The 72,089-nt window shown below is 41.8% G+C and overlaps 1 protein-coding gene across 2 annotated transcripts; it reads left to right on the top strand.

The window, feature by feature from the left end:
- The first annotated feature begins 38,087 nt into the window (after positions 1-38,087).
- On the top strand, positions 38,088-55,072 carry pih1d1 (PIH1 domain containing 1). Of its 2 annotated transcripts, none has more exons than XM_085351963.1 (11): positions 38,088-38,146; positions 40,549-40,639; positions 43,182-43,239; positions 43,369-43,557; positions 47,229-47,290; positions 47,446-47,527; positions 48,788-48,884; positions 49,074-49,100; positions 49,180-49,267; positions 50,265-50,408; positions 54,987-55,072. In XM_085351963.1, the coding sequence occupies exons 2-11, from the start codon at positions 40,559-40,561 to the stop codon at positions 55,020-55,022; spliced, it is 864 nt and encodes a 287-aa protein (XP_085208089.1). In that variant the 5' UTR covers positions 38,088-38,146; positions 40,549-40,558; the 3' UTR covers positions 55,023-55,072. The 2 variants fall into 2 exon arrangements, with proteins under 2 accessions (XP_085208089.1, XP_085208090.1); XM_085351964.1 differs by lacking the exon at positions 38,088-38,146 and adding an exon at positions 38,196-38,247.
- The last annotated feature ends 17,017 nt before the right edge of the window (positions 55,073-72,089 follow it).

Here is a 72,089-nt window from a genome sequence, read left to right as displayed (position 1 = left end):
ACAAGCAGGAAAAAATTGTGCTCTGCAAGAAGTTGTGGATCGGAGATTAAGAGCGAGGTAGAACTTAGAGTGTGGGTTGAATTTTAGAGCTTGCTAGTAAGAGGGAAGTTTTTGAAGGAAAAAAGAATAAGGATTTTCCCTGTTATCGAATATAAGGTTTTTGGGAATAGAGGGGTAGCTAACAAGTTATTCTAGGGGTTTTGGAGAAATCGCGGAGAAATTTTTAAAAGGAGTTTTGGCTTTGTTTGGCTGAGCATGAAGGGAGCCGCGGGGCGCTGAATTTGAGAAAAAAGACTAAGGATTTTTTCAGGATTTTCCCTGTTATCGAATATAAGGTTTTGGGAATAGAGGGGGTACCCTAACAAGTTATTGTAGGGTTTTGGAGAAATCGCGGAGGGTTTTTTAAGGAGTTTTCCCTGCTTATGTATCTAAGGAGGGTTAGGGGATCGCGAGTTTTTTCTGAGTATGAGTTTTATTCTAAATCTACAAATGCATATTGTCACGGTCTCGCTGGCAGACCGTGGGGATGTGGGGAAAGGAGGACCCAAAATGCAGGACTCTACAGTGCAACAGTGTTTATTTACAGTGGTGACAATCCGAACAACAATAAATCCCCCCGTGCGATCCCAACTCCCGTTCCGTGTCTTCTCCTTTATCCCGTGCTCCGTGCTCTGTCTCCGTTCCCTGTGTACTCTCCGTGTGCTGCCTCCTGGTCGCCACAATTCCTCCTGAGGAAACACGCATACCAAAGGCAGCCGTGAGTACAAAACCTAACAGTAGACTTGCACTAACCTTGCACAATACACTTAAGACTGACGGGACGTCACTCAACGATCCAGCGTCGAGGAGCTCTCAGCCACACTGTTTTGAAGCTCCTCTGACGAGGCTTGATCGGCGCCAGGTGTGTGTGGATTCCTGAGTGGGACCGGTCAGCTGGCAGGGCCACACCCACCAGGCCTAAAAGTGCCTGCCACGACCGCACCCTCACATACACAAGCACACACCCCTAAACACCTGACAGTACACCAACACGGAAAAACAGGACAGCAGACACAACCATAATAACAACAACCACAATAATGATAATAATAATAATAATAATAATAATAATAATAATAATAATAATAATAATAATAATAATAATAACTACAATAGTAGTCCACACTGCTCACGGACCCCGAATCCCTGGAACTGGGTCCGTGACACATATAAATCTAAATAAAGTTTTCCCCCAAGGCATGCAGCATGTGTTTGTGGCCATACTGAACGTTACAAAAGCACAAGTTTAACTAAACAATTTTAATATGGTTTAATACATTTTTAAACACATGAGCACGGAGCCCGAGAGAGCACGGTCCGGAGACACGGGCGCGCCCCCGCGCGCCCAGACACACAGCCTCGGGCGCGCGCGGGCGCGCGCGGGCGCGCGCGGGCGCGCGCACACACACTGACCCGCCACCAGATGGCGTTTTTTGAGCATAAAAAAAATAAAAATAAAAATTTAATTGCTTAAAGAAATAAAAGAATGCTATTTTGATATATAAGAAACTTTCTAAATAATCAATTATATTTTTATGAATATCATATTTTTATGAATATCATATTTTTATTACTTAATTACTTCCTACTTCCGGAGCTCATGAATAATTTATTAGGGGTCATAAATCACTCAGTTTGACGAAAGGGGTATAATATCACTCTCTGACCTGCAGTCTCTCTGGGTCAGATATGAACCAAGTTTAGGTGGAGTTTATTTTTGTTATGCTGACTTTTTCGTGCTGGGTACTAGCTAGCATGACGGAGTTTCTATACAGCTGGGTGGTGCTATGTTACTGATGTTGAACTTTATTTTGTTCATAAGTTATTAGAGTTGCCAACCGTCCCGTCTGGTATTCAGAGAAAATATTACGCGTTTCGTGTTGAGGTGAAAAGGAACAGTTTGTCCCGTAATTCAGCTACAATGAAAAAGACACAAAGCTGGAGTTATTCTGTCGTTATGCTGGACAGCTGCCTCTTCTTCTCTCATCCTCTCCCCCTCCCTCTCCTGTTTCTACTTCAATCATGAAACTGATCAATGATCAGCTGATCGTCTCTCTTGTTTGTTTATCGCCCACTTTGCACCAGAAAGAGGAAACCAGCGGATGTCGCGCTAAACAACAGCAGCACGTTTAAGCTGATCAGCTGTTGTTAGAATTTATTTAATATTAATTTCTAGTATCAGCTGATGTTTGCTGGAGCCACAGCTGCAAAAAAGCTGCTGGTCATGATATGGTTTGGATATGTGGTGAGAGGGAAACATGAAGATGAAACCAGGAGATGTCCTTACTGAATCATCAGAGCTGAACAGGTGATGGAGAAACAGGTTTACCTTTTAGGTGACATGAATGAGTTGAAGGGAAGTTATGAACTGTTTCTGAGAGACAAATAACACCAGGATCCTTTTTTAGGTAGCTGACAGCTGGTAACTGTGCAGGGGCGGGTCTAGCAAAGTGTGGCCAAGGGGGCAGGTAGGGCATTAACAGGGAATGGGGGGCACAAGGAAATACTTTTCTTTCTTATTCTCATTTAAAATGTCTCGCTTTTAAAAAATAATTATCTGAATCTTACAACCAACGATTGATAGATAATAATAATGGATTGGATTTATATAGCGCTTTTCAAGGCACCCAAAGCGCTTTACAATACCACTATTCATTCACTCTCACATTCATACACTGGTGGAGGCAGCTACAGTTGTAGCCACAGCTGCCCTGGGGCAGACTGACAGAAGCGAGGCTGCCATATCGCGCCATCGGCCCCTCTGGCCAACACCAGTAGGCAAGTAGGGTAAAGTGTCTTGCCCAAGGACACAACAACCAGGACAGAGAGCCCAGGGATCGAACTGGCGACCTTCCGGTTACAGATGCGATTCCCAACCCCCTGAGCCACGGTCGCCCATTGATGCATATATACCATCAGAACAGTGTACATCACTGTCACAACAGTGTTTATTTTCATTCAAAGGCTTTATGATTTTTCCTATAATGGCGGTCGGTCTCTAGTCAAAATGCCCGGGACGATTTTTTGTCCCAGTCCAGCCCTGTATGCAGCTCATCTGCAGTCTGGTGTTGCCTACATCTTCCTATTCAGAAGGCAGAATTTCTGAGTTCTGAGTACAATTGAAAGCACCACGACTGCAGTTTTTGTGTTGGATGTAAAAGTCGCACATGACGCTGTGACGTAGGCTAGAATCATAGCGGCGGTCAACGGGGATCCAGGCGTGGGATTTCTCTCGTGGAAATGTGCACATTATCTTTTCCTTTCTATTGGTAGGTGGCACAGTGCACTTGTGGCAAGTAAGCAAGCTAGAAGACTGGCAAAGTTATGGAAGAAACACATTAACAAGAGAATTCTGAGTAAAACCAAAGTTACTTTCCCTAGTAACTAGTTACTTTGAAAGTAACGAGTAACTTGAAGTAACTGAGTTACTTTTCAGAGAAGTAACTAGTAATGTAACTAAGTTACTATTTACCCAACAGTGGTGTGTGTGTGAGTGTGTGTGTGTGTGTGCATATTCTGGCGCTCTTATCTTTTGGGACATTGATGAGAGTTTCCACTTTGTAAATATTTAGAGAGAAGCTGTGAAGGGAGTATTCAGTATTGGGATCAGTGTGCCAGGAGTCTGAAATACTCTGCTGTGGAGGTCACGTTTTGGAACTGTTGTTTGTTTTATTACTCTATGCTTAAAATACGGAGCCCCGCAAGGGACATGGGAGAAAAAAAAATTACGATGAACTTTTGGGAGATCTCGCAAAACAAACTTGGGATCTCGCAAAACTTTTGCGAGATCTCGCAAATGTTGAATTCCAACAATGGCGGCAGCTACTTAGTTGTAATATTACTCTTTCTGGGTCACAAAATACACTTTTAAGATATTTAGAAATAGAAATGTGGCTTGACAGAAAAAAACTGAGCTGAACAAAAAATGGATTTTAGTTTTAGATTGTGACTGTTGATGAATTTGGAGGCAGTTTTTAAGCAGAACCTCAAGGTGTTTTTCAACTATAAAAATGTAATGTGGCTGTGCTGATGACAATATGTGTATTCAGGAAATTCTTGATAAAGTGATGCCAGTTTTTAAAAAAAAGACACTTTTATAAACTTCAATAGTGTGCATCTCTATAAAAAATATTTTTTCACCTTCAACAAATATATCACAGTTACTGCTATTACCCATAACCTGAGCAGAGAGCATAGCCCTGAACACTTTAGAATTCATTCTGCTACTTCCATTAGCAGCCACATGATCCCCAGTGGCTGGTGTGAGTCATTGGCATGATGTGCCAAAGGCATCAGATTATCTTAGATAAGCAACTGTTGTCGGTCATCAGTTTGGAAAAAGATCTTCAGGCCATTTTCAAATACTATGAACTCTACACTGAGAACACTTCTACATGTTGAAAGAATTAAAAACAGCTGCAAGTTTCCCAGAGAATGGACGCCCCAGCAAATTCTCCCCAGTGTCAGACTGAGCAATGCTCAAACTGGACCAAAGGTTTGTAGATTTGTGGTCATAAACATGTCCTATATGTAAAGCGATCGTGGCTCAAGAGTTGTGGGGGCGCCGATGGCACAATATGGCAGCCTCGCTTCTGTCAGTCTGCCCCAGGGCAGCTGTGGCTACAACTGTGGTTTGCCTCCACCAGTGTGTGAATGTGAGAAGTGAATGAATAGTGGAATTGTACAGTGCTTTGAGGGGTCCCGAAAAGCGCTATATAAATGCAATCCATTATTATTAAAGCAGTCGAACTTTGTCATAAGCTGAAGCCCACCTGGAAATGCAGACATCCAGAGTAAATGTACAGCACATTTATTTGTTTACACTAATGTTTTAGAGTCACTAAAGTCTGCATTATTTTTTATTTATTTTATTATTATGTTTTGCTGCGAAAAGCAGCCTTTATTTGTAAAGATGGTTTTCTATCCACAGACCTGTGTGGAGAGGCAGAGACCCAAAAAGGAAAGTGTATGAGGAAGTAATGATCAAGAAAGACGAGAGGAAAGGAAAGTTTGAAATCAATCAGAATCAGAATACTTTATTGATCCCTGGGGGAAATTATTTAAATACAAAACAATACATTTTTATTTATATAGCACATGGAAAAACAAGATGTATGCCAAAGTGCTTCACAGAAAGCAAATAAGAGCAATAATAAATACAAGTAAATAAAATAATAATATAAGCACAAATAGAATATACTAACAGGTGGGAGCCATAACGAACCAATGATACCAGGCATAGTAGGCACAAGTCAAAAGGCTAAGGTTAAAACATAACAACATTAATAAAAGCAAAAAAAGATAAGTTACAGTACAGTTAAAAATGCAGGGTCTAGGAGGCAGGGAAGGCAAGGCTAAATAAATACGTTTTTAATCGAGATTTAAAAGATTGAATTGAATCAGCTTGGGGAAGATTATTCCAGAGGTAGGGTGCATTAGAGGCAAATGCGCGGCCACCTCCGGTCTTAAGGCGGGATCTAGGTCGCACCAGGAGCCTTTGGCCTGCTGATCTAAGCGCTCTCCCAGGGGTATAAAAGCTGAGGAGACCCTTAAGATAGCTGGGCGCGGTGTTATTTATGATTTTAAAAGTGAGCAATACAATTTTAAAATCAATACGAAATTTAACAGGGAGCCAGTGCAGGTCGGAGAGAACTGGAGTAATAGACTCACACCTACCAGTTCCGGTTAAGAGACGTGCAGCAGTGTTTTGAACGAGCTGCAGTTTGTGAATAAGGGCAGAATGGAGACCAGTATAAAGGGAATTACAGTAATCTAATCTTGATGTAACAAAGGCATGGATACGTTTTTCCAGGTCCTTACGTGGTATGTAGGGCTTGGTCTGAGAGTTTAGACGTAATTGATAGAAACCAGATATAACTACAGAGGACACGTTTGTCCAACTTGAAGGAACTGTCCAAGACAACACCAAAGTTCCTGGCAGTATCAGAAAGGGAGTCAGCAAAGGGCCCAAAAATACCAGTTAGTTCAGCCCGAGGGATGGGAGTATCAAAGATTACAATTTCTGTCTTCTTATCATTTAAAATGAGGTAATTGCTCAGTAAACAGTTTTCAACTTCACTCAAAATCAAATAAAGAAAAATTCAATCAAAAAAGTGTTGCAACGACGACGTGACATCCTCAGCAAGTTCAAAATAGATTTGAATGTCATCCGTGTAAAAATGAAAGGAAATATTGTATTAGTCAAAGATTCGGCCCAAGGGTAACAAGTATAAAGAGAACAGCAAAGGATTGTGACTGTGATCCGTAATGACAGCCGACAGGAAACCTGCCTTATGCAACCTAACAGATTTCTGGAATTCCAGGCGGGTCCTGCAAAGGAGGTCAAAAGACACCTGGAGCTTATCTTTTTTCCACCGTCTTTCAGCTTGGCGGCAAATGCGCTGTAGAGCACGTAAAGAGTCATTTAACCATGGTTGAGGGCAGCTTCTAAGCTGTTTTACCTTTATAGGGGCCACAACGTCCAGTAAAGAAGAACATGTATAGAGGAAGGAGTTGGCAAAATCATCAACTGGAGAGGGTGTAGAACGATCAATGTCAGGAAGAACAGATTTGGAGAAAGCAGCCGAAAATTCAGCCACAGTCACAGGATTGATTATGCGAACAAGACGTCGAGGACCCTCAAAGCCAAACAAACCCACAGGATGAGATTAAAAGAGGCTAAAAAATCCTTGGCAAACACATCATCTTTACAACAAATGTGAATGTTAAAACCGCCAGTGATAAGAACACGATCACAATTTAAATAAAGAGATGCGAAAAAGTCAGCAAAATCCTCAATGAGAGTCTTATTATATTTTGGGGGACGGTAAATGACAACACAGAGCTAGGGAACATAAGACAAGTTTCTTGACTGTAATCAATGACTCAATATAGAAATATGTGTGTGTCAGGGACTGATTAAACCCAGCTGTGAAAGCTGGGTTTAATCAGTCCCTGACAGAAAGCACACTGTTCAGTGCCAGCTCTTCGTCACTGACTCAAACATGTTGCTCGCTCATCATTTCCTGTGTGTGTCTGTGTGGGCGTTTGCGTTTATATTTCTGCTTGCATCAGTCAGAGATCATTCAGCGTTCTCTGATGAAAGATTTATCCTTGCATGCCTCTAGGCTGTTTAGAAATTACTTATGTTTGTTTTTTATTTTGTTTTATTTGTATTTATTCTATTTTATTTGTTTTGCTATGAAAAGCTGCCTTTATTTGTAAAGACAGGTTTCTATCCACAGACCTGTGAGGAGAGGCAGAGACCCAAGAAGGAAAGTTATTTGAAGTAGACCTGTGTTTTATTCATCTGTCTGCCATGCTGCTCTCTGCCAAGAAAGAAGCTATCAAAACAACTATCTTTATACAATCCTTTAAATATCACGGTAGTTGCAGGCAAGTCACAGCCTGCCTGCAGCTACTGTGACTGTAAATCAGCTGTAAGATTTATTACAGTCAGTGCGCCCCAGGTGGCTGTAGCTACAATGTAGCTGCCATCACCAGTGTGTGAATGTGTGTGAATGGGTGGATGACTGGTTGTGTAAAGCGCTTTGGGGTCCTGAAGGACTAGAAAAGCACTATACAAATACAGGCCATTTACCAATTCAGTAAATCAATTTTCTTTTGATGTGTGAGAAAGTATCAAAAGATTACGTTTCCACAAATCATTCTTTTTCTTTTAGACAATCTAAATCGGATTTTTTGATGTTCTTTAATTGATGTTCAGCTAATTAAAAAGTGTTTCAACATAACTGACCAAATAAGTTCCTGGGCGTGTCAGCAGGAGAGTTCCTGGGTGGATAGACTTTTTATGCTACAATTAAGTGTACATTTCATTTTTACAGCTATCATTTAGCAATTTCAGCACTGACCACTTTCATACACTGCCACATTTCCTTTTAATTTATGCAAAACAGTCAACGGGCTCTATGATTTATTTTGCAGAAACTGTGGTAGATTTAGATTTTTTTTTTGTGCTGTCCAATTAAATGTCAGGTTTTGCTATTCATACCAACACTGCGATGTGTCTTTTTGTGTATAAGTTTCAGCATTATTTGTCCAATAATCATTAAAACATTAAAAGCATTTCACCCATTAATATACATTATTCGCTTTGTGTGTGACCTCTGCCAGCATGTTACACACTGGCAAAACCTCTGTAACACAGTAACAGTTTGCCCTAAAGTTGCAGGGTATTTCTATAAATACATAGAAAATGCCATTCACATGACACTTTTAGAAAGGATTAATGTAGCTGATTTAAATCAAATCAAATCACTTTTATTGTCACATCACATGTGCAGGTACACTAGTACAGTACATGTGAGTGAAATTCTTGTGTGTGAGCTTCACAAGCAACAGAGTTGTGCAAAATACAATAATGTAAAACAAGCAAAATATAAGAATGGCTAAATCTGAGACTAATAAATATATGTACAATATATAATAGTATATGCATTACTGGATGTGTATACTAGATTTTTTTTACTACGTGTGCGTGTGCGTGTGTGTGTGTGTGTGTATATATTTTACAAATTAAATAGAGTAAACAATAAAATAAAATATATAAAATATACAGAGGTGTGTAGTTGGATATTGTGCAAAACCGTGGCATTAATGTACAGTATGTAGTGCAGTGTAAAACTACTGCAGTGTAACTTACACCAAATAATTTCACGCTGAGTAGACTTCATCACTATATTAAAGGAGCCTTTGCTTTTCTGCATCTTCTATATCATCGGCAGTAGGAATTGTGTCAACGTTTGTAGTGATTTCAGGAAGTGATTTGAGGCAGGAAGGATGGATTATTTTTGGATGTGGTTAAGTGGTTTCCTGCTGACATTATGTAATTTGATCCTGAGTGATTAAGGCTGTAAAACTGCAAAGTGCCTCTTTTAAATCTTTACACTCATGGTGATACTGCTGCAGTCTTACATACACTATTTTCTGGTGCTGCTGATTCTGAGAGAAGGGCTTCTTATTTTATATTCAACATATATGCTTCTATACACGCAAAAAGAGAGAATAAAATGCCTTTAACAAAGATCTTTTCTCCTAATGTATCATTCCGAAACCTGTTGGCTGAACTTCAATAACAATGATTGGAACTTTATCATCAACTACTACCTTATAAAAGATGCTTGTTAATATCTACAAAACTCTTAATTATGCTAAAGTCAGTGCGGTTCACGCCACATCTGTCATGGTCCTGGGTCTGCAGTGTTTATGTTTGGTTTTCCTTTGATTTTATGTTTTCCAGAGTTTAGTCTTTTGTGTTTCTAGCTTTGTGATTCTCAGTGATTTGATAAGTGATCTGATTGCCCCAGCTGTGTCTCCATCTGTTCCCCATTCTCTTGTTGTCCTGCTGTGTATTTAAGCCTGTTTGTTGCCACCTGTTTGTTGCTGATTCGTCATCCTCCATGTTGCTACTGCATTTCCTCCTCAGTGTTTCATGGCTCGGGCTCCTGGTTTCAGGTGTTTGTTAGGGTTTTCATTGTTCATCATGTTCTTTTGTGTAGCTTCACCCAGTTTAGTTTTGTTAGTGTTTTCAGTTCATCCCTTCATTCATTGCTGTGAAGTGTTTTTTGTACAGCCACCAAAATAAAGGCTCGCTTTCAGTTAAAAATTCATCCTGCATCTGGATGAGGCCGATGGGTGGTTGTTACATTCTACTAAAGTATGGAGGACCACAACAGCCACGTTCATCGAAATAAAGAATTCTGCGCTTAAATAATGAATTGTAGAATAAATTCTCCATTTGTAAATTCATTTCTGAATTCCAATTTAATAAACTGATTTTTAAAATGCTTTTTAAAAACTTCATTTCAAAAAACATTTTTCAATTCTAATTTAATAAACTTCATTTCCAACCCCTTTTCCCAATTGCACTTTAATAAACTGCATTTCAAATTCCTTTTCCTGTTTGCTCAGGGATTAACTTTTGGATTAGCTGTTGATCCAACCAATCAGAGAGCTCCTTACATTCCACGGTGTGGCTAATTTGAATAGCTGCAGGATTTTTAAAATAAGGTTGTTAATCCAGCAGCTAATCCAGCAGCTAATCCAAAAATTTATCCCTGAAATTAATCCTATTTAAATAAGTTTAAATGTTAAACAAATTTCTTCCAGTCAGAGAATGGTGCATATAACTTAATTTTTGCTTGATGCATAAAGTTAAAAGATTAAAACTAATAAAACAAGTTTAAAAAAAGAGACGTTTCCATTTGATTACATTTTGTATGATGGATTATGCAGAAAAAGTAGAATTGGGCTGAAAGATCTATCGCTTTATCACCTATTCAGGTTGTAAATCGTGTTTTTAAAAAGTAACTAAGTAATTAATTACTTTTGAAAATAAGTAATCAGTAAAGTAACGGGATTACCTTTTTGGGGAGGTAATCAGTAATTAGTTACTGATTACTTTTTTCAAGTAACTTGACCAACCCTGCTGACGACACAGCCGTAGTTGGACTCATCAGCAGCAACGACGAGTCAGCACACAGAGATGAGGTTCAGTAGATGCCGTTCTAGTGCAGCAAAAACAATCTGTCACTGAACGTGGACAAAACCAAGGAGATGATCGTTGACTTCAGGAAGACTCGCTCCACCCACAGACCACTCAGCATCCATGGTTCCATGGTAGAGACTGTTAACAGCATCAAGAGGAATTCACATCTCAGACGTCCTCACCTGGACCACCAACACCACCTCCATCACCAAAAAGGCCCAGCAGTGCCTACACTTCTTGTGACCCCTGAAGCGGGCCAACCTTCCTCCTCCCATCCTCACCACGTTCTACAGAGGCACCATAGAGAGCGTTCTGACCAGCTGCATTTCCGTGTGATACAGGAAATCTTCCAAAACCGCTGCATCAGTAAGGCTGCAGGCATCGTGCTTGACCCACCAGACTCCTGAACTCACTATCAGCCCTCCCTCTCTCCCCACCACACACACCCATACAATCTGTGATCTGACTTTTTTGCACTTTACACAGCACTACCCCTGTAAGACACGCTGACCTATGGACAATTGATGCTGCTCTATGGACAATCTTCTTTACTCCGGGTTTACAAGCTGCTACACCAGTCACCTTAAACCACACCAAAGTGTAAATTCTAATTGTAACTCTTATGCATAAATTTATTTATTTTCTTCTCCTTTTTATATCGATTTATTAGCTTGTTTTTGCACTGATGTAAACTGAGCCTCATTGTCTCTCTGTATACTGCACTGGATATAGCAGAGATGACAATAAAGTTTACTTTGACTTTTGAAAAGCCACTATCACCTTTAAAAGAAAGGAAATAACAAAACCCAGAAGTTGGTCACTAAACTTAAAGGTTTGTCAGTACGGCTAAAAAACCAAACACACACACACACACACACACACACCTCCACAGAGCAGGAGCATGCAGTAGTGATGTGCGATACCACTGATTTCCTTTCCGATCTGATACTAAGTACAATTCAGGGTGGTATCGACGATACCGATACTTTGTACAAAAACGTAATGTTTTTGCGACACATTTACACTGTCGTAAGGTGGAAGACGAAGTAATTCCTTTAAGGTTAGATGATCCGAATGATATAGTTTCTTTCCACTGTGTTCCTGTATGATAAACTACAAATTTACTCCAAATTACTAAAATATCGATATTTTAATATGAGAATCGATTCTAGAACATAAATAACTTGTACTGGAGGAATCAATATTTCAATATTTCGCCTGCAACACCGCCTTTAGGTCAGGAGATGCACACGCCTACAGCACAGCCAGGGCTAATCTAAAGAAGGGTATCAAAAAAGCCAAACACCATTACAAAAAGAAGGTAGAAGAACACTTCTCCAACTCCAACCCCCGACGCATGTGGCAAGGACTCCAGACCATCACAGACTACAGGACCACCAAACCCTCCCCCGCATCCTCTGATGTCTCCTTCCTCAACGAGCTCAGCAACTTTTATGCTCGTTTTGAGCAAGGGAACCCCACAACCACAACCAAAGCAGACGTGACACCAGACCACCAACCTCTGACTCTCTCCCCCACCAATGTAGGAGCGGTGCTGAGCAGGATCAATGTCCACAAGGCTGCAGGTCCTGATGGCATCCCCGGGCGTGTTCTCTGAGCGTGTTCTGGAGAGCTTGCAGGAGTGCTGACAGACATATTCAGTCTGTCCTTGGCCCACGCTGTGGTACCGGCCTGCTCAAATCCACCTCCATCGTCCCGATACCCAAAAACTCCAACCCATCTTGCCTCAATGATTACTGCCCAGTAGCACTCACCCCCATCATCACTAAGTGCTTAGAGCAGCTGGTCCTAGCACACTTCAAATCCTGTCTCCCCCCCACCCTGGACCCCCACCAATTCGCATACCGCCAGAACAGGAGCACAGAGGATGCAGTCTCCATCGCACTGCACTCTGTCCTCTCACACCTGGACAACAACAACACCTACGCCAGAATGCTGTTTATAGACTTCAGTTCAGCATTCAATACAATCCACCCCTCACAACTCATCAGGAAACTGACAGACCTGGGCATCAGTTCCCTCATCTGCAAATGGTTACTGGACTTCCTGACCAACCGCCCCCAACATGTCCGGCTGGATAACCGCTGTTCATCTACAGTCACGATGAACACCGGTGTACCACAAGGCTGTGTGATGAGCCCTTTCCTCTACTCCCTCTTCACCCACGACTGCAGACCTGCTGATGGTTCCAACACCATCATTAAGTTTGCAGATGACACCACGGTGATTGGCCTCATCAGTGACAACGATGAGGCCACCTACAGGGAGGAGGTGGATCGTCTGGCTGAGTGGTGCGACACAAACAACCTGCTGCATAACACCGAGAAGACCAAGGAGCTCATCGTGGACTACAGGAGGAATGCTGACCCACATCCACCCATCCACATTAAGGGGACGGCTGTGGAGCGTGTGAGCAGCTTCAAGTTCCTGGGAGTCCACATCTCCGAGGATCTCATCTGGACGACCAACTGCTCCAAGCTGGTCAAGAAGGCTCACCAGCGCCTCTTCTTCTTGAGGACTCTGAGGAAGAACCACCTGTCCTCAGACATCCTGGTGAACTTCTATCGTTGCACCATCGAGAGCATCCTGACCAACTGTATAACAGTCTGGTACGGGAACTGCTCTGCCTCGGACCGGAAGGCGTTGCAGAGGGTCGTGAAAACTACCCAGCGCATCGCCGGAGCACCGCTTCCTGCCATAAAAGACATCTACAGGAAGTGGTGTCTGAAAAGGGCTGGGAAAATCAGCAAAGACCCCAGTCACCCATCACATGGACTCTTCACCCTCCTGCCTACTGGGAGGCGCCACAGGAGCCTCCGGACTAAGACCACCAGGTACCGGAACAGCTTCTTCTCCACAGCTGTCAGACTCCTGAACTCTGCCTCCTGACATCTGACCCAAGTTAACACATGGACTGAACATACACACACCCACAATGGACAACCGTACCCTCAAACACACAATAATAACATGGACTGACTCACAACCACCAGCACTTTATATAGCCTCTGTAGAATTATCCACATATCTCACTTATCTTAACTGTCTGAGGTAGTCTGAGGTACACCTGTGCACTACTCATGATGTCAGATCAGCATCCTGATGTGGCACACCTGTGAGGTGGGATGGATTATCTCAATATAGCAGATGGGCTCACTACCACACATTTGGACTGATGTGTGACCACTGTTTGGGAGGGATGGTTATATTGTGTATCTGGAATGAATTTTAGGTCTCTACGTCCATCCCATGGGGAATGGGAGCAGTAACAAAGGTGTTGCGTTTATATTTTTGTTGAGTGTAAATAAACTTGTAGTACCATATCACCCTATTAGAGCACTTCGCTCTCACACTGCAGGCCTACTTGTTGTTCCTAGAGTATTTCAAAGTAGAATGGGAGGCAGAGCCTTCAGTTTTCAGGCCCCTCTTCTGTGGAACCAGCTTCCAGTTTGGATTCAGGAGACAGACACTATCTCTACTTTCAAGATTAGGCTTCAAACTTTCCTTTTTGCTAAAGCATATAGTTAGGGCTGGACCAGGTGACCCTGGATCCTCCCTTAGTTATGCTGCAATAGACGCAGGCTGCCGGGGGATTCCCATGATGCATTGAGTTTTTCCTTTCCAGTCACCTTTCTCACTCACTATGTGTTCACAGACCTCTCTGCATTGAATCATATCTGTTATTAATCTCTGTCTCTCTTCCACAGCATGTCTTTATCCTGTCTTCCTTCTCTCACCCCAACCGGTCGCAGCAGATGGCCCCGCCCCTCCCTGAGCCTGGTTCTGCTGGAGGTTTCTTCCTGTTAAAAGAGGGTTTTTCCTTCCCACTGTCGCCAAAGTGCTGCTCATAGGGGGTCATATGATTGTTGGGTTTTTCTCTGTATCTACAGTACAATATGAAGCGCCTTTTGTTGTGATTTGGTGCTATATAAATAAAATTGAATTGAACTCTTAAAAAAATGAATGCCACCTTTGTCCGGGAACCACACAGTACTGAGGGTAATGCTGCTGACTGGAAGAGACGGGTTCATGTCAGGGAGTGAGTGGAGCGGCAGTCTTTAGCAGATTCTACAGGATAACGAGGGCATATTGAGGTCCTTAAAAATAAAAAGTCCGCTTTAGTGAATCTGCTGGTCGTGTCTGGTAGGGTTGCTGTGGTACGCAGTAGGTTTCAGAATGTCACCCTGATGGATGCTCCTTCTCACCTTTTCTTTTTTTGAATTGGAGAGGAGAATCGGGCAGAGGAAGATAATTGATTCCTGCTGCTGGTTTCTGTAAAACTTTCTTCCAATCGGAGTATACAGGGGACTCTGATTTCCTAAATTCTTTTCTCACTGAACTGCCAAAAGTGTCACCAGGTATGGCTGCTGAGCTGGAAAGTATGAACAGGTCATTGCCCTGCAATTCCTGCAGAATGGAAAGACTCTACTCCAGACTGTTTTGCAAGAAAAACAGGAGCTATCTGTTTCTTGATTTACATACAAGGCAAAGAAAACACCTAGATAGGTTCACATAGCTGATGTCCTTTTTCAGGAAGGAAATCCCCAGACTGCTCTTCCTGAAGAGAAGTTGCTTCCTGAGTGACGTTACTTACTTTTGGCCAGGTTTCTCTCTCACCGCAATATTCAAATGAGACTGTGAACTCAACTCTTCACCCTTTGGATGTAAAAATATCATTGCGACAAAAGTTCGTCCTGTTAGACATTTCTATTATTTTTTGACAGCTTGTGAATTCTTGAGCTACTGCCAACAACTTATTTTCTGTGTTTTTAGTGATCCTTGAACTTTTGTCATCCACAGCACGTAGGCATGAAAAGAAGCAATAGTGACTGTCACACATGGCAACACACAACAGCAATGAGCCACAACATGGATTTAATGCTATTTTAATAATTAGCAATTAAAGTAGAAATACATTTATTAAACAGTGAAGCAGTGCATATTTGAAAATGTTAACACATATTATTAGTATGAAATAATATTGTAAGAAATGACATCATGCAGTACTGAATTTTAAATACACTGGGTTTATGTTTTGCTATTACGTGTTTCATCGAGCTTATTACTTGAAATCATGCAAGTGAAGTGAATATGAAATGCAGGTAAAATAGATATTCTGTACTATGAAATTTGAATATACTTAAAAATAAAAATATTTAGTTTTTAGTTGAATATCCTGAGTATATACAGTATATCTGGTACTTTTGCTTGTTCATCCTAGGTCAGCCCCTGTCTCCTCCTAGTGCGTGTGTCATTTGTGTCATACGAGTATTTTGGTCTTCAGTGTGAATTTATACAAACTGTAGGGGAGAGTGGGGTGAGTTTTTACTTAAAGTGACTTTAAAGTGAGGCCATGACAGTAAAGCTTCCAACCAAAACTTCCCGGGAAACAATCACTATGGATCTGAAATATAGTTTTTAAGAAATGTAGCTTCCTGAAAAAAAGTGGTCTTGCGGCACAACTTGCCCCGGTGCAGGGTAAGTTGTGCCATTGATTATGAAAGTAAAACTCTTTTTCATCTCAAAAATTGTAATGCTGTATAAAAGGCTAAATGGTAAATGGCCTGTATTTATATAGCGCTTTACTAGTCCCTAAGGACCCCAAAGCGCTTTACACAACCTGTCATCCATCCATTCACACACAGGTGATGGCAGCTACATTGTAGCCACAGCCACCCTGACAGAGGCAAGGCTGCCGGACATTGGCGCCACTGGGCCCTCTGACCAACAGGTGAAGTGGCTTGCCCAAGGACACAACGACTGAGACTGTCCAAGCCGGGGCTCAAACCGGCAACCTTCCGATTACAAGGCGAACTCCCAACTCTTGAGCCACGAAGGCTAAACAACGTCAACAAAAATGTCTTATCTAAGGTTTATTTACAGTTATTTTACAACATCAAAGGCCATTGCGCCACATGAACATACCAAAAGTCAATTTTCCTAAACAAGGTGTAGCGTGGCGCTACACCTTGCACAGAACAAAATGAAATTCAAATGAAGATGAAGTTAACTGCAATTGTCTGCACATATCTGGCCTCCTCCATAACACCTGTTGATGCTACCCGATGCTCCCTTCTTGCTGTACCACCAAGTTTCAAATTCAAATTTTATTTGTCACATACACAGTCATACACAGTATGATATGCAGTGAAATGCTACACAACTGCTCCTGACCTAAAGAGACAGAAAAAAAAAGGCTATGAATAAGATAGGAAATAAATATGAAAATTAAAAAAGGGTCAATTTAACTAGGAAGGAATAAAATATAAAAATTAAAGTTAAAAATAAAATAACTGTACAGCAAAATACACAATTCACAAATACACAGTATAGAAATATATAAGAATGTATGAAGAAATATAAATATAAATATATATACACAATAACAGCAGCTGTACAGTATTAAGTGGAAATGAAGGAATATAATGTCCAGTGTTGTGCAATCCACATTTGTAAGTGTCTTTTGCAGTGCAAATATGCTTAAAGTGATTTAGTGATGAAGTGATTCGATTAGATGACCACGCATCTAATCGAATTAGTGTAAACAAAGTCCAGAATGTCCAGTGTGTGTGTAAGAACCATATGTGTGGGTCAGTACTGTGTGGTGGTGTGATTGAGAGACCGTATCGCCTGCGGGAAGAAGCTCCTCCTCAGTCTCTCTGTGTTGGTCTTCAGGGAGCGGAATCGCTTTCCTGACCTCAGCAGAGAGAACAGTCTGTTGTTGGGATGGCTGAGGTCTTTGTGTGTTTTTGTGGTGTGTGAAGTGTTTTTAGGCATGTTTAGAATGTCACAGTAAAAAAACAGTAAAAATGCAATCACAATTACAATAAACTAATATGTATCTATAAGCTTAACCCAGGCCTCTTGACACAATTCACCCCCAAAAAATGCATTATCCAGCAGTTTCTATCTAAATTTCTGGTAGAGGATCCATTATTTCATGTTGCTTTATCCTGACACCATGGAGAATAAAACCTTATACGAGTATTACTAATTTTAATTTAGACAATAAGGCTATTGCTGATTGGAAGACCTACTTGTTTTTTAGACTGTGACCTGAATGCTAAAATTAACTATTAGAAGCAGCTTTTGAAACAGGAAAGTGACCCTTAAACTAATTGAAAGCAAGGACATAGCCCTGCTGATGGGGTAATAAAACAAGAGCATGTGGTTTCAGCATGATTATATGTGCAGCAAGATATTTTATACATTTGAAAGACTCCTTGTTACCGATCTCATTGTCTCTCTCTGGATTACAAGCCAGTGGTAGAGCATGTGACATACTAACCGTCAGGTTGGTGGTTTGAGCCCCGTCTGCTCCAGTCTGCATGTCAAATATCCTCTGGCAGGATATCAACACCACTGGAGTATGAATGTGGTTGAATAGGTAGATAGAAGCACTTAGAGCAGAGAGGGAAAAGTGCTTGTGAGTGAGGTAGATTGTGTAGAACACTTTGAATTCTCGCAGTGGGAAAGCGCTATATAAAAACCAGTACTGTAATTGAATGTGAAAGGTAAGCCTGGAAAAACTGTATAGAATTTGTTCTTCCAGGGGACCAACAAAAAGGCACCTGTTGGTTGCCTGCAAGAACAATTTCTATATAATCTTTGCAGGCTTACGTTTCACCCTGCAAAATGTACATTAAGGAATTCTACAAACTGTAGTAATATAAAGACCGGTCCTTTCCAGAGTAAAAACACATCATCTATGTACCGTTTCCAAGACACATCCATCCATCTTCATCTGCTGGGGCCGGGTCACGGCGTGTCGTGTTCCAACCAAAGATGATTACTTTTTTCAAGTAACGAGTAAAGGGATTACTATTGCAAAAACGGTAATTAGATTACAGTTACTTTCCCGTAGAAACGCTGCATTACTGCGTTACTAAAACCGTGATTTTTTTGCGAGAATGTCTCACGACAGTGACGTAAGCGAGTGCGCCGTTAGTGACAACAGCTGTGTGCAGATCAGCAATGGATCATATATGAGAGTGGAGAGAGTGTGAGCGTGCAGCGTTTAAAGCGTGGAAGTACTGACCTTACTTTGACTTTGATTCCATAAAAAGTGACAAAAACATTAGCGTCCATTGTGCGTGGGAAGAAAACTTCTTTTTACAGCGAAAAAACCCCTAAACTTCCAAGCAAGCACTGAGTGCGCAACGACGTGATGGGAAACTCACAGAGAAAGTCGCGGATTCTTCAACTGACCGCGGCACACCTGCACCAGGGTAAACCTCCGCCTACCCCACTCCTGCTTTACAGGTGAAAATAGAGCAACAGGACCGCTGAGTCTTTGACTTTATTTATTTTCTGCTGTGTTTTGCTTGCATCTATTTGAAAGACTGAGTGTAAACACAAAAAATATTTTATTTTATGTGCTGGAATGTGCAGAAAATAGGTTTAAATGTTAAACTAATTTAATCACGTCAGAGAATGTTGCATATAATTAAATTTTTGCTTGATGCATAAAGTTAAAAGATTAAAACTAATAAAACAAGTTTTAAAAAGAGACTTTTCCATTTGATTACATTTTGTATGATGGATTATGCAGAAAAAGTAGAATTGGGCTGAAAGATCTATCACTTTATCACCTATTCAGGTTGTAAATCGTGTTTTTAAAAAGTAACTAAGTAACTAATTACTTTTGAAAATAAGTAATCAGTAAAGTAACAGGATTACTTTTGGGGGGAAGTAATCAGTAATTAGTTACTGATTACTTTTTTCAAGTAACTTGACCAACACTGGTTCCAACACACAATGAATGATAAATAAGGCTTATTTTAGTGATTATACAGAATTTGTTCTTCCGGGTGAACAACAGGTGCATGTATCATATTGCTAACAACAATGTTGACATTTGTAAATAAAAAATATTACATTTATTAGTTAAGTAAATTTCCTACACCTGTCATTGATGTTCACAAAAAAAAGTTACCCAGTCCAAAGTTCAAAGGTCTAACGTCATGTTGATGTCCAAACTGGGTCATGGTTGGACGTCCAAATTGCGGACCTAGTTTGCCCATCTGCCACTGAGGGTGCTTAAAAAGTTTTACTCCTGCACCATGGAGAGCGTCCTGACGGGAAACATCTGCACCTGGTTTGGGAACAGCACCAAGCAGGACAGACAAGATCTGCAAAAAGTGGTGCGCTCGGCCGAACACATCATTCAATCAGAGCTTCCTGACCTGCTGTCCATCTGCACAAAGCGGTGCAAGACTAAAGACAGGAAGATCATGATGGACCTCTTGCATCCCGACAATGGACTCTTCTCACTGTTGATGTCTGAGAAGCGCTTCCGCTCCCTTAAGGCCAAAACAGAGAGAATGAGGAGGAGCTCCTTCCACCAGGCTATTCAGGCCCTGAACCAGGTGTAGGACTGGACTCTCCCACACACGTCACATCTCTGGTTTTTTCTTATAATTTATCATTTCTTACATCAACTGTTATTTGCACATTTTACTGTAACTTTCTAAGTTAAATCTATGAATCTGTAAATATTACTGTCATTTAATGATCAGGCATTGCACAGCAATAAGCATTTCACCTCATGTCATTCTGTGTATGGTTGTGTGTGTGACAAATAAAATTTGAATTTGAATTTAGTCTGTATCCAATGTGTTATGGACCAACTGACCAGATATAGACATGACCTGCATGTAGTGGTGTGCGATGCTGCATATATTGGTATCGATCCGTTACCAAGTAAATAAGGCTGGTATCAGCGATACCAATACTTTTCAATAATAATGATGGATTGCATTTATATAGTGCTTTTCGGGGCCCTCAAAGCACTTTACAATTCCACTATTCATTCACTCTCACATTCACACACTGGTGGAGGCAGCTACAGTTGTAGCCACAGCTGCCCTGGGGCAGACTGACAGAAGCAAGGCTGCCATATCACGCCATCGGCCCCTCTGGCCAACACCAGTAGGCAACAGGTGAAGTGTCTTGCCCAAGGACACAACGACCGAGACTGTCTGAGCCGGGGCTCAAACCGGCAACCTTACAATTACAAGACGAACTGCCAACTCTTGAGCCACGCTCGCCCTATCGTATAAGGTGGATGCGTGATTGAATTGCTAAATCGCTATTAGTGTCAATGACCTTAAGTGTTTTTTGTGATGTTTCCTTTTTTATTATTAAATAGTTAAAATCCAGTTGTAGAGGCTAAGCCTACGCTTGAAGCCACTGAGGTGGTCGTTAACGGGGATGACGCGATGTCACTGGTATGCATGAATTAAGTTCACAGTCCAATAAATCCAGCAGTATGTATCTTGTCCTTTTTGGTCTTTATTCCGTATCGACATAGCATAACAGCACAACGGTCACAAACTGTTTGCCTTCTCAATGACACACCTGACGCCGATTACGTGCGTCTACCTTAAATACCTTTACATTACATAATCAAAACACAAAAAGGTGACCTCTAGTGACCACATAAGGTATTAACCCAAGAATGGCTCCTACACCCCGGCCCCTAATTGAAATGGCTATCAGACATGGCAATTCTAATCACAAAGAAAATAAGGAGCCACTAATACAGTCTACTTTAGACCTATACATTCACATAAATAAACATAAATAACACACTTTTAGATTACAGTCTCATGTAACAAGCAAAGTTTAGTTACAGGTCTTTCCAGAATATATTAGTCTTTGTTTTTAAACGTGCAGATCGCACAAGTCCTTTTTTGTCACGAATGGCTTCCAGAACTCTTCCAAGTGGCCAGGAACCACGTGGTGCAGAAGAATCCATTATAATGACTATATCTCCAGGTTTTAGATTCTTCTTCTTTTGGTTCCATTTTTGTCTCTCCTGTAACAAAGGCAGGTATTCACGTATCCATCGTTTCCAAAAAAGATCTGAGATGTACTGAGCCTGTTTCCATCTTCTCTTCAGATACATATCCTGAGGGTCAAATAGTCCGGGTGGTAAAGATGGTTTTCCTTTCATCAGGAGGATGTGATTTGGTGTAAGTGGCTCTAGGTCTTTTGGATCATCAGAAAGCTTTGTGATGGGTCTGTCATTTAAAATTGCTTCAATTTCACATAGAACCGTATTTAATCCATCGTCGTCCAACTGTTGTTGCTGAAGAACGGATCTCAGAATCTTTCTGATCATACGAATTATCCGTTCCCAAATTCCACCATGATGTGACGCTCCAGGCGGATTAAAACTCCATCTTATTCCAATGTGTCGCAAAGCATCTGCTATTTGGGTATGTTTCAGCGATTCAAGAGCCTCCCTTAACTCTCTGTCTGCTCCGACAAAGTTGGTTCCATTGTCCGATTGGATGTGAGCGACTTGACCTCTTCGACTCACAAAACGGCGCAAAGCATTAATGCAGGCATCTTTGTTTAGAGAGCTAGCCACTTCCAAGTGCACTGCTTGGCTGGCTAAACAGGTGAAAATGACTCCATAGCGTTTAGCTGTACCTCGTCCTCTTTTTACTTCAATAGGTCCGAAGTAATCAACTCCGACATTGGTGAATGGTGGGTTATCTGGCAAAATTCTTTCCTTGGGTAAATCTGCCATCTTTTGCTCCAAGGCTTTTCCATGATATTTCCTGCAAAAATTACATTCTGCGATAACCTTCCTCACAGCTGAGTTGGCCTTTGTGATCCAGTATCTTCTCCTTAGTGTGGATAAGGTGTGGTTACGACCACTATGACCAAGCTGTTGATGAATGTGCTTTAGGATGAGATTTGCTACATGTTGATCTTTTGCAAGAACAAGGGGATGCTTCGTTTCTTCTGGTAAGGAGCCCTTTGTCAGTCGTCCCCCAACTCTTAAGAGGCCTTCATCGTCAAGATAAGGATCTAATCTATAAATTGAGCTGTGCCTGCTCACAGAACTTTTCCCACTTGACAACGTAGCAATCTCCTCTCCAAATCGTTGTTGCTGGCAAAATCTAATAATGGCAAGCTCAGCTTCCAGAAGATCCTTTGAAGATAGTCTGTACAGCTGCGGTTTCTTTACTTTCTCCTTTGTAGTACTTTTACAAATTGGGTTATCTGAGTAAGGTTGCGGTCTTTTTTTCTTATCTCTCATTGAACGAAGGATTGCCTTCAGTCTAAGGAACCAAGCAACAGCAACCTTGAGCCTTCTCCAGTCTGAGAAGTACACCATCAATTGACATGTAGCATCAAGCAAGTCTTTTACCTGAGTAACATTTACTGTGGCCTCACCTTTGACTTCAGGGTCCTCTGGTTCTAAGGAGCATTCCATTAAATTGGTTGGCCAATCACTTTCTGGCTTCTGCAGAAAGCTTGGTCCTTCGATCCAGCGGCTGCTATGAACAACGTTCCCAGCCTTGAGCCCTCTTGTAGCATCATCTGCTGGATTTTCCTTTGAGCTTACATATCTCCATTGTGATTGTTTAGTTGCAGTTGTAATGAATGAGACTCGGTTTGCCACAAAGGTAAGGAATCGTTTATCCTCATTCATTATATATTTGAGTACGGATGTACTATCTGTCCAAAATATAGATTGCTCGAGTTTCATTCTCAACTGAGCCCTTAACATGAGATCCACTCGGACGGCAACTACAGCAGCTGTTAGTTCCAGACGTGGAATAGTGACAGGTTTTAGAGGTGTTACTCTTGCCTTGCCCATCAAGAATGCGACGTGGATGGATTTCCTATTATCTTGCATGCGCAGATATGACACGGTTCCATATCCAGATTCACCAGCATCTGAAAAATGGTGTAGCTGTGCATGTGAGAGAGGTCCAAACCCTCTTGGTTGTATACACCTTTTAACCTTGAAATGGGAAAGCCTTTGCAAATCACTGAGCCAACCTTTCCACCTTTGCAACATGGTTTGGGGTATTGGTTCATCCCATCCCAGTTTCCTTTTGCAAAGCTCCTGCTGCATTCCTTTGGCAGGCAGCAGGACTGGTGCAAGAAATCCCAATGGATCGTAAATGGAACTTGATATTGATAACATTCCACGCCTAGTACAGGATTTTTGAGGGATATCCATTTTGAAGTTGAATGTATCAGTTTCCACACACCACTGCAAGCCCAGAGCTCTTTCTACCGGAAGTTTGTCTCTGTCAAGATTTAATTCTTTCAAGTCTTTAGCCCTTTGCTCCTCAGAGATACTTTGCAACAGGGTGCGATTGTTACTGACCCACTTGGTCAGTGTAAATCCTCCCCTTTGACAGAGTGCTGAAAGATCTTTGACCAAATCAACAGCATCTGAGGTGGAGGCCACACTCTTTAAACAGTCGTCCACATAGAAGTTCTCTTTCAGCGTTACACATACCTTGTCTAGGAATTCAGTTTGATTGTCCTCAGCTGTTTTTCTCAAAGCGAAACTGGCGCAGCTTGGGGAAGATACTGCACCGAACAGATGAACAGTCATGCGAAACTCAATTATGTCCTTGCTCAGATCTCCATCTGGCCACCATAAAAAACGCAGAAAGTCTCTGTCCTCTTTGGCAACTTTAACTTGATAAACATTGCCTTTATGTCACCCATAAATGCAACTGGATCCTGTCGAAATCTAAGCAAAACCCCAAGCAATGTGCTTGTGAGATTAGGACCTTGTAAGAGCTGCTTGTTTAATGATGTCCCCTGGAATGATGCCCCACAGTCAAATACAATTCTTATAGATCGTTTTCTGGGATGGTAAACTGCGTGATGAGGAATGTACCACTTCTTTCCATTTTCGCAAGACAGCTGCTGTGAAGGTATTTGCTCTGCATATCCATTACTTATCATCTCGTCCATAAAGGTTTTATATTCTTTATGCAACTGTTCATTGTTGAGAAGTTTTCGTTGTAGACTTTGCAATCTTTGTTTAACTATGGAAAAATTGTTTGGCATCTTTATGTTATCCTTTTTAAAAGGTAACTTCAAACAGTAGTGTCCATCTTCCATTGTTGCAGATTTTTCCATGATCTTCATGAACTTAAGGTCCTCCCTTGACAAACCCTTTTCCTCTGTAACCCTTTCATTAAAGTCATAGTTATATTGACTTTTCAACATCTCCTCCAGCTTACAAACAGATATCCTATTTACAACTGTTGGTGGGTGCTCGCTGTCCAAGTTGCTTTTATCATCTTCCATGGGCCCATTTATGACCCAACCCAATGCTGTTCTTATAGCATATGGGCCATTCCCCTGGCTATGAATGACATCCCATGGTTCCAATAACTTGGGAGCGTTGCATCCAATCAACAGGTCCACATTAGCCATTATGTGGGGAATTTGAACCTTTGACAGATATGGCCACCTGATCAGATCTTCTTCCTTTACGAAGTTATTCGTGGTGACAGGCATCCTTTCCTGTGTTAGGATTTCTGGAAGTTCATAGAAGGCATTGCTGCCTAAACCAGAAACTTCAAGACCAGTAAGTGAGTGGGCAGAGACGACCTTTTCTTGACCCATCGTTTGTAACAGGAATTGAGTTCTTTTGCCCACAAGATTTAGCTTTTGCATGAGGTGCTCTGAACAGAAGCTAGCTGAACTGCCAGGATCTAAAAAAGCATATGTCTGTATGACATTAGTACCTTTAACAGACTTTATTTGAACTGGCAGAATGGAAAGCAAACCGCTTTCTCTTCCGGCCCCTGTATGACCACAAGTTTTTACATTCTTTGAAGAGGAGGGCTCTCCATAGCATTCAGGGATTACACCATTGTTATCAATATGGAGGACAGTGGGATGACCTTTACCACACGTTCTACATATCAAACGCTTAGCACAGTCCTTGCTTATGTGCCCAGCACCTAAGCAACCAAAACACAGCCCTTTCTCCTTTAGAAAAAGCATTTTGTCTCTGTGCTTCTTCCGCTGAAACTGTTGACACTCCTCCAGTGTGTGTCGTTGAGTACAGCAGACACAAGATGGCTTTACTGTAAAGTCATGGCTTGTTGTAGTAATCAGCCTTTCCGTGCTGTAGGTTTTATTCATGTTCATGGGTGTGGCTGTAGCAGCAAAGCTGTTCCCTTTAATTTGTTTGATTGGTTGTGACTTCAGTCTGTTGTCAGCCTTTGAGACAGGGATTGTTGACGTTACATTCTGAATGTCCCCAAACAAAGGATCCGAAAGAATTTTCACCTGCCTTTCAATAAATGCAACCAAATCTTGAAACCGAGCTCTGTGTTTAGAGGTTTCCAATATATCATATGCAAACGCTCGCCATTTCTCTCTCATTTTATATGGCAACTTGCACAAAATGATTTTCATGTTCACTGGCATGTCCAGTTCCTGCATATGTTGCAATGTTTTCATGACATTACAACTCCCACATAAGAAAAGGGAATATGCTTGCAATGATTTCACATCTTCATTTTTAATTGCAGGCCAAGATAACGCCTTGTCAATGTAAGCAGTTGCAATCTTATATTCATTTCCGAAGTGTTCTTTGAGCAGTTGCTTTGCTTGTATATAGCCTTGTCCTGCAGCCATATGTTGACAACTGCGTACCAGCTCTCTCGGCTGTCCTGTTGTAAACTGCTCCAAATAATACAAGCAGTCCCTCTTATTGGCCTTTTCTTCCACTCCTTGTTCAAACGCATTAATGAAAGAGATGTACTGAAGAGGATCACCATCAAATACAGGTATTTTCCTGGATGGTAATGACGATGCACGCTGATGCTGAACAAGGGTTGCAGTTATTTCGTTTTGTCTTTGTAAAATGGTACAAATGTCCTCCGACCGTCCTTCTGCCGCTGTAGGAATTGACCTGGGCGATGGAGGATCCACATTGTGAAATTGCGTTGTGATGACCGTTTGAGCTTGTGGCTCACTTTCAATTTCCGTTCCTGGCAGGATCATTGCAGATATGTTGCTTTCAGTCTGTACTATTTGCACTGCAGGTTTATCTTCATTGACTGGTGTACTAGGCTTGACTGTGGCTGAAGCAGCTGTTTTCTTGGTTTCCCTTTCATAATATGAATTCATAGCATTGGACGATATGTTAGATATACTTTGAACTTCAGCAGCTTGGAGAACAGCTAACTTTGCAGAAGAGGCAGAAAGCAACGCTTCAAGCTCAAGCTGTTCACGTTTCCTCCTTAGCTTTAGCTCTTGCTCCTCCAAAGCATGCTTCTCTTTTAGGACTGCCATACGAGCGAGTAATGCTGCCTTTTCTGCTTTTGCTTTGATTTTGGCAGAAGAAGTTGTGCTCACTTTACCACTAGATGAGCTTTTAGTGACTGAAGATTTACCAGCAACATTTGAAACACTGTCCTCTGGCTTAACACCATCATCGACACCATGATCACCCTTTAAATGTAAATGTTCGCAACCTGACAACCATTCTTTCACTTCATAAGTGAACTCATCATAATGCATTGTTTTTGCTTTAAACCATGTTTCATGCTTTTCTTTTTCATCATCTGGTAACAAACACATCAATGAACCATGAATTGTTTTTGCTTCATTACACACAAAATCATTGAATGATGCTTGAACCATAGAAGTTTCATTTTTTTCCATTGAGACCCTTATACTCTCTTTTAAATTATTAGCTTTATTTAATTTAGCTTTTCTATCACGTTGCAGTCTGTCTAGTCTCTCTGCAAGTGCCTTAGCAGTCAATTTCACCACTCGTTTTTCCTTTTCTGGATGTGTCCCAGCCTTGCTGGCGTTGCTACTTTGCACAGCTGATTCTGCAGCAGGCTCCGGGGGCCTGTCAGCAGCTTTATTTGTGTCCATAGTTCAAATGTTCCAAAACTCAAATATTTATCAAGTATTGAGGGTTTATGCGCACATGCGAAAGTTTGTTTATAAATCAGTTTTATTTGGGTTGACCACCAATGCATTGGAATTACGTCTTCTTAAATAAGTGTGCACACTTTTATAAATGGCCATTTATTAGTAGCGCTACTCATACCTTGCGTTGGGCGCCGTACTGATTCTGATGAAGAATTCTGAGTCCTCTCCAACATCCACGGAACAATCGCCAAGCATTCCACGTCGTCAGCTGACAGACCGCTAGTCCAGCTGTCCGCTCCTCGTGAAACCTCCACGGTAACCTTTCCAAACGGCATTCAGCTCTCCGCGGCGATCGATCACTCAGACTTTAATTTTCCTGTTTGCGCAGAGTCTCCAAAACACCGCGGCGAAGTTGGCACAAACTTTTCCCCAAAGAAAAAGAAGTTTTGTGACTCTATTGTAGAGGCTAAGCCTACGCTTGAAGCCACTGAGGTGGTCGTTAACGGGGATGACGCGATGTCACTGGTATGCATGAATTAAGTTCACAGTCCAATAAATCCAGCAGTATGTATCTTGTCCTTTTTGGTCTTTATTCCGTATCGACATAGCATAACAGCACAACGGTCACAAACTGTTTGCCTTCTCAATGACACACCTGACGCCGATTACGTGCGTCTACCTTAAATACCTTTACATTACATAATCAAAACACAAAAAGGTGACCTCTAGTGACCACATAAGGTATTAACCCAAGAATGGCTCCTACACCAGTACATAATTAGGAGAAATCATTTATTGATAATTAAATTTAAAAAATGCTTTATTATTGTGGCAGGTCGTGGTCTGCAATCAGGTCTCGCCGGCTTAAAACCTGTGCGCTGTCTGTGCTGTTGTTGTTTTTGTGTTGATGGGTAACGCTGGCAGCAGGAGAGCTGCAGCTTTACTGTTACAGCAACCGTGTGATTATTGTAAGGGTAGACAGTGTGCGGCTTGGCGTGAGCCGGAGGCTGGCGCATCAGTCAGGGCTGGTTTGGGACAAAAAATCAGCCCAGGCATTTTGACTAGTGACCGGCCCACCAGGTATTATAGGAAAAGCCATAAAGCCTTTATAATAGCCACGACCAAAACCACGATTGAACATTTTAAACCCTGAATATGTATTCAGTGTTTTCATAAAGGCCTTACTTTTATAGATTTACTAGTTGGAAGAACACACATGTGGTTTGAGGCCTGGAAAGTTTGAAACCTTTACGGATCACATTAACGCCACATTCTCCTCCTGAAGGCCCGCAACACCGCCTTCAGGTCAGGAGATGCACACGCCTACTGTACAGCCTAAGCTAAAGAGGGGTATGAAAAAAGCCAAACACCATTACAAAAAGAAGGTAGAAGAACACTTCTCCAACTCCAACCCCCGACGCATGTGGCAAGGACTCCAGACCATCACAGACTACAGGACCACCAAACCCTCCCCCGCATCCTCCTTCCTCAACAAGCTCAACAACTTTTATGCTCATTTTGAGCGAGGGAATCCAACAACTACAACCAAAGCAGAAGTGACGCCGGACCACCAACCACTGACTCTCTCCCCCACCGACGTAGGAGCGGTGCTGAGCAGGATTAATGTCCACAAGGCTGCAGGTCCTGATGGCATCCCCGGGCGTGTTCTCAGAGCGTGTTCTGGGGAGCTTGCAGGAGTGCTGACAGACATATTCAATCTGTCCTTGGCCCACGCTGTGGTACCGGCCTGCTTCAAATCCACCTCCATCATCCCCATGCCCAAAAACTCCAACCCATCAAGCCTAAACGACTACTGCCCAGTAGCCCTCACCACCATCATTACAAAGTGCTTAGAGCAGCTGGTCCTAGCACACTACAAATCCTGTACCACAAGGTACCGGAACAGCTTCTTCCCCACAGCTGTCAGACTCCTGAACTCCTGACATCTGACCAACATTAAACTCAGGGACTGAACATATACACACCCACAACCACCTACACACACACAACAGACAAAACAAACAAATGGACAACTGTACCCTCATACACACAACAATTAATCCTTATGAATAATAATAATAATAATGATAATAATCATTATTAGAATCAGAATACTTTATTGATCCCTGGGGGAAATTATTTTTTGTTACAGTGCTCCATTATAAACCAACATTAACAAGACAGACAATACGCTAACTAAGAATAGTACAATACATACATAGATATATATATACATAAGTCACTCATAAATAAATAGCTGGAAAAGAAACATGTGTAGTTGTAGCAGTAAACAATGTGTTAAGTGGATGCGTTGTACAGGGAGCCACAGACAGGAAAGATTTCCTGTGTCGTTCAGTGGTGCTTTTCGGTAATCTCAGTCTCTCACTGAACGAGCTCCTGTGACTGACCAGCATGTCATGGAGTGGGTGGGAGGTGTTATCCAACATTGTCTTTATCTTGGACAGCATCCGCCTCTCCGACACCACCTTGAGGGAGTCAAGCATTATGAAGTGCTTGTAACGCATCAAATCAAATAATCTCTTTTCCCCAACCTGGATCCATTTGAGTTCGCATACCGGTCAAAACGCTCAACCGATGATGCAATTTCAACTGCCCTTCACTCAGCCCTCACACATCTGGACACTATAGACTCATACGTTAGAATGCCGTTCATGAACTTCAGTTCAGCTTTCAACACCATCATTCACAAACTGGATCTGCAGAATCAACCTTTTGGGATTTACTTATCTGGATGATTAAGCCCGCATTAAGACATTAATTTATTAATATTTTTAAAATGATAGCAGCACAAACAAAAATTTTTGCAGCACAAACGTTTGACATCAATTTTGTTTGATTTGGGTGATGTGGGTGGTCGATCTTTTGACCATTAATATCTTTAAAACAGAAGCAGCACAAACGACAATTTTAGCACAAACCAGCACAAACGTAGCACAGTTGATTGACACCAGTTTTGTTTGATTTAATTAACATGGGGGGGCTGGTTTGACCTCTGATGACCTCTAGAAATTTTTATTAATATCTTTAAAATGAAAGCGGCACAAACGAAAATCTTTGAAGCACAAACGTGGCACAAACGTGGCACAAACGTTTGATACCACTTTTGTTAGATTTGAAGAAGGTGGGGGGGCAACTTCACTCACATAAAGCAAATATAGTGGCTGGTGAGTAGGGTTGCCAACTCCCTGAAAAATAAATAAGGGACACCTCGTGGCCAGGGCCGGGCAACCCAGTTGTCTTCACCCTTCCCAGTGTGGTAGCTCTTTTTTTGTGTGTGAAATTATTTTTTAACCATTTGACTTGAATTTGATTTAAGCAGATGCATATTCTTTGTGATATGACCATATGGGAAACAAATGATCATTTAGCCATTTATTTTTAGCTCAAAATGACAACATTAACACAGTAAAACAGGTCTCTTTCTTAAACAGAAGCCTGTCATGCTTAACTTTTGAGAATATAAGTAAATCTTTCTTTAAAAGAACTCTGTCCTGCTTAACTTAAAATAATAGAAAACAATAGAAAGAAAAACATTCTTGTAACAGTGCACATTTAGTGCATTTAGTACAATTGGCTTCAGTTGAGGTATTATTTCAGCTTTTCTAAAGCTAATCAGCTGCTCCTGTTTGTAAACCCACTTGCTCCCATGATTACGCATCATAACTCATCATCATTATTCATCTATGTATTACTTTTATGCATTAGTCATCTATTTGTTGTAATCATCCATCTTTGCAGTTGTTTATTACACAAAATAAATGATATTATCACACTTCTGGCCACATAGCGCTGATATTCACTGCACATGCCCATATTAACCTTAACCAGAGGGTCTAAACAACAAACCAGTGTTTACATACCATATCTGCTTCTGCCGTGGCCTGGTGGACAAAAAATTGGTTAAGGGTTCCCCGAGTTTTCACGCCCCTCATGTTCTTCTTGTGCCCACCACTAGAAGCATGCCTATGGAAAAAGTGCGCCGGCACACAGTGCAGTGCGCTTTAAAGGTGTTATCGTGCACTTTCCCAGCCAGGTGTTTTCCTTTTCCCAGTCCTCCCTGTACTTTTGCAGCCTTTTTTCTTTTCTTTCTCTGAGGGGAACAAACATTGCTGCTCTAACGCTGGGCTTACACTGTGCGATTTTTGGCCCATTTTGAGCCGATTTTTGAGTCGTGCGACCGATTTGGTGATCGGCCCGATTTTGGCCTTCATCGTGCGTCGTGTAGTATACGTGGGGTAACGAGAAGCGATTAACACCTCACGACCAGCTCCCGATCATCAATCGCTCGTGAGGGTGTCACCACAGCCGCTCACACTGCTCATGCGCAAACACGTAAACGTTGGTGAAAAAGACGGAGCAGCACGGCTGTGCAGCGTGTGATCTGGACACAAGTGATGGAGGCACTTGTAGAACTTTGGAAAGCTCATCCGAGCCTTTTCGATGTGGCATCACAAAATGATCACGACCACAACAACCGTGAAAATAGTTGGATTTACATTGCTGCTCAGTCACAGCTGCCCGATCATGTTTTTCATTAGCAATTTAGCAAAGTTGATGGTGGTGGTGTGTCTGTGTGAGTGAAAGACAGAGAGAGAGCGCGACAGATTTTCTGTTATAACCTTCATGTTATGTTGGCACAGTGTGAGCACTCAGGTCGCATCAGAGCATCGGGCGGTATAGTGTGAGACCCTGCATCGTGACCTGCAAACTTCTAATCCCTGCGAGTCAATCGTGCAGTTTGAGCAGGAGCTGAATAACGTGACTGAAAAAATCGCAGTGTCTGCCCAGCTTTAGGTGTACTGTCGTCCGAGACTTGCACCGCAGTGTCGGCGTTTGTTTCCCTGTTGGCCATGCTTCTTGTTGTGGTCATCTGTTGTCTTCCGGGGGGAGAGAAAGATGGCGGAATAAGCGGTTGTACAATCTGCGGGTCTGATTAAGAAACGTGATTTTGATGTCCTGTAAAATACTTTACTGACAAACTGTTACTCCAAAGGAAGTAGAACGCAAGCGAAACCCCCTGGAAGTTACTTTGACAGACCTTCAGGCAGACACAAAGATAAACTTAGAGTGATAAAAATGGCTAACCCCAAGCTAACAGGTAGCCTCTCCGACCATGATTACAACCTTGCTGCTATGCGGGAAGCATGTGAGGATGAAGATATAGAAGAAATGGAACTTCAGAAAGAGATCGGAAGACCCATAGGTGACCACACTCCGTTACCAAGTCCCAATCCCAAAAAAATGAAAAGCAAAATAACTGAGAAGCAGGTGAGCATCGAGAATGTATATGAAGTTTTACTTGGCTTCACAAAGAGATGCGAGGAAAGGTTTGATTCGCTTGAAAAGAAGTTGGAAGCCTTCGAACAACGCATTGAAGTAAATACACAGGCGACCCAAAAAAACAGAGAGGAAATTGACAAGCTGACGACGAAGGTGGAGTCGCTGATGAAGGAAAACAAAGAATTAAAGGAGAGCTGTCGGGAGAGTGCACGTTACCGCAGAAGATGGGACCTCAGAATTTTGGGTCTGACAGAGAAGGACAACGAGAATACACGTGAAACAGTGATCGGCATTCTAACAAGAGTGGTTCCTGTATCAGTGGAAAAACTGCAGCTCATGGTTGATACAGTACACCGACTGGGGAAGAAAGACAATGCAGTGAGCAACAAGGTGCCAAGACCAATCATCATACAGTTCAGCATGAGGACGGCAAGGGATGAAGTATGGAGGAAATCCAAAGAGGCCAGGGTCTGCAAAGAACTGAACATAAAATTTAAAGAAGACTTCTCCAAAGAAGACCGTGAAGCTCGGATCAAGCTGTGGCCCAAGGTGCAGGAAGCTCGAAACAACGGCAAAAGAGCATTCCTAAAGGAGGGTTATGCAATAATAGACGGTAAAAGGATCGATCTGTGAGATGCACTTGAAGAAGTCACTACAAGTTAACCATAAAATGTGGGTATGTATGTGTGTATATATATGTTTATATATACATATCTGTTAAAAATACACAAATAAAAAATAGGAGAGGGTCAAAAAGCAAAGCCGTAGTTAAACGTGGGCTATCCAGAGCTAAAATTGCCGCATATATAAAGGGGTAGTACTGTGATAGGGTCGGAGTACTGTTATGATTACATAGGTAGGACACTAGGCTTATTCCTGCTTCAAGCACTTTTTTTTCTTCTAGTAAGTGCCAAGGAAGCCGTTACTGTTCTTGTTTTGTATTTTGTTCTTGCGTTTTTTGTTTTTGTTTTTTCTTTATCTTATAGATGGCTGTTCTATTAAGTTCCTTAAATGTTCGAGGCTTAAAAAACAATGTCAAACGTAAGGCCATGTTCTTATTCTGCAAGGAAATTAAGGCAAACATTTTGTTTTTACAAGAAACACATTCTGGTAAGGAAGAGGAAACATTTTGGAAACATCAATGGGGAGATAGTATTCTTTATTCACATGGTACTACTCACTCAGCAGGAGTTATGATCTTATTCAACAAATTTGCAGGGAGAGTTATTGATCATAAAAGCGACGGAATGGGGCATTGGATCATGGTGTTGGTAGAAGTCTGTGAACAGAAAATTATTCTTATTAACGTGTATGGATACAATAACAGGTCGCTAAATAGAAATATGATGTCTAACTTAAGTAAATTAATTGCAAAGTGGAGTACTACATATGGTTCTACCCAGGTGATAACTGGAGGCGATTTTAACCTGGCTCCTAACTCATGGCTTGACAGACAACCACAAAGAGGAAATCAACCAGAACACGATAGCATTATTTGTGACTTTTGTACGACAACCAATATGATCGATTATTGGAGGATGACAAACCCAAATACGAAGAAATATACTTGGTTTAGTCCATCAAATAAAAATGTATGTTCAAGATTAGATTATTGGCTTGTCTCCCAAACAGTATCATCATATGTTACGAAATGTGAGACCCAGTCAACCCCACTTACTGATCATTGTCTGATAAGTCTCTTATTATCTCTACGTAAACAACAAAGATCTGACAACATATGGAAATTTAACAATAGTTTATTACAAAACGAAGACTTCTGTAAACAAGTTAAAGAACTTAAATCAGAAATTAACAATATGAGCATGACTAATGTCAGTAAATGGGAATGGTTTAAATATAATGTGAAACAATTAGCTATAGAAACGGGAAAGAAAGTGTCTGCCCTACGCGTATGTGAACAGAAAAATCTAATTGAACAAATTCATTTATTATGTGGTAAACCCTGTATGACTGCGGAAGAGTCAGAACGCTTACAATCTTTACAAAATAAGCTAGATGAGGTGTACTTGATTAAAGCTAAAGGAGCATATGTAAGGTCTAGAGCCAAGTGGATTGAACATGGAGAAAAAAATTCATCTTATTTCTATAGTCTAGAGAAGCGTAGACAAACAAAGAAAAAAATAACTAAATTGAGTAAGGATGGTACTATAATTGAGGAACCAAACAAAATAAGTGAGGAAATTAACATGTTCTATAGTAATCTGTATAAATCAAGAACTGAAAAAGAAAATGCAGATATCTTTTTTGATATGATTAAAGATCAGGTTAAAAAATTGGAAGAGGATGATAAAACATGGTTAGAAGAAGATTTGAAAATATCCGAATTAGATACAGCTCTAAAACAAATGAAAAATGGAAAATCGCCTGGAATTGATGGTTTAACGATTGAATTTTATAAAACCTTTTGGCAAGACATTAAAGATTTGTTATTTAATGGCTTTTTGGATTGTTTAAAAAATGAAGAACTATCCCCAACAATGAAAACAGGATTAATAACCTTATTACCCAAACCAAACAAAGATTTACAAATGCTAGACAATTGGAGACCCATAACACTTTTATGTAACGACTACAAATTATTAGCCTTAGTATATGCAAATAGGCTTAAAAGCGTCTTAACCAAATTGATTGATGAGTGCCAATCAGCGTTTATTAAAGGAAGGCAGATTCATAATAACATAAGATTAATATTAGATATGATTGACTATCGATCCTTTATTAATTCAGAAAGTTTAATACTATTTATTGACTTTTTTAAAGCATTTGATTCAATAGACCATAATTTTTTATTTAGATCTTTAGAACTTTTTGGATTTGGAAACAAATTTTGCAAAGTGATCAAACTGTTCTACAAGCAAATTTATAGTTATGTTTCGCTCAATCCAGGCATAACATCTAGGATAGACATATTCTGTGGAATTCGACAGGGTTGCCCAATTTCTCCAAAATTATTTATTCTTTGCACTCAATTAATGGCTTACCTCATTGTGAACCATTCAGACATAGAAGGAATAAACATTTTTGATATTGAACTGAAAATAAGTCAGTTTGCAGATGACACAGTAATATTTTTAAAGGATAAATCAATACTCGAGAAAGCATTGAATGTCATTTCAATTTTTTCTAAAGCTTCAGGCTTGTGTCTGAACCTAAAGAAGTGTGAACTTTTGCCACTTTATGATTGTTTGGAAAATAGCATGAGGACGATTCCAGTGAAAAATGAAGTTAAGTATCTAGGCATCTATTTAGACAAAGACATCAACACTAGAGAATCAAAAAACCTAAAAGACAAAATTGATGGCATGTCCAAAACACTAAATCATTGGTTGACGAGAGATATTACAATTTTTGGACGCAATCTATTATCCAAATCAGAGGGCGTCTCAAAGATGGTTTATCCAGCATACTCACTATACATTACCCCGAAAAGCATTAAAAAGATTAACTCTATAATCTATCAATTCATTTGGCGCAATAAAACACATTACATTAAAAAATCACAACTTGTCAAAGATTACGCTAAAGGTGGTATAAAGTCAATTGATTTTCAATCAATGGTTGGAGTATTTAAAATAAACTGGATAAAAGCCTTCCTCTTGAAACCCGACTCCATATGGTTCCATATCCCAAAAAATATTTTCAAAAAGGTGGGAGGGTTGGATTTTCTCCTGAAATGTGATTTTGATATATTGAAGTTGCCTGTGAAACTGTCAGAATATCATAAGCAGGTCTTGTCTTATTGGAAGATGGTGTTTGCCCATAACTTTTCACCACATTGCTCCACCTTGTGGAATAACAGAACAATTACAATTAATAAGAAGTCATTGTTTATTAAAGAGTGGTTTGAAAAAAACATAATCTTTATAACAGACTTACTTGATGAAAGGGGTCAGTTTCCCTCAGTGGGTGTTTTTAATGCGAAGTTTAACATTCAGTGTTCCCTTAGAGAATATGACAAGGTTTGTAAGGCAATCCCCTCACCTCTGTTGAGTTTGATTCAAGGTTATTTGTATTACTCTAAGGCACAAATTAGTCTACCTTCTTTACATCTAAACCAGATTCCTTTGACGGATAAAAACTGTAATAATAAAACCATGAACAAGATATTTAAAAACAAATTATTTCACGACTTTAACAGTAACACAAAACTAAAAGGGAGTAATGTTAAAATAACGAACAAATATACGCACTTTTTAAAATGGCCTATCCCCCCCAAAGTCAAAGAAATGCAATTTAAAATAATTAATGGATATTACCCAGCAGCTGAAATGCTTAAAAAAAGGTTTGGGTTTGAGGTAGAGCCATGTGGATTTTGTTCACAAAATGTGGAAAGTATTGATCATTTGTTTTTTTCCTGCTCAGTAACAACTGACTTTTGGCAAGATCTAGTAGACTGGTTGAGTATAAGAATAGATGGGATGACCCCACTGACTCTAACACAAGTTTTATATAATAATGGTGATCCATCTAAGGAACTGTCCATGCTACACAAGGTGGTGATAATTATGGGCAAATACCACATACACAAATGCAAATGGCAAAGTAAAAGACCTTCCCTAACTGTATTGAAAATTGAATTAAAATCTTTTTTGTCATCTTTAGAATTACTGAGGGATTCATGTAAAGAGGCTGCTTTGATATGCGACAATGGGACTCAATCTCTATCCTTTTAATGATTGTGTTTTTGGTGTACTAAGTAAGCCACATGTATGTTAAAGTGTTCGCAGAAAGGAAACTGTTATATGTCATAAAAATGGCCTTCATATATTTATGTATATGTATATATGTGTTTTTTTTTTGTTTTGTTTTGTTTTGTTTTTTTTGTTTTTTTTTTTTCGTTTGATTTCTTATTCAACCTTTTCAAGATGTTGTTGCACAAATGTTGTCTCCCAACGAGAGATTGTAATATGTGCATAAATTTAATTAAAGTATTTAAAAAAAAAAAAAAAAAAAAAAAAAAAAAAAAAAAAAAAAAAAATCTGTTGTCTTCCGGTATTTTCTCCGCAAGCGACCTTTCCTTGACCAATGAGATAATCTGAATTGTCATACTCGAATTGTCATAAGTGTGCTGTCAGCTCATTGGTCACAAAGCAGGAGAGGGGCTGGGAATTATGTTTTCCAACAAAGCGTTAATTCCATTAACATTTATAGACTACTTTTGATTCTCACTGTATTACGGGACAAAGTGCGTCCCTTATTAGCTCAATACGGGACGTGTACTTTTGTTTCGAAATACGGGACGATTCCGTTTTTTAAGGGACGGTTGGCAACCCTACTGGTGAGTGCATACGATTAGTTTGCCATATATTTTGTGCTGGAACAGTGAAAATAATACAGCAAATATTTATGATGAATGGCTGAATTTCGACCTCTCTACCTAAGAAATTTCTCAATTTACACAGTAGCAGCAAGTCTATGTTTACAAATGAATCGCTTCAGCCCATTTGTAGGAAGTCGTTTTCGGTCAGTTCAGTTTATGGATGATTTTATTCTGAAATTTCTGGTTCGGAAGTTGCCATTGGAACGCTGTGACGTCTAACAACTGCGCGACATCTAATAGCGATTACGGGCACGAGAAACAAGGTAAACAGACATCTATTTACGCACCTTGTAAACATAATAAATTGCATAACAGAAGTGAAAATGACAGGAAACGGAAAGCTAAAAGGAGAGGTTTTCGGCTGGTAAGCTAGTAAACTAAGGCTAAGCTAACGTGTTTATACGGGTAGCAACATGGACAAACATGTGCATAAACAAGTAGTTACGATCTAGCCAGTAGTTTTATGTTGCGCTTTGGGAACATGAAAGAGTTCATATTCGCCAGTTTGGCTGTACACCTAATAGTGTCAGTTTTGCTACTAATATTATTATTGTGTTCACTTTAATTCTCTGATGCTCATCTGATGTTTTATTTGGTATAAACTGGTAAAATTCTGGAGACATTCTTCAAAGATTTTGCTATATCCAAATAAAATTGAATTGAATTGAACATATTGGCATGATATATACTTGTAAATGCACCATGGGGGGCTGTGTTTCCAGTGTACCGGAAACAGAATTCCGGTACACTGTACACTGTGTATGTTACTGTATTGAGAACAAAGCTCTTGAATCTTGAATAACATCATGCAATGCTTTTTCACACAGGGCCAGGGAGGTATGAATAGCTTTTTGACCTTAATAAATAAAAATTATCATTTAAAAACTGATTTTAGTGTTTACTCTGTTAATCTGTATAATATTTAAAATTACTATGATGATCTAAAACCTTTAGGTGTGACATATGCAAAAAGCTAAGCCAAATACTTTTTCACAGCACTGTGTATGGGTCAGATCAGAGGTGTAGCGCTACTTGTTTAAATAGGAGACTTCATTGGTCATGCACGCGTCCATGTGCACAAGCACCTTTGTCTTGTAGCTTTTACCACATTCAACTCTAACTGAGCAAAAGTGATCAGCTGTCAGACTGAGTGTAATAACATGACATCATCTCTCTGGCCGTCTTCATCAGTTCTTACATGCTGCGTGCAGCTCTCCACTTCCTGGATGTCTTCTCTCTCTTTTTCTTTGTTTCCTGTGGGATTGATGCCTGCTCTCTTTCGCCCAGGCCTGATTTAGACTTCAGTGGGCAATCTTTGTCAAGCCTATAATGTAACTTATATAAATGGCCAGTGGCATCCTTGGTATTTATGCTTGTCTGTGGTGCATTATGCGTTAATGGCCGTGTGGTCATGACCTGATGTTTTATACGTGATGCCAGCCAATAAAGACCAATAAAATGCTGATAATTCTTTTGCTCTTTGGTGCTCACTCTTGGTTGTGGTATCTTTTTTTCATATTTGTTTCTTTTTTTATCCTTCACGTTCATTCTGATAGTTTCATCTTCTGTGAATTCAGTGCTTGTGTTTCTCTGGTGTAGATCTGCTACCTGTGTTGTTCTTAATGTGTGATCTGTGGTACACAGGTAGGACACTACCATACACTTTTCTGCATGAAATTTTATACCTTGCACATGACACATAATTATGCCCATGAACTGATCCATAAGTGAAATTATTTTTTTTTATTCAATTTTATTTATGTATTTATTTATACAGCTCCAAATTATGAGAACAGTTGCCTCAAGGCTCTTTATTTTGTAAGGTAGGCCCTACAATAATACATACATGAGAAAAACTTAACAGTCATACAAACCCCTATGAGCAAGCGCTTTGGCTACAGTGGGAGAAAAACTCATACAATCATTATCTTTGAATGCAGTAGCTCCATGCAGGAGCATGCACCGATTAGTACAATGTTTTTTCATCCTTGAGCTCTAAAAGGCTGATGGAGTAGTTTGTGAATGCCATGACTTTCAAAATGACACCATAGATGCATCTACTAAAAATCTCAGACTAGTTTGAACCTCGATAATCTTGACCTCAAGGTCAGAGGTCAACATCTACTGAAAGGAGATGCACCTGCTATTGCTATTCAGAGGTAGCAATGGCGGAAACTAGTATTTTGTGCATTATTAAACGTTTTAACATGCTTTGGTGACGTGATTGTGCAGCACTTTGCTGATGGCTATCAAAAGCGTCTGGTTGAGGAGCAACTTGCTAAGAGACACTGAACCAAGTATTAGTGGGGATATGTAGATATTTGAGGTTGTATTCACATTTTACATTACACATCCATTTTATCTTATTAAAGATGTATACTGCACAATCATTCCACCCTGGAAAAAACAATTAAGGATTAAAAAGCCCAAATTACCAGACCTTCATGCGGCTGAATGTCCACTGATGATGAAGATGATGAGTGTGCATAAATTTCTGACCACAGCTTTACGCTTCTGCCTGTAAATCTGCCTCTTGAAACTGGTTGTTTTGGTTGTCAGTGTTTTGTAAAGTTTATGAAAATAGCTGCAAGCATGAGCAAATTTAGTAACATTGTTATTATTAGAAATGAGTCAATTAAACAATTGATTTCTTATATGATTGTAGGAGTTGCTGAATGATGACGGACTCGTCGCTTCTTAACTCTGAGCTGGACTTACAGCAACAGGAAGAGTTGTATCAGCAACTACTGTTACAGGTAAGTTTGCTTTTATGTTAACTGTGATCACATGGTAACGCATTTACAGTGGAACCCCCACTTATGAAATTAATTCGTTCCCGAGGGTCTTTCGTAAGTCAAAAATTTTCGTAACTCGAAGCACCCATCGCACCTTTTGAGTGAACGATAGGCTACAGGCTAATTGCTAACTTCAACAACAATATGTCGTTCAAGTGGAACGAAGTGCAAGTACCAAAGCCAAGGGGGTTGGCACATGATTCGGAACGCATTGTGGGCATTTCTGGGCTCAGCCAATCAGAGCCAGCGGATTTCGTTATGCAGGCATTTTGCCGTAACACGGGCAGAAATATTGCCGTTAAGTGCCTTCGTAACTTGAATTTTTCACTAAACAGGATATTCGTAAGTCGGGGTTCCACTGTACTTGGCAAGTGGTCAGCAGTTCGATCCTAGCTGGAGACAGAAATCCCCACAGGGTGTTAAATAGTAAAACACAATAAAGGAACAAAGGTGAATTGTTTTGAGGTAAAGCTGGCCCTCTGACTTAGTCGTGCTACATGAGAAACAAAAATCTGACAAAATGTTACATTTGGTCATGGAGGAAAATTTGTTTCATATGTGTGGGTGAAATGCAATGGAAGCATTTGCAGTAACTGCTAGTCAGCCCTGAAAGACTCATTTTAATTTTTTTCCCATCAGCCTCTCGTCAAAGATGCGTTACAGGCTGAGATGTGTTGTCTTGCTGCATCAGCCAAACTCTGTTGTTTACAAACAGATGTTCTGTTATTTTCTTGTGATATGCTGCTATCATTCACAGCTCTTTGTTTCACAATGATAATGCAGCTGCACCATTATGAGCTCACTATTATGACTCATATATGAGATAAACGTGGAATGTGTTTTCTTTTTTTCATTGTCAACAAAAAAATTTTGATCTCATCGTTTTTTTTGTTGAGAATGTTGGTCTCATCTGTCCCTAAAACTCTGTTTTCATAGTAGGACTGACTGACTATGTCAAAAATCCTAATCACAATTGTGTTTTTGCTACTAAGATTAAAGTTATATTTATTAAACTTAAAGCACTCATGTTAAACGGTGGGTTTCTTGAACAGTAAATATAGGGTCCTGCACAGAAGTCTTGAGCAACCCCGTGTTTCTTAATATTTTGATAGAAAAATAGGAAACTGTATAAACATTGAAAGATTCCTGCCTTCATCAGTTCTTACATGCTGCATACAGCTCTCTCCTCCCTGGATGTCTTCTCTCTCTTTTTCATTGTTTCCTGTGATTTAGACTTCAGTGGGCAATCTTTGTCAAGTCTATAATATAACCTAGATAAATGGGCCAATGGCGTCCCAGGTATTTATGCTTGTGCCTGCCAATAAAGACCAATAATATGCTGATAGTTCTCTCCCCCCTTGGTGCTCACTCTTGGTTGTGGTATGTGTTTTTCATCTATTTCCAGATTTTGTTCATCCTTCATATTCATTCTGATAGTTTCATCTTCTGTGAATTCAGTCTTGAATCAACTTGAATCTTTACTGAAGCTCAGTATTTGAAACAGAGTTCAAGCTCACTGCTGTGATAAATCATAATTAATATAATAATAAATATAATATTGGCCATATTATATTTACATTACCAAAGTGTAATACACTAGTCTCATGAGTGACATCAAGGAACATTCATAAAAAAACAAATGAACAAAAACATTTTTTTCCTTCATTTCTGTCAAACAATGCTTATGAAACCTTTCTAGCGGTTATTTTCATGGTTGCTAGGCAACCTGAGCAGCACGACAGAGGCTAGATCGTCCCATTTCACAAGCCTCGCACTTCCGCCCTCCTCGCTCTTCGGAGTACCCGGCCCATATAGACCACGAAGCCCGGGTCCTACGAAGTGTGCGGCCCCTGAATTGGGACACAGCTAGTAACATACCTCGCTCACTTACAATAACTTAAATGCACATGGACCAATCGCATGATATGCACAAGTCACTTTGCTGGCCCACATGGGGTTTTGAGAGATATCACCCTCCAGCCTTCCGCAGATCCAGAAAATGTACGGTGCATTCAAGTCCCAGTGGGAAAACTGGGACATCTGGGTTTCCTCTGTATTTTCTTCTCCAAATAAAGCAGGTGTTTCTTTTTCTAAATAAACAGAAGAGCTCATCACTGCTCGAGTAGAAAGCACAGACATTGTTGGCATATATGCATTCCAGATGATGACTACACGTCATGTAGAACCATCTGCAGCTAAAATCAAAAGTCATAGCTGTGCTGAATATTGCGACGTTCATGTAAACTTTAAGATAGACATGTGAACGGAAGCCTACCCATAAACAGAGCTGGCCTGTGACATTTAAAGTGCACTCAGAAAACTTGCATTGTTTATATTGTCCTCTGTTCGATCTTGGGAAAATAAATTTGTACAGAAAATGTTATTGAAAAATCTCCATGCACAAAAACTGTGAGAATCACAGATGACATTTGATGTTACAGGTGTTTTTTTTCTTTGCTGTGAGTTTGCCAAACAATAAATAATATGTGTAATATTTGTTTAGACCCTTGGACAGATCAACAGTGAAAGTCCAGACTCCAAAGTAATCCGACCGGAGCCTGGTGAGCTATGTCACAGATAGATAGTATATATAATCTTTACATTTTAGAACAATACTCTAAGTTTGCTCATTAATACAAAAATTTCTTTTTGTGTGTTTTTCCCTTTGCCTTTCCTGTCCCACGTGTCAGGCATGTGTGTGAAGACTTTCTCAGAGTCAAACAAGGAGAAGGTATTTATAAACGTCTGTCAGTCGAACTCAGTCCCGCCTCCTCCAGAACTCTCCAGAGAGAAGCTTGTGGAGCTGCTCCAATCAGACGATCCTAGCGGCTTTCGAGTTCCCATGAGTCTTGGCGAGCCACACACAGAAATAGACAATAGTACGTAACCGCCAAACATGTGATTTTGTATGTCAATGCTTTTGCTTTCTTTCAGAAATGTAGCTGGGTAATTATGTCATTGGCATCGGTGAGCCACTGTCAATACAGTGGGGCAAAAAAGTATTTAGTCAGCCACCGATTGTGCAAGTTCCCCCACCTAAAATGATGACAGAGGTCAGTAATTTGCACCAGAGGTACACTTCAACTGTGAGAGACAGAATGTGAAAGAAAAATCCATGAATCCACATGGTAGGATTTGTAAAGAATTTATTCGTAAATCAGGGTGGAAAATAAGTATTTGGTCAATAACAAAAATACAACTCAATACTTTGTAACATAACCTTTGTTGGCAATAACAGAGGTCAAACGTTTACTATTGGTCTTTACCAGGTTTGCACACACAGTAGCTGGTATTTTGGCCCATTCCTCCATGCAGATCTTCTCGAGAGCAGTGATGTTTTGGGGCTGTCGCCGAGCAACACGGACTTTCAACTCCCGCCACAGATTTTCTATGGGGTTGAGGTCTGGAAACTGGCTAGGCCACTCCAGGACTTTCAAATGCTTCTTACGGAGCCACTCCTTTGTTGCCCGGGCGGTGTGTTTTGGATCATTGTCATGTTGGAAGACCCAGCCTCGTTTCATCTTCAAAGTTCTCACTGATGGAAGGAGGTTTTGGCTCAAAATCTCACGATACATGGCCCCATTCATTCTGTCCTTAACACGGATCAGTCGTCCTGTCCCCTTGGCAGAAAAACAGCCCCATAGCATGATGTTTCCACCCCCATGCTTCACAGTAGGTATGGTGTTCTTGGGATGCAACTCAGTATTCTTCTTCCTCCAAACACGACGAGTTGAGTTTATACCAAAAAGTTCTACTTTGGTTTCATCTGACCACATGACATTCTCCCAATCCTCTGCTGTATCATCCATGTGCTCTCTGGCAAACTTCAGACGGGCCTGGACATGCACTGGCTTCAGCAGCGGAACACGTCTGGCACTGCGGGATTTGATTCCCTGCCGTTGTAGTGTGTTACTGATGGTGACCTTTGTTACTTTGGTCCCAGCTCTCTGCAGGTCATTCACCAGGTCCCCCCGTGTGGTTCTGGGATCTTTGCTCGCCGTTCTCATGATCATTTTGACCCCACGGGATGAGATCTTGCGTGGAGCCCCAGATCGAGGGAGATTATCAGTGGTCTTGTATGTCTTCCATTTTCTGATGATTGCTCCCACAGTTGATTTTTTCACACCAAGCTGCTTGCCTATTGTAGATTCACTCTTCCCAGTCTGGTGCAGGTCTACAATACTTTTCCTGGTGTCCTTCGAAAGCTCTTTGGTCTTGGCCATGGCGGAGTTTGGAGTCTGACTGTTTGAGGCTGTGGACAGGTGTCTTTTATACAGATGATGAGTTCAAACAGGTGCCATTCATACAGGTAACGAGTGGGGGACAGAAAAGCTTCTTACAGAAGACGTTACAGGTCTGTGAGAGCCAGAGATTTTCCTTGTTTGAGGTGACCAAATACTTATTTTCCACCCTGATTTACGAATAAATTCTTTACAAATCCTACCATGTGAATTCATGGATTTTTTTTTTCACATTCTGTCTCTCACAGTTGAAGTGTACCTCTGGTGCAAATTACTGACCTCTGTCATCATTTTAAGTGGGGGAACTTGCACAATCGGTGGCTGACTAAATACTTTTTTGCCCCACTGTATGTGACATATTGAAATCGCGTTTGAATTTGCGCTTGTTTTTTTGCTTTCACTTTGCAATCGTGCGAACTGTGTATAGAGAGCGACAGCACTGATCTGTGAGTGATGATAATTTGCGCACCAATTCCTCTGACATCGTCTTATTAATCGTTAGCTTACTATGCAAACATGACAAGTGAAATCTCCCGCAGCTTAAACATGTGAGAGGTTGATTGCGCAGAGAATCGCTGAGCTTATGTGAGTGCGTGTGTAAAAGCAGCAGGATATATATTTTAGTTCTGCTGAGCCAAATAAGACAGGTCAGGGTGAAGAAGTGACAGCCAAAGAAAAGCTTACCACGAAACGGAAAAGTTATGACAAATAATAATAATGGATTGGATTTATATAGCGCTTTTCAAGGCACCCAAAGCGCTTTACAATGCCACTATTCATTCACTCTCACATTCATACACTGGTGGAGGCAGCTACAGTTGTAGCCACAGCTGCCCTGGGGCAGACTGACAGAAGCGAGGCTGCCATATCGCGCCATCGGCCCCTCTGGCCAACACCAGTAGGCAAGTAGGGTAAAGTGTCTTGCCCAAGGACACAACGACCAGGACAGAGAGCCCAGGGATCGAACCGGCGACCTTCCGGTTACAGATGCGATTCCCAACCCCCTGAGCCACGGTCGCCCAAATCAGGCTATAAGGCAAAAAGAAAGTGCAGCTTTATGGTTTCATGGACAAAAGAATTTCTGTGGCTGCAATATGACGAGCTATATAACCAGGGCTGCACATAAGTGGTCCGCAGGTGCGCATTCGCTGTCAAAAAAAAAAACGCGCACAAGATAAGAAGTTGCAACGCGTGTTTGCGTACATAAGATTTTCAGGAGGAGGACAGACATTTGTTTAGAACTCTTAAAGATGTCGAAGAAGCTCCTTTAAGCAATTACTTTGGTGTTCCTCTACCTCCAAAGAAATGTCAGAAGGAGTCCGAACCACAAAAGAAGCACGTATTCTCGGAAAAGTGGTTGCAGGAGGTGAGCTGGCTTCAAACAAATGATGAACGCACAGAGATGTGGTGCGGAATGTGCCCTGAAAATCCCACTCTAGGACAAAAACAGCCTTTTATATGGACGCAAACGCGCGCTGCAACTTCTTATCTGGTGTGTCTTTTATTTTGACAGCGAATGCGCACATGCGGACCACTTATGTGCACCCGTGTAAATAACATAATGTTCTGCTGGGTGTGTTGTTGGTTTTCTCTCGATTTCTGAGTCGACAAGCGCCTTTGTTACTGGGACCAGTCATTTTAAGAAAGGCCCCCATTAGAACCCATGAGAAATGCAACAAATGCATTATTGCTCAGTCTGACTACTATGTAGTCTTCCTCTTTGCCCAGTATATCCAATAGCCCTCCTCTGCACATGTCAGTCTTGCCTCAAACTGCTTAACCTGAGCTGTTGGTCACTTCTATGTTCCAGCACGGATGGGCACATTTGCAGGATCATAAGTTACATTTTAGTCCACTGCCTGGATTTATTAAAATTGTCTTTATTTGGGGAGTTCCTGAATGAGGCTTCCTCTGTTAAAATCACCAAGAACAATAACTAAGAAGTCTGCGATTCTTTGGCAAGTGAGCACTGAGCCTGGTGTATATACGATGGTGTATATACGATGGTGTATATACGATGGTGTACACACACCGACCAGAATGAATGAAGGTCAATGGTTAATTTAAAGGTTAATGAAACAGTGTTTCTGAATAACGATAACATTGTAACACTGTAACAATGTACGGTACGTGTTGTTTACCTCATCTCTCAGTTGTGTATTTTAATGTTGTGACTGACTGGTCTAAGGTCTACACAACATCAGTCTGTATTCATCGTCTTTCCTGATTCAATTTGCCGACAGGATGGAAGCGTTTCAGCTTCCTGTGTTGTGGTGAAAATATTTTTAATGTTTCTTTGTCTGTTTCAGGCTCTCAGGGTTGCACAGCTTATGACGTTGTCATTAACCAGGACTTCTTCCAGAAGTGTCAGGTGTGTTCATGTGCCTGTGGTTGTTTTCCTTTTGCAATCAAAAAGGAATTTTTTATTTTATATTCCTTTGACTCCTCCTCATTGCACTGACCTTCATTAACTTTCTTAATTTATAAACTCTGCATAAAAAGTGTTGTATGATTTTTGTCTTGCAGAAGGATCCCTTATTCCAGCAGTTTGTTATCCTCGTGTCTGTAGAGGGTTTAGAAAACAAATACAATCTGGAGCTGAGTAGAGGTTAGTGTGTCTGTGTGTGTCTGTGTTAATAATTCTTGTTCTGGACGTACTCCGCGCTTGTTGTTAGGGGTGGGTTTCGATGATCGCGTTTCCAATTAAAATCGAGTCTAGCTTGAATAACGCCATATTATCAGATTCATTAAAATCCTGAATCGATTTTTAAATATAAATTTATTTTGCCCGAAACGCCAGAATCTCAGGTTAAACCTCACAAAATTTCAACAACCACTAAACAGCTAAAACAGCAAACCAGAGCATGTAAGCAGATTCTGCACAAAGACATAAACACAAAGCGCGGACCGCCGACGCATCAGAATCAGTGAGATGTCGCCTTTCTCACCTGACGACACGAACACGGACACGGTCGGGCTGAAAGCCGCCGGCGCACTGATGTTGATGTTTCGGGGGGTCCATGCTGTGTGTTTACGTCCTTTTTGCATTTGATTCTGAAGCTGCAGGTTTTATCTCTCCAAACAATATTGACTGAACCAGCAGCAAAAGAAGATCCAAACTAAACTTCACATTTCGCTTCACACAAACATCGTCGTGAATTCACTCTGACTTTTGCTGTTTTGCTTCCACCACGATAAAATCACACTTCATGCACAGCTCTCTCTCTCTCTCTCTCTCTCTCTCTCATGAACAGTTTCCCATCTAAAAATCTGTTTTCTGCATTATTCGCTTGCTTATCACCCACCAGTCTACCGTTGTTCACAGCGCTGTCGGCCGCTGTGTTTTTTACTTCTGACAAGAAAGCCTCATTTCTGCTGTTTAATCGGCTACTAAATAGATTTAAACTTTTTAAAATTATGCAAAGTTGCAAAATGCTTAACTGTGTCTCTAATAAAACCTCTGTAACTTTGCTCTGCTTCACTTCAGCAGCATCAGGTAATGTTCACATGCTGATTCATGGTTTTCTTCTGTTTTTGATCTACTGCAGAATATTTTTAAGGTCATCTGCTATAAAATCCCAGGCCAGGAAAATCTCCTTCACGTTTTTCTGTGTTTTATCCTCAGTTACTTTGACACAAAGGCCTCTGCTGTGATGCTCACACCTTTGATAAAGTCTCAGAAGTGTCAGCTTTTTTTTTATAGATATAAAAATATGGAAATGTACTGATAAATGATAAGAATTATAATATTTCTGACTGTTCGAGGCAAAATTTCCACGATTGGAATCGAATCAGGACCTTGTGAATCGAATCGATTCTAGAAATCAGTGACAATACCCAGCCCTACTTGTTGTGTGTGTTTTTGCAGAGTGGAAGGTCCTGAAAAACAGAAAGTTTTTGGGTTCTGTCAGTGAGCAGAATATCCGCACAAAGAGCAGGCCGGTCATTGAAGAGCTGCAGCCTCCGTATGTACCCCCACTGTGCTCAACAGAAAACACACTGACACACATCATTGCACTCGGCTTACTCAATAAAGATGCAGGCCAATTTGCATCACTGCTGTAGTGATGCAAATTGGCCTGCATCACAGGAATCTGTTTCTGTATAATTTGCAACACATGTTGAAATTTCTTTGACTTTCTTTCATCCCGCAGGGAGAAGTCACCCGCAACCACTAAGAGGTGAACCTTTGTTCATTGTCCTGTTTGTCTCATTTTCCACGAAAAGCAACGTGATCTGAAATGTCAACCCTTTCCTCAGTTTGCGCAAACCAGAGTTCACGATGATTGTTGAGCCTCCTGCTGGTGAACCAGAGTATCTGATTGCAGAGATAAAGCTTCCCGGAGTGGTGAGATATTAAACAAACACACATAAACACACGGAGAAGTACTGTTTCTTACAGCCTGCGTTCAAGCGATCTTTTATTGCTCAATGTTCCATTTGCCAGAACTGAACTGGGAAAGAGGGCTTTTACTTATGCTGCCCCTTTCACATGGAACATGATGCAAAAAGACTGGAAGATAGCAGATCTTATTTCTTTAAATGCTTTTAAGTCCAGATTGAGAGAGCCAGAGAAAAATGTTTTTAAAATGTAATTGTTATTTATAATATGTATGTAACTTTGTAATTTCAACGTGTTGTCGCCTCTTGGCCAGGACTCCCTTGCAAAAGAGGTTTTTAATCTCAATGGGACTTTTCCTGGTTAAATAAAGGTTAATAATAATAATAATTAACCACACATTTATTCCAGTCCTCTCTGCCTACCTGTTTCTTTCAGGGTAGACGTCATCCTCAAATACAGGCTGGTTTATTTTAGCTTTACTTTGCTGTTAGGGAAAATGAGATGAGATTAAAAATGTTTTGAAGGTCATTTTTTGTTGTTGCTGTCACAGAGCTGAGGTGTCTTAGCAAGGCACTGGTGTGTGTATATATCTAAGTGTTAGGGTTTGCGTTTACCTTGAGCTTTACCCCAGCCTAGAGAAAACATAGAGGAGGAGCAGTACGTCTGTCCAAAACACACTGATATATTTGTCTTTGAATATATCAGAAACAAGAAACAACCTGAGTGGTTAACTTACACTTCAGTGTGGAAACCACTCTCCATTTAACAAAGTCCAGCATAAAGTTAAAAATATGCCTATCTTGTTGTTTAAATATTTACACCAAGCTTACAATAGTCACATGTACCTGATGGCCTCCACAAACAGCTGGAGAGGTCTGTGCCAGTTGGCTAAAATTAAAAAGTTGCTTTCTTAGTTATTCTTGCTCAAAACCATCTTAAAAGTAGAGATCGACAGCTCTGCTCTTAAACACGATGATACGATATGTTGATGTCTCCTGCACAGGGGTCGTCTCGCTCTCTGGTTCTGGATGTGGGGGAGGATCGACTGGTGTTAACGGCTCGGCCCTCGCTCTTCCATCTTGACATCTTCCACCCCTTCCTGGTTGACCAGGAGAACAGCGTGGCACAGTACAACAGCAGCACACAGGTACAGAAAATATACACCCTGTTCTTGGACCCTGTCACATACAGGATTGTGTTCGATGCCCATTGTTGTTTTTGGGATTTATACACGAGCTTCTTACCAAGCAGTGCCACCAGCAACAGCAAGCTTGCTGAGGTCAGCATCACTTTAAGTGTGGCTATGTTTCTGGAAACTGCGGCGTAGGACTAAATGTGCTCTGAGGTCATTCTGTAAAACCTTTTAACCCATCATGCACATCCTTTCACTCTGGAGAGAAAACAGAGCAGTTGAAGAAAATTCAAACGGGCACAAGAAGAACGTGCAAGCTTCAGACTACAAGCTGTGCCATGTCATGTCGACTGCAGTAACACCAGTTTAAATATTAATGTGCTATAGAAATGTTATACAGCAATATCATTGCTATTGCAACACATTCCTTAGTGCAAGAGCAGTGTGTCAGCCTCAGAAACTTGAGACAAAAACACACTGTGTGGGCCTTATTCCAGGAAGCTGGTTGGTTAGTTTGTTTAACCTTCACATTAGGGAAACTCTGGTTTTCTGTTCTGGAAAGAGAGTAAACTCATCTTACCGGGGTAAGAGAGTGAGCAGGTTCAGTTCAAGAGCAAGTTGATCTGTAAAAGTTTATGTTTTTACAGTCACTGAAATCCCAGTCAGATGTTAATTTGTAACTTTGTGTCCTTAACACGAGCACTTTAATAGTTGTTCAGTCCTTGAACTATAAGAAGACAGCACAGATTTAATATCGTCTCAGAAAAAGATCTCTGCTCTGCATCTTTGTAACTCTGAGACTCTGAGACAGTGATGATGTCCACAGTAGGGCTGCCACAAATAGTCTAGACTATTAAAATCGTCGACGACTAATTTAATAGTCGACGCGTCGTTTGAAGCTTTGCAAGATCCTGAAAGACGCAGGAATAAGTAGTAGGATTTAAGAGTGTAATAACGGACTGAAACAGAAGATGGCAGCACTGCATGTACAAGGATGCCAGCTGCTGTTAAGCCCAAAGAAGAAGAAGCTGTGTCCGGTATCGTAGTTGTGTCCAAATTTAGGGGCCGCATCCTTCGGAGGTCGCATTTGTAGGCCGATTACTTTACAGTGTCGCGATGAAGGGTGTCCAAATTCGAAGACTCCTCCAAATGCGGCCTTCATTTCCCTGGATTTGAAGGATTGGTCGGGTGTATCCTTTGTGGCCCAACCTATCCCAGAATTCATAGCGCGGCCCAGCCAGTTCCAGTTTCCAACAATGGTAGCAGCTATTTATTTTCATATTACTCTGATTATTCTTTCTCGGTCACAAAATAAACTTTTAAGATATTTTCAGGTGAGAATGTAGCTGTGTAAACTCCAAATATCTGCTCAGTTTATCAAGACATCACATATTTGCAAAAGCGCTCCGACGTTTTCGGACACGTCTGTTACCCACCAGCTCGTAGCTAGCCGGGGTTCGAGGCTCACGAGAACTGGCGAGAACAACGAACTCCCTGCACATCCTTTTCGCTACTCAGGTTAAACATATATAAGTCACTTTGATAACTTAAAAATGTTATTGTTTGGCTTTTTTCAGTATTTTATTTGTTCCTGAGTAAATCGGTTTGGCTGAGATTAAAGTTATAGTTTTTACACAGCTGAATAAACATCAAGCAGACAAATGATTAAACAGAAGTGTGAGATGGTAGCGCTAGTCCACAGAGACTGTCAGTTTCCCCTTTATAATATGCTACACACTGATCAGTGATCAATCGTTAGATGTATAAGTGATCACACTGATGGGAAAATATGGCGTTGTTTTAGTGCCTCTATTCTGAGCACACGTAAAAAAAATGTTGTGTGTTGAGGAGAAAATGATTTTGAGCGAACAAATTAATTTCTGCATGTAAGAAATGTATTTCAGTGTTTGCTAGTATCCACACACTCACAATAGCAGCCCCTCTTGCTCAGTTGTTGGCATTTGCTCTTGCTCAGATCTCTGCGGACCTGCTCTCAGTGTGTCGTTCGCGCTCACAACATTTCTGCTTCATGTGCGCTCAACTCTTTCTGTACACCGTTAGAAGTGTGTCACAAAACCAACCAATCACAGACTTGGATGCAAAAAAAATCTAACTGGCTGTTTTGGTCTCCAATCAGCTTGCTAGCTACTGTAGCCAAACCCAGGCAAATATCCCAGAATGCATTTCTTCCAAACCTCAAATGAGGCAGCGGCGGAAGAACGCAGAGTGGCGGAGTTTAAAATATTACTCTTTCTGGATCACAAAATAAACTTTTAACATACAAAAGTATTCGGCCCCCTTGAACTTTCCCACATTTTGTCACATTACAGCCACAAACACGAATCAGTTTTATTGGAATTCCAGATGAAAGACCAACACAAAGTGGTGAACACGAGAGAAGTGGAACGAAAATCAGACATGATTCCAAACATTTTTTACAAATAAATAACTGCAAAGTGGGGTGTGCGTAATTATTCAGCCCCCTGAGTCAATACTTTGTAGAACCAGCTTTTGCTGCAGTTCCAGCTGCCAGTCTTTTAGGGTCTGTCTCTACCAGCTTTGCACATCTACAGACTGAATCTTTGCCCATTCTTCTTTGCAAAACAGCTCCAGCTCAGTCAGATTAGATGGACAGCGTTTGTGAACAGCAGTTTTCAGATCTTGCCACAGATTCTGGATTGGATTTAGATCTGGACTTTGACTGGGCCATTCTAACACATGGATATGTTTTGTTTTAAACCATCCCATTGTTGCCCTGGCTTTATGTTCAGGGTCGTTGTCCTGCTGGAAGGTGAAGCTCGTGGCTCATGGCTTGTGGCAAACTGCAAACGGGACTTCTTATGGTTTTCTGTTAACAATGGCTTTCTTCTTGCCACTCTTCCATAAAGGCCAACTTTGTGCAGTGCATGACTAATAGTTGTCCTATGGACAGATTCCCCCACCTGAGCTGTAGATCTCTGCAGCTCGTCCAGAGTCACCATGGGCCTCTTGGCTGCATTTCTGATCAGTGCTCTCCTTGTTCGGCCTGTGAGTTTAGGTGGACGGCCTTGTCTTGGTAGGTTTACAGTTGTGCCATACTCCTTCCATTTCTGGATGATTGCTTGAAAAGTGCTCCGGGGGATGTTCAAGGCTTGGGAAATCTTTGTGTAGCCTAAGCCTGCTTTAAATTTCTCAATAACTTTATCCCTGACCTGTCTGGTGTGTTCTTTGGACTTCATGGTGTCGTTGCTCCCAATGTTCTCTTAGACAACCTCTGAGGCCGTCACAGAGCAGCTGTAGTTGTACTGACATTAGATTACACACAGGTGCATCTATTTAGTCATTAGCACTCATCAGGCAACGTCTATGTGCAACTGACTGCACTCAGACCAAAGGGGGCTGAATAATTACGCACACCCCACTTTGCAGTTATTTGTAAAAAATGTTTGGAATCATGTCTGATTTTCGTTCCTCTTCTCACGTGTGCACCACTTTGTGTTGGTCTTTCACGCGGAATTCCAATAAAAGTGATTCATGTTTGTGGCTGTAATGTGACAAAATGTGGGAAAGTTCAAACTTTTGCAAGCCACTGTATATTCAGGCGAGAATGTTGTTGTGTAAACTTCAAATACCTGCTCGATTTATCAAGACGTCACATATTTGCATAAGTGTTCTAACGTTTTCCGAGATACCTGTTACCCACCAGCTGACCGCACAGCTGGACTGGCCATCGGGCACACCCGGTGGGCCGATGGTGATTTTTTCTTTTTATGTTTATTTGTTGTTTTTGTAACGGTATAAACAATGAAAGGTGGTGGATTAGCCAATTGGTCATGATCGACTCTGGGCTGGACCAAGTACAATACATCTGTATTGAGGTGAAGTGTTAAAACATTCTTTTAAATGCAGCTGCCCTGCATTTTTTCAGCTAAACGTGAAACGACTACAGAGCTCTGGTTATCACAGAAACTCAGTAAAGCATCCCTGCTGTGGCTGTTAGAGAGCCAACATCTATCAGTGAAGGCTGACATTAGATCAGATTAGAAAACTGTGGAGCATTAAAGCAAGGTTTGCTGTGAATGTCATTAATCATTTTTATCTAATAATTCAGAAATAATGAAACGAGGTTGATAAATATCATGGTCAGCCCTCCATTTACCTGTTGCCATGGTGAATCCTGATCTCAAAGCTGCATTGCTGGATGCTTTCTTTCCCTACTGATGTAGGAGTACTCAGGATAAACACTCGGATGTTTTGGAGTTTTCTGCTCGAGAACACCCGAGTTGCGAGTTGATCCGTTACAGTTTGTTTGGACATGCTTTCTGGAATAAGAGGAGGAGATGCTAGCAGGTGGTGATGTACGACCCAAATCTGCAAGTGCCAAATGATGAACAGTCAAAATAAATCTGAAATAAGTATAAAAATGAGTGAATTAGCAGACTGCACAACATGAGATGACGAGTAACAGTTCAGAATTCAAATGACGCAGCAGCCACAGGAACCACACCAGCAAAGAACAGCTTAACGTTGCAGCAAACATACACACACACACAACTCAGTCAAATTCAGTCTTTTAACCTGCTGTACGATGTGTTTCTGTTTTCTTTCCCCCAGATCCTCACAGTCACCATGCCCGTAGTGTCTTCATGAAACTGCAGAAGTCTTGTTCAGTTTGTGATGTTTCTTTAAAAAATAATACTGCAGCAATAAAAGTGTTATTCATAAAGTCGTTTAGTGTTGTTTTTCCATTAATCCTCAGTTATCACAAGGATAATCTGGAGGGCCTGAAGTCTGTAAAACCTGTTTGAAAGTTTTCTCAGGCTATTGCCCCACAGTTCATGTTTATTTTTCTTTTCTAAAGCAGATGTTTCAGCAGTTGTTAGACCTGTCAGATTGAGTGCTTTGACATTTTGAAATATTCACACACCATGTAGTAATTACAGGTAAGTTTCAGGTGTCGATGACATATGTTATAACAGGGAAATCGCTCGAAGGTGGAAAAGAAAATATTAATAACACTTCACATTTTGCTAATCCTGTAGCAAAGCCTCTAATCTCTGTGAAACTCCTGCTTAATGAGCACCTGTTGAGTGAAGCGAGGCAATGCCTCTTCACATTATTCTGGAAAACCAAATGTTTTTAGAAAAAGGACAAGAAACAAACATAGCAGCAAAAGGACTGCCATATATCATAAACACATAAAACGCTCATAATAATTCATTATCTTGTTGGAGAAGATTTCTGACTGTAGAGAAGCCTGGAGTTACTTTAAAGTTACTTTAACCAACAACAGCCAGTGCAGTAAATACCAACCATGGTCCCTCAGGGCAGTGAAGAAGATGAAAGAGCAAGAAGTGATTTTGCAACTTTGACTGACTGCCAGATTTCCTCTGTGCAACCATTCCTAGACAAGGGCAGAAATGTTACCACGGACAATTTCTTCACATCGCTTTCACTTGAGCAAAAACTTCTTAGACGGAAAACCACCATCCTCGGCACAGCCAGCAAGAGTCGCCGGGAAATGCGATGTGTTCACTGCTACAGATACACATGTAGTAAATGCAGACTACAGATACCATGGCAGTGCCAGGATTGTGAGTGATTGCTGAAAATGTTGAAATGTGCTGACTCACTTTTTACTATTATTTGTAAATATGTGTACAAATAGTTGGGTTTTTTGTACTGTTTTTATCAATCAATCTCAGCAACAAAGGACCTACACCCATGTGTGATGATTTCTCCCTAAGACGGCAAACTGAAACACTCCAAGTTGGTGACTTTTGGAGATTTATTTCCCTGGATGATTGAGAATGCATCAAGACGAACACAAAAGGAAGTTCACAGCTTTTAGCAGCCCCCCCCCCCCCCCCCCCAGACAAACAAAGAGGCAGTTGGCAGTTAGAATTCTCAGGTAACAACTTAATTTCAATATAAATTGATGACTAGACAATTTAGCTTCCACTTGGCTGAAGCTAAAGCCTAGCTAAAAGCCTACCAGCCATTTGGCTGGAAGGCGGGTTTTAAAAGGTAGAAAAGCCAAATGGCTGCTCTCTGGGACTCTAGGTGTTTAATACAGAGAGTGTGAGATACATTAGAGTGTGTGGTTCCAGTGTGGCTCGATTTACCTGTCTGAACTGGTTTCCAGGCTTGGCTCCATTTGCTGCCAGCTGCTGGTTCTTTGTGTCTGGTGGGAAATTAATATGTTTTCAAAACTTGGAAAGATTTCAGTTTTATCTGTGAAGCAATCTTGATGTTGGATAGGTGAAGATTCTGTAACTGAAAGCTCAGAGGTAATCAGCTTGGAGTAAAAACATGGTGTTGTCAGATATGTTTGCGACGATTAATGAAATTACCCGCAAGTATCTGTGAAAGCGCTGGAGGATCCTTTACGACAGGAAGCTCTCAACATGACTGACAAATCACAGATCTTGGAAAAATTAGTGTTTTTTCTTTTTAAAGGCATGGCATGATCTGCTGATATGTTCTCAGGCTGCACAGGCTGTTACACCCTCGGCTCATCAATGAATGTTATTACCCAAGCATCAAACAGGCCGCCTGGAATTATTTTGCAATTTTGGCTGTAAAATTACAAAATACTTATGATCTTTCAGAAACAATTTGGAATTTCCCAAACATTCATCTCTCAATCAGGAATTGTCCCGCACACATTTCCTCACCCATTCTGATCTGCTCAACGGCACCCTCCCCTGTGTTCGTATCACTCTTATAACTCAGCAGTTTCAGAATCAGCTCCTTCAACACAAACATTCACGTCTGTGTCCACACAAGCCGTTTAAAACAAGTAGGTCTCTGTAGTTTGTTTGTTTGTTGATTTGATTCGACTGCACTTCTTTTAAAGCAGTTTATCAGCCCACAGTCGCCTTCAAATGAAAGAAAAAAACTAAATAGTAAAACTTGTGTTTTTACATCTTTTTCTGCTGATACCAATTAATGACCATTAATACTACAAAGTAAATAAATGAAAGATGAACAAATCACATTTTTCTAGTATTTTACAAACAAATTTCTTACAATTTAAGCACAAACAGTCATGCAGAAGGGGAGTTCACTTCTCATCATCAAAGTGAACTGTATGTTGTAAATTGAGTTTTATATTCCAGGTATCCTGGGACTATCCATCCATCCATTTTCTTTCACTTAATGACTTCAATGCCACAAGGCGAGAAGCAGAATAGTGTTGATATAATGTTTCCTTACCATGCATGTGTATGCGTCACCAGAACAGGTGGCTTTGCTTGTTCATGTGTTCATTATTTGAATTGTTTCTTTTATTGATTTTAGTCACCGTGAATGATCAAAAGCTGTCTCGGGTCTTGGGGAGGAAGCCGTAACATTAAAAACAGTTTTGATTTAGTTATTATTTCCAGTTCACTCCGGGATGGGGCTGGATATCTGGTGTCCTACACTACCCATGTGATCCAAGTCTTCAAAGAATGAACTCTTATCCAAGAATCTCAAAATAACCTTTGAATATCAGTTGTGTGTTCACAGCAGATCACCAGACTGTTCCATACATTTTCCTAATACTCGCCGAACTGTCCCAGGTAGCACAACAATCACCATTATTGCTTGTTTTAGCTTTAGCGCTGAAGGTCTGATAAAGCTCATCAATTTATGTGCACAGAACTGATGACCTTTAGCTTTTGAATCTGATTGACTACATTTTATTAGACTGTGTAATTGTCCTAGAAGACGTTAGCGTGAAGCAGTATGGCCTCTATAGAGGTTTCGCAGATAGTCCAGCCACTCGAGGATGGCATTGCCAGAAGGTTTACTGTTTCCCAGCATGCTCTTAAGAGCATGGAGGAGATTCTAGGAGACAGGAAGTTACCCTACGAGATCTGGACAGGGACGTAGAAGATCCATAACCCATCAGCAGGACTGTTACCTGCTCCTCTATGCAAGACAGAACAAGATGAGCCATGCCAGAGCTACAAAATGACCCTCAGGTGGCCACTGGTGTGAATCAGGAACAGACTTCATGAGTTTAGCCTGAGGTCCTCTAGTGGGTCCTGTGCTCACTACCATGGAGCATGATTGGCATTTGCCATAGAATACCAGAAATGACACGTTCACCACTGGCACCCTGTGCTTTTGTCATTAGGTTGTCTTTTGAGTTTCCTCATAGGTTACATTTAAGTCCTGGAGTTTTCTCTTTTTTAAGCCTCCCCTTTATTCCCTGTGTCCTGGTGTTAGTCTTAGGGTGTATTCCAATAGCCAAGAGAAGTGACCTGGAAGTATCTGCGTGGCCACCACAATAAGAGCTGTTCTAATTTTCCAAAAACAAAGGAAAAACTCTTGAGTGCTTCCTTTATTGCACAGGAAACACTGGAACCATCTTTTAAGAAAGAATAGGAGAGACTGTCATGCCATAATTCATCGCGGCGAACTATTCGACGAACAGTCAACATCATAAACAAAGTGGTGGAGATCATATAAATGTTAGCTGTAGCTGGATTTTCCATTTCATTATAAGCTGAACTGATCAAAGTGTGTTTAAGGTTCTGTAAAATCAAAAAGAAAAGTTTGTTGAAATTAATTTTTACTGTCCTTTTCAAATTTTCAGCTGGAAGCTTAGGGAGGAGGGAAAGGGGAGCAAAGGAGTTGCACCGGATAACAAGAAAATATTCTGGTTTAGATGCTATGGGGCAGATTTAGTAAGAGGACAACTAACAGAAACCTCTTTTATCAGAATCAGAATCAGAATCAGAAACTTTATTGTCATTGTCATGAGAACAACGAAATTAAGAATGGTCCCCGATCATTGCATCATCCCTAGCAATATCAAAATATAAATAAAACAATAAAATTCAATAAATAAAATAGATAGAATACTTAAAATACTAATAAGATATAACAGTAAAACATTCACATACATTCCCACACACATGCTTCAGACCGTGCATAGATTAACACAAGAGTGGCGTGATGGACATTTTTTTGTAGTATTCAGATGTGTTATTGCAGTTGGATAACAGCTGTGTTTGAGTCTATTAGTCCTTGCTCTGATTGCCCTGTACCGTCTGCCTGAGGGCAACAGTTCGAACAGGGAGTGGCCAGGATGTGAGGTGTCTTTTATGATGTTTTGGGCCTTTTTAAAACAGTGGGCGTTGTGTAGAACTTCCAGTGTGGGGAGAGGGCAGCCAGTGATCTTTTGGGCGGTGTTAATGATCCCTTGGAGTGCTTTCTTCTGAGCCCCTGTGCAGCTAGTGTACCAGATGCATATGCAGCAAGTTAGAACACTCTCAATGGTGGCTCTGTAGAAGGACACCAGCAGTCTCTGTGTGATGTTATTCCTCCTGAGAATTCTCAGGAAGTACAGTCTCTGTTGGGCCTTTTTCAGCAGCTCGGAGGTGTTCACACTCCAGGAAAGGTTCTCCTCTATATTGACTCCCAGGAAGCGGAAGCTTGCCACCCTTTCTACACAGTCCCCATTTATGAATAGTGGTTGGATCTCTGCCTTTTTCCTTCTGAAGTCTATTATGAGTTCTTTGGTTTTTGAAGTGTTGAGGAGGAGGTTATTGGCCTTACACCATGACGTCAGCTGCTCCACCTCGTCTCTGTACGTAGACTCGTCTCCCTTGGAAATGAGCCCCACCACTGTGGTGTCATCTGCAAATTTCACAAAGATGTTGCTGTGGTGGCGAGGAGTGCAGTCGTGTGTGTAGAGAGAGTAGAGCAGTGGACTGAGCACACAGCCCTGGGGTGAGCCAGTGCTGAGACTCAGGGCTGAGGATGTGTGATGGCCAACTCTGACTCTCTGTCTACGGCCCGAGAGGAAGCTATTGATCCACATGCAGGTGCTGTATGGAAGCCCCAGGTCTTGTAGCTTGGCCACCACTTTGTGTGGAAGGATGGTGTTAAAAGCTGAGCAGTAATCCACGAAGAGCATCCGCACATAGCTACCATGCTCTTCCAGGTGAGTTAATGCAGCATGGAGTGCTGTGGCTACAGCGTCTTCCGTGGATCGGTTTGCTCTGTAGGCAAACTGGTGTGGATCCAGGCTGCGGGGCAGGGCTGCTGTGATGTGTCCCGCAGCCTGGATCCACACCAGTTTGCCTACAGAGCAAACCGGTGTGGATCCAGGCATGCGGGACATTATCAGGGCTGTGTAGTGTACTCACTTGGTGTACATTAAAAGTTGTTGGTGCACTTGTACTTTTTCATATTCTAGTAAGTTGCTTGATTGCTTTTGTTTGTTTATATATAAACAGTCCTCTGAAACAAACAACACACTTTTGTTTGTCTCAGAGGACTGAGACTCAGATTCAGACTGAGACTCACTGTTGTGAAATCTGTTTATGTTGTCCTAGTAAGGCTACCATGAGGGCAGCCACTAGAGGTCGCTAGCAGACCGGTGTGTATATGTGTTTTTCCAGAAATTGATGTAGCCACGTACACTGCTGCTACAATTCAATAAAAAGTGGTTCGTGCTTGAGAACCCTGCGTCTTATTGCCTCCGAACATGACATCGTGCCAGAATGGAGGACTTCACGCCAAGTTACGCGAAGAAATGGCTAAATTTGGACCTCCGGAGCCGTTCGACTTTACACAGCCGGCAGAGTGGCCGATATGGCGGCAGAGATTCTCCCGTTTTCGAGTGGCGTCCAAGCTAGGGATGGAGAGCGGCGAAGTGCAGGTGAACTCGCTTCTTTACTCCATGGGTAGAGATGCCGAACCAATATATGGCTCGTTTGTGTTTCCTGCTGCTACGCAGGCCAGGCCAAGTCCGCAGTTTGAGTATGATCTGGTTATACAAAAGTTCGATGAGCACTTTGTCCCAAAGAGAAACGTTATCCACGACCGTGCCTGTTTTCACAAACGGAGCCAGAGGGCCGGGGAGACGGTCGAGGCTTTCGTGCGGAGCCTGTACGAGCTCGCGCAGCACTGCGAGTTCGGCGGCAGTAAAGACGAGCAGATCCGGGATCGTATCGTCATTGGATTAATTGACAAAGATGTTTCACAAAAACTCCAGCTCGAGGCGGACTTAACTTTGGATAGCGCCATTCAACTAGCACGCCAGAGCGAACAAGTCAAACAGCAAAGTGCAGACCGAGTGGAAAGCACGGTGAATGAGGTGAAACAGAGGCATTATAACAGCATGAGAAGGAGTTACTACCAACCTCATCAGGTACGTGAGCAACAACATGGTGAGAGTAAACCAAAATGCCAAAGATGCAACAGGGTGCATGACAAAAGAGAAAACTGCCCAGCCCGCAATAAAAGATGCAGAAAGTGCAATAAGTTGGGACACTTTGAAGTTGTATGCAAAACCAAAATGCTAAAAGAGGTCAGGGCTGAGGCTGTAGAGGACTCAGATGAGAATTCATTCTTCATAGGGGAGCTTTTCCTGGGAGCAGTAATTGAGCCAAAAACAACAGTCATTGAGGAGTCAGGCTCAGATGGCGACTGGGACATTGAGCTATTGGTAAATGGCAGTCCAGTTGATTTCAAAATTGATACAGGCGCAGACACCACTGTTATGACAGAAACGACCCTTAATAAGCTACAGCAGAGACCCAAACTTATCCAGTGTAAGCCAACTGTGTACAGCCCTGGTGGAAAAGTCAAGTGCATGGGTAAATTCCTTGCTACTACAGAGTACAAAAGCCAAAAGTACCAGTACTGGATTACAGTTATAAAAGGGCAATATGCAAGTAACCTACTGGGGAAGACAGTGGCAAAGCGCATGGGATTAGTCACTAGAGTTAACAAAATCAGTAGTGACTTAACAGAGGATGTGTTCGGAGAAATTGGCCTGCTGAACTGTGAACCTGTAAAAATCGAGCTGACCGAAGATGCAGTGCCGTACAGTGTAACCACCCCACGCCGGGTGCCTTTTCCTCTCCTCCCAAAAGTGGAAAAGGAAATAAAGCGCATGCTCAAACTTGGCATCATTGAGGAAGTCACCGAGCCAACAGACTGGTGTGCACCAATGGTGCCTGCTCCAAAGCGCAACAAGGATGAGGTCAGGGTGTGTGTGGACTTAAAACGTCTGAATAAGGGAGTAAAGCGTGAACGGTACATCTTGCCCACATTGGATGACATAACTCCTAAGTTAGCAGGGGCTAAAGTTTTCTCCACTTTGGATGCCTCCAGTGGGTTCTGGCAAATACCACTGGATCCCAGCTGCCAAAAACTAACCACGTTCATAACTCCCATGGGCAGGTTTTGCTTCAGACGCCTGCCATTTGGCATAACTTCAGCACCCGAGATCTTCCAGCGGCTCATGAGCACCTTGCTCAAGGGCCTAGAGGGGACTGTCGTCGTGATGGACGACATATTGGTTTTCGGGGCTAACAAAGAGGAACATGACCAACGCTTAGGTGCAGTATTACAGACAATCAAAGCATCAGGACTTAAGCTCAACAGGTCCAAGTGCCACTTTGGAAAGAATGAACTACAGTTCTTCGGTCACATCATCAGTGCGGATGGTGTGAAACCTGATGGTGGCAAGGTGGAGGCTATTGCCAGGATGCCCAGCCCCACCAATGTAGAACAACTCAGGCAGGTACTCGGATTAATAAACTATGTTGGAAAATTCCTGCCAGGCCTGTCCACGGTGCTGCACCCCCTCTCCAATCTACTCAAAAAAGAGACTGTATGGGTGTGGGGTGAGCCTCAGGAGCAAGCATTCAACAAAGCAAAAGCAATGCTCGTGGCTGCACCAGCACTTTGTTATTATGATGCAGGCCGACCAACAGTTGTCAGTGCGGATGCCAGCAGCTATGGCCTGGGTGCTGCACTGTTACAGGACAATGACGGGGAGTTACGGCCTGTTGCCTTTTGTTCTCGCACGCTCACAGACGCAGAGAAAAGATATTCGCAGATCGAAAAAGAGTGTTTAGCATCTGTCTGGGCCTGCGAACGTTTTACCCGCTACATCCAAGGCATGGGTCATGTACGTCTACAAACTGACCATAAGCCCTTGGTGCCTTTGATCAACTCATACGACCTTGATAAAACGCCACTGAGATGTCAGAGATTGCTGATGCGACTGATGCGATTCAATGTCACTGCTGAGCATGTTCCCGGTAAACAGTTAGTGGTGGCGGACGCACTCTCCAGACATCCACTGCATGGATGCTACCCGTCCGTCTCGGACAGCCATGTCAAGGCATATGTGAGCAACGTAGTGACAAGCAAACCTATCAAGTCACATAAGTTGGAGGAAATTCGTAGAGCTACACAGAGGGACCCAGAGCTTCAAAAAGCAATCATCTTCATCAGACAAGGGTGGCCTCGGAAAATGGCAAAGAGCTCACCACTGCAAGGCTTTTATGCAGCCAGAAGCCACCTTTCAGAATCAGATGGTCTAGTGCTCTACCACGATCGCATCGTAATTCCCACAGCACTTAGACCCAGTGTCCTTGACCGATTACATGAAGGCCACCAAGGACTAACTAAATGTAGAGAGCGCGCAAGATCAACAGTGTGGTGGCCCAACATTGGACTTCAAATAACACATAAGGTGAGGTCATGCAACTTTTGCAGAGAGCACAAGCCTACACAGCGACGGGAACCTCTCGTGACTACTCCTCTGCCCAATGGCCCCTGGCAAAAGATTGCAGCTGATCTTTGCGAGCTTGAGGGTAAGAACTTTCTTGTCGTTGTTGACTATTTTTCAAGAGACATTGAGATTGCTTCCCTCACTACAACAACCAGCAGACAGGTCATTAACAAGCTTAAACACATGTTCGTTAGATGGGGCATCCCGTTAGAACTGGTCAGTGATAATGGGACGCAGTTCACATCATCAGAGTTCCAAGACTTCAAACTGAGTTATGGCTTCACCCACACTACGTCGAGCCCTCATTACCCCCAGTCAAATGGAGCTGCTGAAAGAGCTGTCCAAACGGCCAAGTACATTCTCAAACAGCCTGACCCCTGCTTAGCCTTAATGAGTTACCGCTCTACACCAATTGCAGCAACCGGTGCAAGCCCAGCTCAACTTATGACAGGACGTCAAATCCGCACCACCATCCCAGTACTCGAAAAGACATTGCTGCCCAGTCCAGTCAATAGGGACACAGTGTGCCAAAGAGATGCTGCAGCTAAGGACTCTTACAGATTCTTCTACAACCGCAGACATTCAGCTCGTCCACTTCCTGAGCTTCTCCCAGGCCAGGATGTTGTAGTGAAGCTTGACGGGGAAAAGGGGTGGACGACTCCAGCCAAGGTCATCAGTAAGTCTAAGGAGCCGAGATCCTACTTGGTGGAGATGGCGAATGGGAACGTGACTCGCCGCAACAGACGACACCTTCAGCCTGTCCCAGGCACCGCTGATCCTGAGGAGCAGCAGCAGAGCACTGTTCCAGCTACACCGACTACTCCAACTAAAGGGGCGGCCGCTTCCCGAGAACCACTAGTAAGGCAGACATTGCCAATCCCTGTCCCGGGGTCTCCTCTCCACCCTACCACACCTGTGAGAGTGACTTCCAGGGGGCGGGAGATTAAAGTACCTCTCAGATTCAGAGACTGAGGACTATCTCCTTTCTATGTTCTAAGGGCAGAATAATCCCTTATCAGGACTGAGGGTAGTCTACCCCCGTGATGTCCTGCGTTCTGACAACACTGTTTTATGTTTAAAGTACTTTTGTTAAAGGGGGAGATGTTGTGAAATCTGTTTATGTTGTCCTAGTAAGGCTACCATGAGGGCAGCCACTAGAGGTCGCTAGCAGACCGGTGTGTATATGTGTTTTTCCAGAAATTGATGTAGCCACGTACACTGCTGCTACAATTCAATAAAAAGTGGTTCGTGCTTGAGAACCCTGCGTCTTATTGCCTCCGAACATGACACTCACGCTTATGCTTCAAGCAAAGAGAGGAGGCTGAAGGAGAATCAGTATGTTTTTGATATTATGGAAAACTTCTGATAAGGTAAGTGAGGTAAGTGACGGAAGTGACGGACAAGGTAAGCGACTCATGTTGTAACTGACGTCAGACGCCGGAGATTTTGGCGGAAAATTAAAGCAAATGGTAGTTTAGATCTGAACAAATTCATTTAAGCTTCAGTATTACCAAATACACTTATCAATTGTCTTATAACTAACACTATTTGTCTAAATAATCTCCAACACCCTGGAGAACAACGAGGAGAGTTTAGAGACTCTCCAAGATTATATTGATCAGTGCTTTCAGGATCTCGTGATGAAGAAGACCCCGTGTGCAGCTCCCCCGGCCAAACCTGAGACGCCGTCGTCGAAAAGACAACGCCCGGCAGATTCCCCCGGCTCAACATCGCCAGCCGGCAAAGATATTGCTGACATACTGGAGTCAATCGACAAGCGATTGTCCAGTTTCGACGCAAGGCTGTCCTTGGTGGAGATTCTTCACCGAGAATTTAAATGCTTGCGAGAATCCCTGGAGTACAGCCAGCAGCAGGTGGAAACGCTTGCTGCTGAAAATGCCACGCTAAGGGAGTCGGTGAAATGTCTCACAGATAATGTTACCCAGCTCAATAGAGAAAATAAAAAAATAAAAGAAACAGTTATCGATCTACAAGCTCGTAGCATGCGTGATAATCTGGTATTTTCTGGTATTCCAGAAGCCGCTGGAGAGGACGCGGAGACCACGGTAAAAAGCTTCATCAAAACCCACCTGAAGCTGCCGGAGGACACTGTGAAGAACATCGTCTTCGATCGGGTACATTGCCTCGGCCCCATTCGGGCTACGGCCGGGAGACCACGTCCTATCGTGGCCAAATTCGGCCACTTCAAACAAAAGCAACATGTGAAAAGCCGCGGCAGGGAATTAAAAGGAATGGACTTCAGCGTGAACGACCAGTTCCCCAAAGAGATCTTGGAACGACGCAGGGTCCTCTTCCCAATCCGACGCGGCTTCATCCAGAAGGGCTCCCGCGCTGTCATCGCTGTGGACCGGCTGTACGTGGACGGACAGCTCCACCGCGACCCCAACATCACTCCGTGGCTGTATTAACCTCACACCAGATAAGAATCAGCTGCACCATTTCCCTATCCACTCACACTAACTTGCATTAACATCTGTTTAACTTACCAGCATCAAATCGCATCTTAAAGTGTGATTTCATAGCAGAATTAACACCGTCACTCTCCGTCAGTGATTTAATTGGAATGTTTACGTTTTGTTTCTGTTTTTTTTTTCTTCTCGTTTTTTTTTTTTTTTCTCCTCTCTTTTCCCCCTCTTGGTTTTATGCTGCTCACCCCTGTCCTTGGTTTCTTTCTTTATTCCTTTCACTGCCTCGATCACCTGCTTCGACACTCATCCGCAAACATCCTTTATTTCGACACATACGCACCATGCGCTCAACGGCAGCACATTTACATCAGTCAGACAGCGCACACAGTCATATAAGATACACACACACTTAAGCCAAGCCTACTCATATTAGTAACTATGCATACACAAAGTCAGACTCAGGGAGCATCTCGCCACACATTTTTTCTCTCTCTCCTTCTCTTTATTTATGAACAAGTGACGTATTCTCTCCACCTGTCTAAGCGACGCACACAGCATACATCCCTAGTTATACACAAACATCTATGGGTACACTGAGGTTCATTACATGGAATATAAATGGAGCTGGCTCCAGAGAAAAGAGGTTAAAAATATTTAACCAACTCAAAAAACTACAGGCAGATGTTGTCCTTTTACAAGAGACCCACAGACCTCTTAGAGGTTCCAATGAACTTAAAACACCTGAGTTTCCCAATATGTTCTCAGCTTGTTATAATTCTAGACAAAGGGGAGTAGCAATTTTAATACATAAAAATATTAATTTCACAGTACTCGATACAGTTATAGATCCAGAGGGCAGATTCTTAATCATTAAAATATCTATACTTGATAAAAAGCTATGTATTGCAAGTGTATATGTTCCAAATGTTGATGATCCCTCATTCTTTCACGGTTTTTTCAGTGCACTCTCTGAACACTTAGATGGCACACTTGTTCTTGGAGGCAACCTCAACCTTGGACTAAATGAAGACATGGATAGGCTCAATACAGCGGGAACTGAGCGTAATTGGCAGTCCACAAATATAATCAAACAGTATATGAGCGACTTTGGTCTTTGCGATGCATGGCGCTCCCTTCACCCCACCAGTAAGGAATATACTTTTTTCTCACATGTCCATCACTCCTACTCTCGTCTGGATTATTTTTTGGTCAGCAGCTCACTGCTGAACGACATTTCAGACACTGAGATTCACCCTATAGCTGTCAGCGATCATGGTCCTGTATCTTTAACACTAATGCACAAGAATAATACTACGCCAAGAAAAAACTGGAGATTTAATATATCACTACTTAAAGATGAAGACTTTATTAAATATTTTAAAAAAGAGTGGACTTCATATTTGGACTATAATGACACTCCCGAAACATCAGCTTCTGTTCTATGGGAAGCAGGGAAAGCTGTGATGAGAGGTAAAATAATTTCTTTCTCATCACATAAAAAGAAAACAAAAATATTCAGGAATTAGAAAAAAACATCAAATCACTAGAAGAAGCCTACGCGTCCCACCAAGATCAAGAAATAATGAACAAAATACGCAAAACAAAACTAGAATTAAATGAGATAATTGATAAAAAAACAAAATTCTTAGTACAAAGACTACGCCTACAAAATTATGAACACGGTAATAAATCCGGTCAATTTCTAGCAAACCAGCTAAAAATAAATAAAGAAAAAACAACTATATGTGCTGTTCAAGATTCATCTGGGAACACATTATATGAACCGATACAAATAAACAACATTTTCAGGGATTTCTATAAAACGTTGTATTCACCACAAATAAACCCATCTAAAAAAGAAATTGATCAGTTTTTGGACAACATAACTCTTCCAAAATTATTGGACACTCAAGCAATGGCACTGGATTCACCACTGACACCAGGTGAACTCCAGGAAGCCCTGATAAGTATGCCCAATAATAAGGCTCCAGGTCCAGACGGCTTTCCTGCAGAATTCTACAAAGAATTCTGGTCGATTCTAGCACCAGTTTTCTACAGAACATTGTTGGAAATTAAAGAAAAGGGCAGACTTCCATCAAATATGAATTCTGCAAACATTAATCTCCTGCTAAAACCAGGCAAAGACCCTGTATATCCCTCAAGCTATCGTCCAATATCCCTTATAAATGTAGACCTTAAAATAATCTGCAAAGCTCTCTCAAAGAGACTGGAGAAAATAACCCCCCTCTTAATTCATCCTGACCAAACTGGTTTCATAAAAGGCAGGCACTCATCAACAAATACACGTAGATTACTTAATTTGATAGACTACTCTTACAGTAAAAACCTAGAAACTACAATATTCTCTTTAGACGCAGAAAAAGCATTCGACAGAGTTAACTGGAAATTTCTATTTGCAACTTTACACAAATTTGGTTTTGGATCCTCTTTCATAAACTGGTTAAAAATATTATATAATTCCCCAACAGCTTGTGTTAGAACAAATGACCAGACATCCTCCAGCTTCTGTCTCTTGAGGGGCACCAGGCAGGGATGCCCACTCTCCCCTTCACTGTTTGCAATTTTTATTGAACCACTAGCAGCAGCAATTAGACAGAATTCAGTAATTAAGGGCATAAAATGCAAGAACGTGGAACATAAAATCAGCCTTTATGCGGATGATGTGTTACTCTTTCTCCAAAACTCACAAACCAATATCTCTGGGGTGATTGAATTGATAAACTCTTTTGCAAGAATATCAGATTACTCAATTAACTGGTCAAAATCTACAGTTCTACTGATTAATTGCTCCTTCCATAATTCCTCTTCTACACCACTGCAATCGGGAAATATAAAATATTTAGGTATTAATGTTTCTCCCAAGCTTGCAGATCTAACTAAATTAAACCATATCCCACTTTTAAAGAAGGTAGAAGATGATCTGGCTAGATGGAAATGTCTACCCATATCACTCATGGGAAGGGTTGCCGCTATAAAAATGATGGTCTTACCAAAAATAAATTATTTATTCTCAATGATCCCAACTAAACCGCCACAAGATTGGTTCAGATCTCTAGATTCATGTATGTCCAAATTCCTTTGGAAAAATAAACCCCCACGTATAAGCTTAAAAACACTACAAACGACCAAGGATAAAGGAGGACTAGAACTGCCTAACTTTCAGCACTACTTCTTAGCCAACAGGCTTCAGTTTATCTCAGGATGGCTAAAACACACCCTCTTAGATGAACCTTGGCTAGATGTAGAACAAGCACTCTGCAATAATCTAGAGATCTCAGACCTACCATTTATCAGCTCAAACATCCAACGACATGAATGCTTTAAAAGCATCAACATCAGCTCTTCTCTGACAGCATGGTGGGAGTTTCTAAAATTGACGGAGTCTTCATTAATCCCATGCAAACGTACACCTATCTGGAACAACCCTGACATATTACAAAACAATAATATGATAAACTTTTCAGATTGGAGTGGTAAAGGAATCAAATATTTAGAACATATACTAGAAGGAACAGAATTTATTTCATTTGACGGACTAGTTACACAATATGGGATCAACAAGAAAAGATTTTTAGAATATCAACAAATTAAATCCATAGTAAAAAAGAAATTTAAACCGGGTCAAGTTGAACTACAAACACCACCAAGTGTGGTTCAATTTCTTACTCTTAAACCCCCCAAATTACTATCCAAAATATACAGAATGCTTTCTAAAACAGATGAATCAATATCACTTCCTATTGCAAAATGGGAAGCGGATTTATCAGTTAACTTAGACCTAAACTTCTGGTCTCAGACTTGCTTAAAAACCTTTCATCTAATTAGAAATCCCAGTCTTCAATTAATTCAATACAAAATATTACATAGAGTGCACTATACAGGTCATCGGATGTTCAAGAGGGGCTTTACGTCTACCAACAACTGCTCACACTGCCAAACCAATTCACCGGACAATTATATCCACGCTCTTTGGTTCTGTCCACCAGTTCAGAAGTTTTGGCGCGAGATATGTGAAGACTTATCAAAGTGTCTGAAATGTAACATTCCAACTTCCCCCTTAGTGTGTTTGTTGGGCAGCTTAGATAATGTCACTTCAGAAAAGAATATAGCCCATATGGTTTTCACTGCCCTATGCATAGCCAAGAAAACAGTCCTCATGAACTGGAAAAATAAAAATAATCTTAATTCTAACCAATATAGAAATTATCTATTAGATTACATTAGTCTTGATACAGCCTCTGCCACCACATCAGATCAATTGCTCTGGGCTCCTTTGATCAGCTCCATCACCTAGTGGGGGTGGGGGGTCATAGTTTGGTCCCGCCTTCACTGTTGTGATTGGTGTGGGGGTAGGGACAGGCTTAGGGCGTCGGGGGGTTCCCCGGAGGCATCTTCCTTGGGGGGCTCAACCCGGGGTAGCGGTCACGTCCGGTTAGGGGCTCTGTTGGCTCTTAGGTGACGGTTTCCTCGCGGCTGCGTGCAGCGGGGCTAGGGGAGGGTCTGTGCTGACGGACGTGGGTTACTGACCTGGTAGCCTGGCTGCCCCTGGGTGGGTCCGGGATGGGCGTGAGGTTCTGGGGGCGCTCCGTCTCTGGGCTGGGGCCCGGGCCGGGCCTCGGGGGCTTGGGTCCTGGTTGGTGTGTTGCCGGGGTTGCGGGCGGGTGGGTGCATGGGGGCCCAGCCCTGGAGCGGGGTGCCGCCAGTGCATCCAGCCACCTGGGGGGCTCTTCAACTGGTGGGGAAGATTGTCACATCTTGCAGGAGCTTTCCTCTCCTCAGGGGCTCTCTCTGCAGGAGGGGGAGATACAGGAGAGGTGGAAGAAGATCTCAGCCTGGGTGTTTATTGTCTTATGTAGTCTGGAAGAAGAGTGGATGGTGGGGTGGGTGCAGTTTTCTCTGTGGTGGGGTTGGGTGGACTGTCCCGGGCTCTGTGGGGCCGGGAGGCGCTGCTGCGCTGGGCCCCGGTCTGGATGGGCCTGGGTCCCCTTTCCCTGGCGGGTCGCGGAGTATGGGGGTGCCTACTGGGGTCAGCGGGGGAGCTGGCCCCAGGGAGGGGTCACTTGCCCCTCCCTTCCTTCCCTCCCCATCTCCAGCTGCCTCCCTCTTCCCGCTCCACCACAACCACCCACACATGCAGGACCTTGGAGTAGGGGTATGTCACCAGGGTGCAGAGGAGGCCACCCCCCCCCCGTCCCCTTCTGGCTGCCTCTGCCTCAATTTTAACCCACAACTTAGACATTCACTTTACTCACACTCTCATTACACATACATATAGGATCTTGGGGGTGGGCACGATACACGGAATCCAAAGTACCATCAGGGTGTACACCCCACCCCTGGCGTCGTTGCCCACCTCTCAAGGTTAAATACACGTAGACATTGAGGGCTAGCAGGAGGGACCATGCGCTTACCTGCTGCTCTCTGGCAGGTAGCTCCATGCCCTCCTGGGTTTTAAATGCACCTTAGAACACACATGCATCAACACTACAATGAGCGGGTGGAGGGAGGTTTGGAGTCTTCTCTCACCCCCGTTCTCTGCGGCCTGCTGGAGCGGGGGGGCTAGGAGGAGGAGTTGGCCGTCCGACTGCGGTCTGGAGTGTGGGGCCTTCCTGCTGCTGCGGAGTCGGGGCGGTCTGCCTCCCCCCACCGCAGGGAAAAGGGTAACACCACCTGGGTCTGGGTGCAGTTTCCCTCTCCAGGGGCAAGGGTACCTAGACCCGGTGTGTAGAGTACGCT

The sequence above is a fragment of the Diplotaxodon limnothrissa genome, linkage group LG4 (genome assembly GCF_057381915.1).
Source record: "Diplotaxodon limnothrissa isolate DT_005_m linkage group LG4, D_limnothrissa_male_GT1.1, whole genome shotgun sequence".
Classification (NCBI taxonomy): Eukaryota; Metazoa; Chordata; class Actinopteri; order Cichliformes; family Cichlidae; genus Diplotaxodon; species Diplotaxodon limnothrissa.
Note: the sequence above shows the minus strand (reverse complement) of the source record. Positions and strands in the feature narration are given on the sequence as shown.

Coding starts and splice junctions, on each gene's coding strand:
- pih1d1 (XM_085351963.1), top strand. CDS start 40,559: ATGATGACGGACTCGTCGCTTCTTAACTCTGAGCTGGACTTACAGCAA. Junction 49,101..49,179: donor TCACCCGCAACCACTAAGAG/GTGAACCTTTGT, acceptor CCCTTTCCTCAG/TTTGCGCAAACCAGAGTTCA. Junction 49,268..50,264: donor AGATAAAGCTTCCCGGAGTG/GTGAGATATTAA, acceptor TCTCCTGCACAG/GGGTCGTCTCGCTCTCTGGT.